At 35.4% G+C, this 72,089-nt stretch overlaps 5 protein-coding genes across 7 annotated transcripts in view; 2 read left to right on the forward strand and 3 right to left on the reverse strand.

Annotated features, from left to right (window-relative positions):
* Nucleotides 1-1,506, reverse strand: part of LOC113239734 (caspase-3-like) — a 1,682-nt gene extending 176 nt beyond the window's left edge. The window contains exons 1-2 of the mRNA XM_026476830.1: nucleotides 1,191-1,506; nucleotides 717-895 (exon numbers count right to left, since the gene is read on the reverse strand). Coding sequence (XP_026332615.1) covers nucleotides 717-895; nucleotides 1,191-1,506 — 495 coding nt within the window. The remainder of the gene's footprint in view (nucleotides 1-716; nucleotides 896-1,190) is intronic.
* A 17,885-nt stretch (nucleotides 1,507-19,391) lies between these two features.
* LOC113239846 (coiled-coil-helix-coiled-coil-helix domain-containing protein 7) lies at nucleotides 19,392-22,467 on the forward strand. The gene is made up of 3 exons (XM_026476993.1): nucleotides 19,392-19,505; nucleotides 19,590-19,688; nucleotides 22,310-22,467. Exons 1-3 carry the CDS (start codon nucleotides 19,455-19,457, stop codon nucleotides 22,421-22,423), a joined length of 264 nt encoding a protein of 87 aa, XP_026332778.1. The 5' UTR covers nucleotides 19,392-19,454; the 3' UTR covers nucleotides 22,424-22,467.
* Nucleotides 22,468-27,070: 4,603 nt separating this feature from the next.
* Nucleotides 27,071-28,357, reverse strand: LOC113239735. The gene has a single exon (XM_026476831.1). The coding sequence runs from the start codon at nucleotides 28,355-28,357 to the stop codon at nucleotides 27,071-27,073; it is 1,287 nt and encodes a 428-aa protein (XP_026332616.1).
* Nucleotides 28,358-37,739: 9,382 nt separating this feature from the next.
* Nucleotides 37,740-58,071, reverse strand: LOC113239811 (ethanolaminephosphotransferase 1-like). 2 transcript variants are annotated; one of them, XM_026476953.1, is made up of 9 exons: nucleotides 58,009-58,071; nucleotides 46,521-46,740; nucleotides 45,382-45,535; nucleotides 43,681-43,789; nucleotides 41,671-41,828; nucleotides 40,383-40,560; nucleotides 38,878-39,054; nucleotides 38,288-38,399; nucleotides 37,740-38,250 (listed from the first exon to the last, which is right to left on the reverse strand). In XM_026476953.1, exons 1-8 carry the CDS (start codon nucleotides 58,036-58,038, stop codon nucleotides 38,337-38,339), a joined length of 1,089 nt encoding a protein of 362 aa, XP_026332738.1. In that variant the 5' UTR covers nucleotides 58,039-58,071; the 3' UTR covers nucleotides 37,740-38,250; nucleotides 38,288-38,336. The 2 variants fall into 2 exon arrangements, with proteins under 2 accessions (XP_026332738.1, XP_026332737.1); XM_026476952.1 differs by having other exon boundaries at nucleotides 37,740-38,399.
* Nucleotides 58,072-64,393: 6,322 nt separating this feature from the next.
* The window catches only part of LOC113239844 (partitioning defective protein 6), a 23,649-nt gene continuing 15,953 nt past the window's right edge, over nucleotides 64,394-72,089 (forward strand). The window contains exons 1-2 of one of the 2 annotated variants that reach the window (XM_026476990.1): nucleotides 64,394-64,549; nucleotides 68,808-69,033. In XM_026476990.1, the coding sequence (XP_026332775.1) occupies nucleotides 64,490-64,549; nucleotides 68,808-69,033 (286 nt within the window). In that variant the 5' untranslated portion in view covers nucleotides 64,394-64,489. The remainder of the gene's footprint in view (nucleotides 64,550-68,807; nucleotides 69,034-72,089) is intronic. The other variant, XM_026476991.1, reaches the window with a different exon arrangement.

The raw sequence follows: 72,089 nt of genomic DNA on the forward strand, positions 1-72,089 counted from the left end.
CTGGTGCATCACACTTTCTCAAAATTTTATTATTCATGAAATAAAATCCAATGCTTTGGGATCTCATGGGGTTGGTACGTACATGGTGATGTTAACTCTCTCTGACATTCTTAATATAATTACTAACATTGTTAATTCGTCAATTGTTAATACTACAGTCACAGGAACTGCTCTGGTACTTCTAGATTTTTCTAGAGGTTTTGATTCAATCAATATTTCTCTACTTATTATAATTAAAACACTAGGTTTGCGAATTCTCTGTATTGATTCAGGAGTTAGCTTATCAATCGCATGTAACAAGTAAGCTTACAGAAACCCAATAGTACTTTCCTGATGTCCGATCTGAATGCTACTGACAGGAGTGTGCCACAAGGCTCTATATTGGTTCCGCTATTATTTATGCTTTCCACTTCAGGTTACTTATTACTGCATTAAAGCTACGAGTACCACTTGTTTTACCATCATGATGACTACTGAAGGCGTGAACCTCATTAATGAGGATCTACACCGCTAAGCCACCTGATCCAGTAATATGCTTTAACCTCAAATCCAATCAAATCGTAACATCGCACCAATCACTCCGTGACTTGGTTAGTGTGACCTGGTCGAAACATGGGGATGATAGGTAGGTGGTGCAAATACCTATTACATTGTTTAATTTCGTTTATTCTCGTTTGGAAATTTTAGTGGTTTCATAGTCACGTTTGCGAACTAACCTGGATAATCACGACGACAGGTTTGGTGACCAATGTAGATTTCTGCCTGTGCTTAAAGTATTGAAGAATCTCCTGTTCGCTGTACTCTTCGTCTTTCGCCATGAGAAGGCCGTTTTCGCCGCCATGGGTCATCACTACTATCACCACGCAACCGTAGTCGGTAAAATCCATTGAGCTAACTGTAAAGATCAGAATGATGTATATGATAGCCGATTAGCAGCTCATTTAAAACACGTTTGCGTATACCCTTGGTACACTTTTGGTGCTCGCTACTACAATGTTAAGTATATTATGTAGGAGTAGACGTCACAGATTATAGAATACCTGGGTTCAAAAATATTTAACAGGGCAAAGTTTATCCCTTTGACAACTAGAACATTGACGTCAACAATCAACCATTTCAGACTCATTCAAGAGTCACTTAACAGCTTTAATGTGACTTAAGATCCAATAAAAAAATAAAATACGACTTACATTTATCCAACTCTTTAAATATGTCCTTCCTAGTAAGATCTACATATTCTTTTCCTTTAAAACCGAATTTTTCAAGTGTTTTTTTGATACGCCTCCCGTCCTCCTTAGTGCCGACCCTAGGTACGTTATACCCGGTGACATGATATTGATTGAATATGATCATGGCATTCTTTTCGAAAGCTTCCAGTTTGTATGTTGGTTCATCAGCAGCTAGAGCTTTCGTGTTTCTATCACCACTGTCGTCTTCAAGTAATGGATCATTATTTCCCAGACCTAATTTGGCTTCGTTGTCAAAATTTGCCGTGAAATAATACATTGTTAGTAAACCAAATACACTATAGGTACTAGACATAAACAAGGCAATTTTCTGACTTATGAGCTATGTTAGTAACATTACATACAACAAATTCTTAAACATGAGGAATGTGGGAAACCTGACATATTTTTCCTCACTTCTCATACCTAGCATGCGATACATGTGACCTTGTGCACTGGCTGAGTATTGGGGTGTCATTTGTATCAGCCGCTACCGTACAAGCATCAGAGATGCGACTCGCTTGCGCATGATAGCATGAAAGTCATCCGTGCGCGCCGACGCGAACTTAACCGACGTACTACAGTAACGTGGCAGCCCCATCAACATACGAGTACTTCATACATTATTATATAGGACACTCTGCAGCCAAAGGTACTGCGCAGAATACTAGATCAGAAACAATATAGAAAAGTTTATTTTCGAAATTGTGTTAACTTGGAATCGAACACGGAATTTTTTCAAAAATCGATACTGAAAGACCAAATGTCTGACCTAAATGTTGATGGTGATTAAAAAGTCTGCATGTATACTAGGTGAAACTGATATCGCTATCACTTGATTTTTATCAGTTTCCACGACTAACAGATACCTTCTTTTTGCAGTAGCTTTATACATACCTTTTATACGTGAAAGGCCGGCTATATCCTTACTACTACCATATTTAGGAGCATTTTTCAGCATCGCATCAGCTGTTGCATCATGTCCATTTGCATCTACAGTTATATCAATCGTAGTAATTCCGTCAGTCATATGATCGTCACTGTCTCTTGCACCTAAATATGTAAACCAAATTAATCTCTCTTTCTTTTTATTTATCTATATATTTTTATTAATCTTTTTAAGACACCAAGTGACGGAACGGACAAGTCGTGCGCTTGTTGGAAAGCGACACGCCTGTCCATAGCAGTTGCAATGCCACCAGAGCCTTAAATCGCAAACATCTGCGGGGCACTGCCACTGCGCCCCGAAACATAAGTTGACAAGTCCCATGTGCCTGTAATTTCACCACACACTGCTTGGCTTCAGAAATAAGCAGTTGTGATACATGAGTTTATAAAAAGACGGAAATGCACTATACTACAGGTATAAACATTTCTTGTGTTAATGCTGTAGTCTCTGCCTGCCCCGATGGAAGAAGTAGCGAGAAATATATGTATGTATCCAAAACATGGCTTGTTTGCAATATTGTATCTGAATCCGTTTAAATGACTCAGGGTCGTATTCTAGAACTCTGCTCAATGCTCAAGTCAGGACTTGAGTATGATTCAAAGCACTAGAAATCATACTCAAGTCCTTACCATTAGGGTCGTATTTCCAGTGCTTGAAATCATACTCAAGTCTCAAATCTTGACTTGAGCATTGAGTAGAGTTCTGGAATACGACACTTAGTGAATAATAATCACTTAAACATATGAGCATACCTACACAGCACAAACACTTTGAACTTGGTAGGATTTCTCAGTCAAATAAAATCACTTTAATCGTGGTGATTGGAGTAAATTTCACTATAATTTAACTTTCTTACTTATTCACGTAAGAAAGTTAAATGCATCTGTATATCAATCTGTATATAAATCTGTGTAGCAATTCCTACGTAGTTCATTAATTTATGACTCATATGGTCTGAATAAATAAATAAGATTAAATACAATAATTGTAATAAAATAAGGAAAAGAAATAATATTTTCATTAATAATTGAAAAAATACTTCCGATTTTGCTATAAAAAGACTCGAACAACACACACAACTACCCTCACTGCTGCATGAGCAGTCTCTAAAGATTGCTGTAAGGTTCAACTCACACTGGTGCAGAGTCGAAGCGTCGCGACGCGTCATGTTTTTCGCCTATAGCATATTCATCTCTATTTTCCCATTATTAAGGTACAAATATTTGTTGTTTGCAAATACAGTGAGGAAAGGATAAAATGACGTGAGGAGAAGTTCTGTTCTGTGCTTGTTTATATTTGTTTTTAAATATCGTAACACACTGTTAAAACTCGGACCTTTAAAACGGTGTAAATTACATTGTTCGTACTTAACAAGACCCACGTAAATGCTGTAAGTAGTAACTGCGTTATTATTCTAAGATGGTAACAATTTTAATATTAGGGAATGCAAAAATGCTGTAACCAGAGGCAAAGAAAATTTTATTACGTGTTCTTGATGTAACGCACATTTTTCAAAAAGAGCACCGGTTTCAGCGGGTTAAATCGTTTTAAAATTCCTTAATAAAAAAAAAACGTCAAAAAATTATGCTGTCCAGAGTCCAGAAACGAAGCAGAAAAAAAATTGGACAAAAAAATATGCAAAAAAAAAAAGCATTTTCGCAGGTATTGCGGGTTACAGCATTATCGCTTTCTAGCGACGATAAGTTTTCCTTACCTTTAACACAAAATGGTACCCCGAACATCCGTCCTAATAGTCCGTTCCTCAAAATCCTTTTTCTTCTGTTGCTGGACATTTTATGGCTTGATTTCTATATTGTAACATGTAAAAGTGCGTTGTATTAATAAATGCGTGCGTTTTTCACAAGAAAGAAATAAATGTTACGGTAGTAAAACACCATAATATTCGTTAAACATCAATGTTAATATTAGAAGATAGTGCTTTAAAACACCTTAATTTTTTTTTTGTTTGTTTGGTATGTTATTCTCTAACTTATCTATTATAATCTGCGTTAGAACGTATTCGGAGATTATTTTATCACTTGTTCGACAAAGATTATTAATAAAGTGTCATATAGTGTGTTTTTAGACGTCGTTGTTTTATATAATATCAATGAAACTCCAATTTTAATTGCATTACAATCTGGGCTCCAAATCTGCTAATTTTAAATAAGGTACCTGGGCCGAATATGGCCACCTTAAGGTTTGAAGTCGTATTTTTCGGTCAGTTTGTATGCGAGGTCGATCATTACTATTTAAGTTTTACAGAGTATTTATATAAGTTTCATATTTTAGTATAAAAGAATGACAAATGCATGTAACTTAAAAGCAATTTGAAAATTTCTAAATTTGTACTTAAATATGGTCATACAAATGGCCATATTTACTGTAAGGAACATATTACTCTTTTCTATTATAATTTAACAAGATTATATGGTTCTATGAATAATAATGGACTGGAATTCCATGCCTGCAGACTTACAACTTGGACCTTTTTAAGGCGAGAGCGAATTTACGGGTATAGTATATATGTTAATGTTAAGAAGTTTTAGTTAAGGAGTTTTCCCAGACGCCCTTAAAATAGCCATCATAAAACCCATCCATAAAAAAGGCCAAAAAACGGACCCAACGAATTATCGCCCAATTGCGCTTTTACCAACTTCGTCAAAAATCTTCGAATCGGCTATGTGTAGAAGACTCTGTAACTTCTTTGAAAAATACAAAATTTACGATGACAACCAAAATGGCTTTAGAAAAAATCATTCGACAACTTTAGCAGTATACAAATGTGTGCAAAAAATTCTGGATACTATAAATAATAAAAAATATGCAATAGGACTATTCTTAGATTTAAGTAAAGCTTACGATAGAGTAAAATATGAAATACTACTGGGAAAATTGTATGATGTAGGGGTAAGAGGCATACCGCATAAATGGCTCACTAGCTACCTGACAAACCGAGAACAATTAATAGAAATTGAACATGTAGACTATAAAACAGGTAATATTACACAAATAAAATCTGATAAGATAAATATCATTAACTCTATCCCTCAGGGTAGCGTCCTGGGCTGTGTTTTGTTTTTGGTCTATATAAATAATCTGTCTAAAATATGTACTGAACATTGCACATTATTTGCAGATGATATCTCAATTATATTGTCCTGCATAAATGAAGATGAATTACAGGATAATTTGGATAGGACCCTAGACAAAATTACGAAATGGCTTAACATTCATAATTTAGAATTAAACATAAGAAAATCGAAACTTATTCAATTTAGACCGTACCAAAAATCGCCTTTGAATATACAATACAATTACAAAAACACAGAATTAGAAACAGACACTACTGCGACCCTACTAGGCATAGAACTAGACTCTACTATGAACTGGAAATCCCACATACAAAACCTGGCCAGTAAATTGTCCTCTTTTACTTATGCGCTATACAACCTCAAAAAGGTCTTAGACTTTAATACAGCTTTATCTGCGTACTATGCATTTATCTACACAAAGCTTTCATACGTTATAGTGCTATGGGGCAATGGTGTCGAGTTAAATAACTTATTCTTACTACAAAAGAAAAGTGTAAGAATACTTGTTAATATAGATCCACAAACCTCGTGTAAGCCATTCTTTATTAAACATAAAATCTTGACATTAACCTCAATTTACATTCTAGAATGTTGTAAATTTGCAAGAAAGTACGGTCAGTTTTTTTCACCCATAAAGACAGTGAAACGTAATAATAGAGGTCTACACATGTTAAGACGTCCTTTCAGTACCCTTAGTATATACCATTCAGGCCCTCATAGTATGGTAATACAAATATAAAATGCGATTCCAATCGAAATAAAAATGCGAGATACATACAAGGCGTTGGAAAAACATTTAAAATGCTATCTCCAAAGCAAGGCCTTTTATTCCATAACAGATTTTTTTGTAGAAAATAAGGCTCTTTAATTTTCTGTTTGTATTGTTCTTGCTTATGTTTATATAGTAATGTTTTTCTTTAAATGCTACTTAAATTTTATAAATTAAACCTATGTATATAATAAGATACCTGTACCCTCAAAAATTTGCGATGCCCCCCCGGGGTGTTACATGTTGTACATATAACTAGTTTAACACCACTTGTAAAAACCTTGCAAATAAATGAATATGAATATGAATATGAATGTGATCGTAAAACTATTAATCCAAAGACAGTCTTATCTCACCGTTAATCATTTTATTGTAGTCTATTTAGAAAAGTATAGGTACAAGCGTGATAGGCCGATTATAGTAAACATTGTTTGCGCCAACCGATACTATAGGATTATAATATGATCTATATTCAACACCACCAATTAACACGACTTACTTACAAATAGCAACTACGCTATATAACTTACGATAAATAAACTTTCACGATTTGCACACATTATTTGTTTTTGTTCGTTTTTGTTTGTCCCACGACAATCCCCGTCGCCTACAGTCTGTTGTAAGATCTTTGAAGAACAGAACAGAGACCTTTGTGAGTTTGAATCCTTGGAGAATGAGATATCCCACGTTTAGAAAGTCCTTAGGTAGAACGGATACAGAGTGATAGCAACCACTACGGCGAAAAACTAAAGGGAACCGTCCTGACGTTTTAAGGCAACTAACGTTCATGCCTACTACTGTACTAACCACGTACTCTATAAAAACTGTGTTTACGCCGTTCTATATATCAGTATCTAAGGTCGCGGGGCATGTAAGATCATCTAAGGATGTAATCCCTTTTAGTCTCCGGGCGTTTACAAGATTTATTGCAGTTGTTGGAGCTCCTATATTGGGCAGACAAAACGCACCATAGCGGAAATGGAATCAAAGACCACATCGCGGCTGTTAGGAACCGTCATCTCAATAAGTCTACAATAGCCGAGCAAAATCAAGACCAAGCCACGCCTTTTCAGTCCCTTCGAGACCATGGACGTTGCAATACGTCCAAACGTCGAGGTAATAAAAATCAAATAATTATTCATCTTAGATTATAAAGTACCTACAACGTACCAATGATTATTACTTTTTGTATTATTCTCTTAATTCTCAATTGAATTTAAATTAATCGACAAAATTCAAGTGTCAAATATATAGGTATATGTATATGTAGTTAGAAAGGGAAACCTTAATTATTTTGGTTCGCAGGCAGTCGGTGATATATTAATTAGCCGACAAAGACATCGCTTTATAAAAGCGTGTCCCCAAGCAAAACGCAGCCGTTCTATGCATATTTTTAACAGATAGGTAAGTACTCTTTATTTAAAGAAACTATCAAATAATACTATGTAACAAATTTTCAAAAAGGTTGTGTTTCTGGTTTGTCAGTTAATGTGGCAGCGAGTATTTAGAAAAGTGTAGCAATTCCCATGAGAATTTGCTTTAATAGCTTCCATTACATAATCTCGCAAAACTGCACATTTCTAGGTTCTTTAATTTGTAGAATTTTGGTTGAAATATACCATTGATTTGACTTATAATGTTCTCGTTTTGCCTTTATATATATAAAGAGAAAACCGCCTAAATAAAGAGAAACCCGAAAATTTGTACGCAAATTCCAACTTTTCGTTTTCCTGACTGGAAAATAAAGTCCCTTCTTTATTAATAAAGTTTCATGTTTTTATGTTAGAACCAATTGTAAAATGTCTTTCCATACATCTTTATCTAACAAATAGTATTGAATTTCGCAACTTTTCAATTAAATTACTTTTCATATAATTTTTAAACTTAGGAAATTACAATCTTAATATACTCCGGAACTTTATTTAAAAACGACAAAAAACTAGGATTATGAATTTTGGACGAAAAAAGCGGGATTTGTTTTATAAATTACGAGGTTACAATGTGCTACAATTTTTAACCGACTTAAAAAAAAGAGGAGGTTCTCAATTCGACTGTATGTTTTTTGTATTTTATTTTGTATGTATGTTACGCGATAACTCCGGTATTTGTGAACCGATTTTCATGATTCTCTTTTTGTTGGAAAGGGGGTACTTCCATAGTGGTCCCATTTCATTTTGAAGAAATTCATCCTCCTCTAAGGGTGGCTGTTCACGCATGAAGATTCATTTTTATAAATAACGCCTAAGTTTTACTTGAGGAGCAATTATTTTAATGGTTAATTTTGTTATTTCTCCAATTGAAGGCGTTTTTCTCTCAATGTACTTTGAGTAGTGAGAACCGGTTTTTATTATCTCCAGTGTCAAGTCCTGTATAGTGGCGAATTTAAGGATATTTCAATAAAACTTAGCAAAGAGACATAATTCCACGTACTTTGGAGGTCGGTTTTATTAGTACTCTGTACTGAGATTATTAACCAAAAAGGTACTAAAAATATTAATAATGAGTTGTACAGAGCCCGTTTGGAATTCCATGTCACAAAAAAACAATTTTATAAAAACATTTCCTAGCTATAACTACGAAAAATATTCATTAATATCATATGAATGGGATTGGAATAATATGAATACGAAATAATAATACATTTCCAAAAAATCAACAGGAAATTGATAACAAAAAAAATTGCAACAATTCGATCACGCAACCAATACAAAATAAATAAACTCACCTTTTCATAACAACATTCAGAGGCACTGAACTGTAGTAAATATCATGTCACCTTAACAAAATGTATAAAAACGAAAATAATAAAATACACGTGATCACACGTCAAAAATAAATAGCAGACTGACTAAAAACTCTAAATTTGTCTAAACTTACCAAATCAGTTAAATAAATTTAGAAATATTTTCATTCCTTATACTATTTCCTTCAAATTGCACCTTATCCGAGTGGAAAGGATATGATCTATGTATTATCTTTCAACCTAGTTTGACTTATTTATCACAAAGACACTTTTGAAGTAGGTAAGTTATATCAGCTTAAATTATTACGATGGCACCAACGACTTCAATCTATAGACAAGAATGTTCACAGCAACTACATGTTCCAAACAAAACACTATCTATCTAAATAGTGATAGTATTTTGTTTTAGTGTTGAATTTTGTCAAAGAGTATCAGTACCGTAGTACTGTGGACAGACGTGACAGTTTATACATATTGGGAATGAGCTAGGCAGGCAGATAATATTGAGTGTTATCAATGATATTTATCCATAGGGTCGTATTCCAGAACTCTACTCAATACTCAAGTCAGGACTTCAGTATGATTTAAAGCACTAGAAATCATACTCAAGTCCTTGCCATTACGGTCGTATTTCCAGTGCTTGAAATCATATTCAAGTCCTGACTTGAGCATTCAGTAGATTTCTGGAATACGAACCTTAGCAACGGAACCAACAAGTCGTACACCTGATGGTAACCGTCACGCCTGTCCATAAATAACAGTTGAAGTGCCGCTCAAAGTGCAAAGCCACTGCGCCCATCACCCTGAGACATTAGTTGAAAAGCCTCACGTGCCTGTAGTTTCACCAGCGCCCTTCTGGGCCACGAATCCCTAAAGACTGCAGCCCGCTATCTACGTATTGCGGGTATTCCACGCATTCGCACGGACTTCGGGACTTCGGACTCGGCGCTGGTCGCACAATCGGCTCCCTCACTAGCAGTGTCGAGGCGTGAAAATAATCGTTAGTAAAGCCGGTCAAACATAAAAAAACTACCTTACCAAAAACTTCTTTTTCCGTTAAACAGGCGCCTTGTAACACTTTAACACTTATTAGCACACAAGATACTATATAACCCGATGGTTTTCAAGTTTTCAGCCGCCATTATTAAGTCTTATTCTACTATGGTTTTACAGCGGACTTTTGCAAATGTGTGTGTATTTTGATATGAGCGCCTAAGTTTCATGAATGAAGTAGAAGCCAGGATCCGACCGGCTTGCGTGGTAGATCGCGCCCTGTAATTGGCACAGATGCTGAGATCCATTATACTTACACTGTAAACAGCGCGTATACAGGCGGGATATACGCGTTGTTTAGTACAATCTTATGGTAATACGTGGAAAATTTTAGGCAAGTCGGTGGGAATCGAGTTAGAAGGACGCCTCGTCACTGCTCGCTAGTGCCTGAAGACTCAGGGAAGTGCCTACGCGTGCCAATTAGGAAGAGTCTGAACGTTTTAGTGTAGACATTACGAAACCACAATTTAAATAAATGTGTGTCGAATATAAAGGTTTTGTCGTTTTATTTATTTAGAGGCCTACTTAAAGCGCTACACTGACACTACCCTTCAAATCCGGCACACAGTAATGCTCGCATTACAGCTTGGCGGCAGCAAAATAAGGGTGAGGTAAGACAGTTTCGGGCGTAAGAATAGAACTACGGCATTTCTTGCCTATCGTACAATAGAGGACGTCAGAGTTGCACAAAAAAAAGTACAATAATAAATACGTATAGTTCTTGTCCGGATTCGTTTTATTTATAACTTTTTTGTTATTATTTTTAAGTAATAATAAAAGCCTGATAAGCAAAATAAATATGAACTCAATATTCAAAATATGAAAACAGCGTTATTTACTTGGCACTAAAAACTTTTGTGCTAATAAGAATGCAAGGACAACCTAACGAAATATTCGAATATAATGAAGGTGGGAAAAATATTCATAAGGCATTTTTATCGTAAATCAGTCAAAAACGACCTAAATTGGAAAGTTTCCTTATATTATTCGTAAGTGCAATTGTTTTTCGTAGAAATTGTTATTTGAACAATTCCTTATTTTAATAATTTTATCCGTATGTTCTCTGCTTGTTTTTCAATAACTCATTTTAACGCAGCTTAATGTGAGCCATCGACTTGGGCAATCCAGCACCTACCGAAATTTAATTCATGACATCATGACAGATATTTTTGACGTCTATTTTCTCTTAGAGGATGGAAAAAAATAAACTCTAACATTTAACTCTAAGTATTTTCTCCATCCTGCTATTTTCGTTGTCCGTCCGTCATCCGTCCTAAACAATTACTGTCAAATAAGTATCAGACTTTCGTTCAAAAAGTTACCAAGCAAGAAAATAAGGTAAAGGGATGCTGAATGGCACTTTTTGTTTGATCTAAAGATAATGATTTATTGTTAACAGTTTAGTAATATTGTTGTAAAATATTATTTTTATTTCTAGATTTTTATTAACGCGCACAAGTTTATGCCAACTTCTAAATTTGTTATTATCTTTCATTATCTTATCATATTTGTTATATTGAAGGAATTCCATGTAATTCCGTGAAAAGTTTATCAGACCTGGGCGCGGTATTAGCAAACATATTTTTTTTAAATTATCAACAACTGGTATACTTAGGGTCGTATTCCAGAACTATACTCAATGCTCAAGTCGGGACTTGAGTATGATTTAAAGCACTAGAAATTATACTCAAATCCTGACTTGAGCAATGAGTAGAGTTCTGGAATACAACCTAAAGACTGGTCGGCGCCGATGTTAGCGCATGTAGCGTTCTGTTGCGATCAATTATCAGAACAAAGAAATAACGAGAGCGGACACTCTCCGCCCCTCCCTAGCTTTATATACCGCGCCAAGCCCCGCACATTGACGGTCACATTGACTGAACGACAACAAGGCTGTCGGCGAGCATTTTTCGCGCTAAGACGGCTTTGATATTTGAATATAAGTAGTTTTCATTTATTAATTACAAAATTTGTACGTTAATGTATAATATCATCCTAGTACGTTACTATATATTATGGTCGTGAATTGTGCTGTGTACATTGACTTACAATTATATGGACGTCGGGTCCGCGCTAAAAAGTGTCCGCACTTGTAAGGCGCTAAAATCGTATACAGAGCGCGACACTCCGCTTTAGTCTTCATTTGTTCTACGGACAGCGCGATACTGCGATGACATAACAATTTAAATTTCGAATAGGTTGACTTGGGACATTTTTTTCGTGGTTTATGTATTAGACCCGTCGTCCATTTATTTGTAAGTCAATGGCTGTGTACGACTGTTTATAATCATCTAAACGGGATAAAGAGGATTTTCTTTCGTTTTCTTAAATATGAAACGAAGTAAGTAAAAAAAAACTTATGTCTGAGACCCATTCAGTTATTATGTTCTTTATTATGTATTATGTTTCCTAAAGCATTTGAATTATAAATGTAGATTAACCTATCATCATTCACCTTACGTTGATATCTGTCACACATACAATTTGTTAAGTCTCCAGGAGCGTCGTGAGTTGTTGGATATGGGTCTTTTGTTTGATGTACTCAATGATCGTTTGGATTGTCCAGATTTATTACAGCAAATAAGTTTTCGAGTGCCTGCCCGTTTTACCAGACATACGTCTCTTTTTCATGTACCATTTCACTGCACAAACTACGGCAAAAACTCTGTGCTCACAAGATTAGTTACTGGTTACAATAAATATTTCTATGACGTTGATCCCTTTGTAGATAAAAAGCATTCTTTCCAGTCAAACATTAAAGAATTAATTTTTAAACGCGATGCGTAGATTCACTCAATTTATTTTATTTTGCTCATTTATTTATTTATTTATTCATTTCTTTTATAATTATAGTTTGATATTTTATAATGTTAGAAGTATTTATGATTTAGTGTTAAGTTGTATTCATATGTAGGTATAGTGTATAATACTTATTAATATTAAGTTTTATTGTGTATAGTAAGTATTGTTTGTATGTAAGTGTACGTATTTAGTTTACTTAAATTGTTTCACAATTATATGTATGTATATAATCTGTATAATTAATTATCACGCTTATAGGTACCCCGTGCTCTGTTTTTATTTTAATGTATAAATCGAGGATAACTGTTACTGGCTTTGTAATATGTAATTTAATTTCAATATATATAAATAATCATTATTGCTGTTGTTATCCCAAATAAATAAATAAATAAATTTAGTGCAGAGTAATATTAAACACAGATTTAGTATATCTATATAATAAGACGCCATAACTTCGTCACCTAATAGACGAGGGTTCTCGAATTTTCAATTTGTATTGCCGATAAATATTACGTAATGAATATACCTGATTATTAACTAGGACACGCAATTTCAAATACTTTGGTTACCTTATTTAAAGGTATGTTATAACCTATCCAAAATATAACATTTGAAGCGCTTTTAATATTATTTTCGAAATAAATCTTCAATGTTATTCTAGTTAGTGAATTAATGTAAAATATAATATTATATCGATATAAATAATAGGAGCAATGATACTTTCACGACGTTGCTATGATTAAAACTGTAGGCGTTCTGGGGCGTAAACAGCCCATTATAAAACGTCATGTACGAAAAATAATTTGAATCGCATCACAGAAATTTTACACTTACAAGATCACTGTGATAGATACCGGCATTGTCCTGTAAACATAAATAAATCTTACAAAATACAAAGTTTTTATTACGGATAATTTTTTTACAAGTGTAATGTAATACATTTATTACAGATTTTAATCATTCACGTTAATTGAGCAATCAAATAATAACTAAACTAATTATTTTAACTGCATTCCATTCTTCTTCTTATTATAGTATTAGACGTAGAAATAAAAGCGTGACACGGCTAACAAATTGACGTGAACAGAGTCATCGCAATTAAGAGAAACAATTTAATTAAACATCTAATTTCATTTTACTAATTCATACCAAAATACATACATACCTACACACCATAGCACAGTCCTTATACGTCTTATGTGGGCCTTATTTATCAAAAAAACACGCTTTTGACCAGTCTGTCTGAAAAAACATCGCGGGTTTTTTAACAGCAATGTTTTTAGAAGTTTTAGTTTTTACTTTAAGTACTACGTTTGAGTTTCTTAATTATTTGCTACGTTTTTTAAGCTGATGGCTCTGTAGCCAATGGTCATTACACAAATATCCAGTCTATCTACTCTAATAGCAGAAAAACGTAAGCAGCGCACTTAGGGCCATATTTCAGAACTCTACTCAATGCTCAAGTCAGAACTTGAGTATGATTTCAAGCACTGGAAATACGACCCTAATGGCAAGGACTTGAGTATGATTTAGAAAGAAAGAAACATTTATTCGGCTATTACAAATAAAATATACAAATAATAATAGTAATATTAACCTAAATTTAAATTAAAGAATAAACCACTAAAAAAACCAAAAAATATATATATTATATAATTTACTAATTACATAATTAATAGCCGAAAAGGCTAGCCAGCTCAGCTTAATGCTGGGCAGAGCCACAGAGCTGATTTTCAGCTGGAGCCTGAGAAGAGGTAGGTGGCTATGCCTTTTTAACAAAAACTAAAAAGAATAACAAGGATTTGATCCGTAACCTAAACATTTAAAATAACAATACCCAATTTATAATATAATTATTACAATATGCAGCGTGCTCTTAGACAGTATAAATAACAAAATTAATAATAATAATAATAAGAATAATGTCCGAGTCATAACAGTACTAAAATAAATTAACAACTAGTTTTAGTGATAGATGCCGTTCATTTGTCCTATTAGCGAGTAAAGCCAGACAAAGAAGCTACATCGCGAATAGGAGGAGGCAAATAATTCCAGATTTTCGCCGCGGCATACTTAAAGCTCCCTTGAAATGCTGCAGTTCTGTGGCACTGGACAATTAGCCGACCAAGACGCAATTGCGAAGATCATATTAAAATTTTATATAGGTAATACGGTTTTTTATGTTTTATTATACCAAAGAGTAAAGTGGCAAAATGTATATACCGACGTGAAGACATATTTAATAATTTATTTTTATTTAAAAATGGCGATACATGACTTCTAGGAGGTATTGGGTAACAAAATCTTAGGCATGCATTTTGAACTCGCTGTATTAATGCTTTAGTTTTACACAGAAGACGAGAACCGTAAACTGTATCTGCATAGTAAATTTAGACAAAATCAAGGATTCCACCAATTTCAACCGCAAATCCGTGCTGAGATAATCTCGCATCTTATATAAAATTTTTAGGCGATAAAAACTGTTTTCTAGTGCTTTAAATCATACTCAAGTTCTGAATTGAGCATTGAGTAGAGTTCTGGAATACGACCGTAATAGAGGTAGTAAACGACTTAAAAAAAGGAGGAGGTTCTCAATTTTTTTTTTTACTTTCGGAACAGGCTAAGAGCGCTCCCTATTGTTACATTAATTTAAATGCATCTTTTTTTAAATGTCACATTAAACGGCCCATTTACTACCAGCATGGCAGTCCGCTCCGCGGGAGGAGACTGCTCACGCACTATCCTGCGTATGGCTCACGTATGACCTCTAATTGGAACTTAACTCGGAATTGGAATTGTATACCCTGAATTACTTAACTTTAATCTGATATAATGACCCACCGATGATGAGCAATACATATTCGCTTATATATTTATAAAATATGTGTTAAACCTTTTTACGGAAAGAATGTAATTTGGCCGCGAGGCTCTTTTCAGAAACAAAAATTATAACCTATCAATCAAATACGGTAAATTAGTAATATTCGGCCAATTTTCTAGTCTAATGCTGGTAACATTAACGTAGAATCGGACTGAACGGTAATTTTCTGTAATAAACAAAACAACATCCATTCGTTCGTTTGATGCCTTTCTCCTTAGAGGATGGAAAAAAATAAAAGAAAGGAGCTGCCCTAAGTACAGAATCAACGTGCATATTACCAAAATTTGAAAGTTACAAATGGTGGATTTCTTTAGTGTTGTACCATAATCTATCGATAAGTCATTATCGACATGCAAATGTATGGCTTGAATTTTTGTTTCTTTAGTTTACTGTAACCAAAGTATGCCTAAACAAACACAAATCTGATAATTTAATCTCGAGTGGTATATTATTATAAATGTCAACACACATTTTTAAACTTAAAAAAAAAATTATTTTCAACATTACAACTGGTAACTTATTTAGTAAAAGTCACCAAACTGCTGTGCAGTTTGTTGGCGACATGCGCATTCTTGCTTAATTATACCTACTTTACTTGTATTTAACATTACGTAGTATTAATTGTACTTACTAAATAAAATATAAAAATTACTTTAAGAGGTACGCCTTTAACCTACATTTTAGTACATATTTACATAACGTCTTTTAACTAACCGTCAAGTACAAGTCTATTCAGGTTTCTGCGGATTCTAGTATTCCCGTTAATTCCCGGGCTTTCTTAAGCAAATGAATCTATCAAGCAATTTTAACACAGAAATAATGGAAGTAGTTGTAAAAATCAATTATCGGAAATCAACAATTATCATGTACTAGCTTTTCCCCACGACTTCGTCCGCGTACAATTTTTATACAAATGAAAAATATTCAAGTATGAACCAAATCACACCACGTGTTAAAAAGTTACCATACAAACTTTATTACCCCATTTCGCCGCATTTTTTAAAAACTGTCATGCCATTTTTTTACCATTTTTATTGTAAAATATTTATGCAAAGTTTCGTCTTTGTAATTTCAAGGAATATTATTTTTCATGCAAACGTTTTTAACCGTTTTCGCCCTCTTAGGGGAAGAATTTGAAAAATCCGTTCTTAGTACTCCTTCACTAAATAAAATTAACATACCCTCAAGTTATCATGTTCCAGTACTTACAGTTTTTGCTATGCGTCCATCTACCAGTGAATTGCTCTGGACCGTACTCCTTTAAATATGTATATAGATTTACAAAAACCAAATTATTTTAAAAAATAAAAACCCGACTGCAAAAAAATAACTGAAAAGAGATAAACCTATGACAGCCCCACCAATCAAGACGAATCAAACGACACCTCATATCTCAAAATCCATCATGCCATTTAGGCTGTACAGCGTGAAAAAGAAATTAACAAACATACACTCAAAAAACATAGCTCACCTTCTCATGCAGTCGGGTAAAAATTACTAAAATTATTCATGACGGAATAAAATAATTTTATTTAAATAATTTCGAAGTGACAAATTTTCAATTTTTGTTTTCCAAAATATTTGAATTGAATCTCAAGTCCATATATATTTGCATCACGCTTTTAATTAACAAATATTTATGATTTGTGTCGTGATTTGTATTTCCTGAATTAAATAATTTACCAGACTCTTCGAAATATTCCATGTAAAATTTGAAAATATATAAATAATAATTCTCCGGTTTTTCTTTTGAAAATAAAATGAATTTTAAACACGTTTCAACTTTTTTTAGTACTACCACAACATCATTGGATGGATAAGTCAGGCCACCCCTAGTTTTTTGCATTATTAAACTAGGTGCAAAACCCCTATCACTGCAAAACAACATGTCTAAACAATTGTCACATTTTAGAGACCTACACAGTTTTTTTACAACAAAGCCAGCAATATATGTGACTACACATTGAATATAATTGCTTAAATTATTATTATCTAAGCAATCTATGAAATCTTCGTATAAGTCGCTATCATCTTCTGGCACTTCCACAAAAGATTTTTTTTCTGTTAAATCATTTATAGACGTTACGGGGTGTATTTTAGACGAACAAGTTAATATATTTATTTGTTCAAGTGGAATGCAGTTGCCTACACCTTCATCTCTTATTTCCGCCCGAATTACTAATCTTTTAAATGCAGCCTTAAATTGGACAGCGTTTGGATTATCATTATGATCTAGTTACATTTAAAGTTCTGTTAAAATTTGACTCTTCAAAATGAAGCGAACAAATGAAGATGGTCTTTGATCCAACGTTTATATTCGGCAGTCCTATGATTTCCAACCATTCTTTCTTCCTTTTTTCATTTGTAGGAAAACTTGAAATAATAATAATAAAACAATAAAAACCTCATAGTGAATTGTTTTAATAACAGAATATCGATAATATGTATGCTTACAAGATCAACACTATCTCAAAATAATCGTTAACAACAATCATCAAAATATACAAACAAACAGGCAATCTAAAGTAACAAAAGCAAAATTTGGCAAGATTTATAAATAAACTACTTAAATAAGTCTAATTACATAAAATATTCGGGCTATTGTGTGATTTATAGACAAAAAAATAACACATGCCTGTGCAATGTAACATTCGATTGATTTGCAGTTTTTCTAAAGCCGCATCCTTTAATGCTGCAGCGTCGCATTTTTATTAATACCTAATTATTCTCACTGTCAATATTTTTGTCCAATTTAATTATAATACATGTGAATAATTCAATAATACATTTGGAAAAACATTTGTTTTGACATTTGATGTACTTCCCTTTGACAACGGTATCATGTACCTCATGTATTTGAAATGGCCACGGTTGGCATTTAAAATGACGTTACGAATTTTCGATTCCCGTGTTTGACACAGACCAATGTAATGCTATCTCTTTTGGCTTAAGACGGCACGTAATAGTTAAACAAAGACAATAATATGTTTATGTTTTCGACGTCGAAATGCATCATATACATATAACGTCTGATTTATATATGTCAACGTAACATGTCCTTTAGTTTCCATAGTCTAAGCCTTTCTCCCTCGTTACGATTAGGAATGGGGAAGACCTATTGATTGAATTTTTTTCACTCACAGAATGATGAGTTGAATATAATTATTTTTGTTTGTTATGTTCAAAACTAAATTAATTAATTAAAAATAAATACTTTTTGGTTCATATTGTCGGGATTATTTGCAATTTTATTTACTGTTTGTGAATCAAATTCGATTTTCAAATAAGCGCATGGAAGTACCGCCAAGTCTAGAGACATCTAGCGGATTTTAGGAAATTATTTTTACCCAAATCTTGCGGAAAATCTCTGACCATCTAGGAACTTTTAATTATATACAACGGCAACACTGGTCTTTTTTTCATTATCCCTCCACTCATGGACGTATTACAACCACCACGTGACAAGCACAGACCGAACCAGTGGTGCCAGATTAGGCGATTTTTCGCCATTTATGCTACTTCGAGGCGTCGTGCGGCGACCAAAAAAGTGATAGACGATTCGACGATATTAAGCCTTTGTTTGAAATAGGAAAAGGCGATTTTAGGCTACTTAATAAAATGTCTGAGGAATTACAAACCCGATTGGGGATTTTGTGGGGAATGGAGTCGTAAAACAACTCATTTGGGGGTTTGAGTATTTCTACGTGTGGGTAATTGGGGAAATAAGAAAGTTCATATTCCCCAATTTCCGGCAACGAGCAGAATTATTGTTTTCCTTCATTTTTAGGGATTTTATGGCTTGAGCGAATATCGGCTACTTAACACACATAAATTGGCGAATTAACTTCCAAGTCTGGCAACACTAGACCGAACCATCACAACATTAAGCAACATAAATTAGACAGATAAAACTTGGTTATAACGTAAACCTTAGCAATGCCTAAACTCGTTAATAAAGATGCAGAACGGCTAAATCCCTGTTTAAAGGTCCAATATTCATCTTTGATTTCAATGATTGCCCAGTGAAAATGACCTGTAAATTAAATTATGTAATTTTAATCTCGATTTCAGGAACAACAAATGTCTTATCAATGCCTCGACAAGAACGCCTTCGATCAGGAAAAATGTCAAAAATATTTTGATAACTACAATACGTGTAAAAAGTTCTGGGTATGTGTATTTATATACATTGTTGTAAAGCAAGGGTTCCCAAACTACCGACCCGAGCAATAATAAATATTCGCATCACGCGTCTTCATTTGGTCAAGTATTGCTTATTTGGCAGTAATTGTTTCGGACGGAGATCGAGAGTAGACCCCCTAGTGTATGATGAGCTGGCTAGGTAAGGCCCTTGCGACTTCATCAGGAGTTATCGAGAAACTTTGCATACCTTTCTTGTAAAGTATCTTCATATTGAGATCAAACAATTTGCCAGCTATCAACTGAACAGTAATTGGGTTTAATTCATAGGTCCATCTAATTTTTTCAGTTTGGTCCTGCATCAGATTTCTTTAGAATTTTGTTTACTGTTCACCCCTATCAAAGCCATATCTGGGCATTGCTAGACACTGCAACTCGCATCTCCATCACTAGTAATGCCATCTATGGGATGTTAGTACAATTATTGGAGTTGCTTCACTGTTATAATGAAATAAATGTGATACTTTTAAGCAAAACAATGTGTGTTTTAAAATATGGACTTACACCACTTTTATAATGATCGACACATGCCGCTATTATAATTTGAAAAAGCGAATGAATATATTTTATTAAAACTTGTAATTAAGACATTTGAAGACACTAACGATTTTTTTTAACTATGATTTTGCCGTTGTTTTTTGTTATTTGAATTTAGATTGAACGGCTTAGTGATGGCAACCACTAGTTGTGGAATACACAATAGGAGGTGAACTAACCAACAGCCCCAGCACCTACCTGTACAATAGGGAGGGTGCTGTGTGATGTATGTGCACTCAGGGTCGCTCACTCAAGGCACTGATGATTCCTGTGTCAACGGGCTGATCTAGGGTCAGGACCTGATTGATAAGTTCCTGTACAGGCTTACTTGCACAGGAGGTTGAGAGAGAAAGACACTATAAACAAAACTTAGTAGTAAGACTTTACAAGTTATTATGTTACAGTAAGATATGAGACTGTTCAATTAAAACAATTAAAACTTCAAATGATTATGTAACTTATAAATTGGTTGTATGTTTTTATGCTCCTTTTGTATTGTTTTGAAGTTGTTGGTTTTCCAACCATAAATAAATAAATTGTAATTTTTATATAGCTCTATTTATCATATGTACTGCTTTGTGATAGTTTTATTGGAGCGAGTTGATACACTTCTTTCTTATAACATCTGCTATAAAATGTAGCACATTTCATTAGCAACTTAAACTAAAACTTACTATTTTATCCACATTGTTAAGTGATATAGACAGGGGTGGGTCCATTAGAGTCCAGAAAAACAGGAAATTTCACAGCAGGCCAGAATTAAAGAAAAATACATTTCCTTTTGAAATATGTTTTATTATTTATTTTATTTATTCATTGTCAGGCAACTATTGTCAATATAATATACAGGGTGTAATCGTTAAGTGTGCCCAGGCGATTATTCTGACTGACTGATATCGAAAGTACGTTACCTAATGAGTAAATCAACATCAACAACTTTTTAAAAATGAAACTAGAAATATTCAAAATTTTAACATTAAAAATTTTTATGGACAACTGTCACTTGACTATGCCATTACATTTTCATTCAATTAAAAGATAGTTTTCATACTTTATTTATGTCAGTTTTGTCATCTGTTAACGTTTTGTTACCTCTTCCAGTAGAAAAACTAAAGCCTCTCTACGAATGTCATATTAAATGTATGGGAGCGTTTAATGGTAATATTTTGGAGACTTCTAGTTTTATTTAAAAAAGTTATTGATATCGATTTTCTCATTAGGTAACGTCGAAAGTACGTTATATATCAGTTGAAAGCTTTTTGAGATCTCATATTAATAGATTAATCGCCTGGGCATACATAATGATTACACCCTGTATATTTTAAGGTCTAACATAACACGAATTGTGGTTGTCGGCAATGTGTAGCGCATTCGTGTCAGGCAACCGGCCGCACAATCGCCGATATGCAAAACCCTTCGGCCAAATCTCTTCCTTCATCAAGGTCGACAGGTTTTCTGTCGGCATTCACACCACAAACGAATTAAATTGTATTATTTTGTAGTAGTGTTACCTTATTTTGTGTATAGGTTATTTTGTGTGTCGATATCGACGACGACTCTTAGTTTAGTTGGCGGGCTGGATTAAAGCCCTTCGCGAGCTGGAGTTCGCCCGCCGACATTACCTTGCACAACTCTGATGTGCAAAGTACGGCCGGCGTTTTAAGTTTACAAAGACAATGTTATTTAATTCTAAATTATTATGTTAATGCAGATAAACATCTTTTTATTTTATTTTCCCATACATCTACTACATTAGCCCTTGAGCATACCTCTGCTAGGTAGGGTTTCCCTCATGAGGGCTCTCGCATCTAATTCATAAATTTATGAATTAATTACATATTTCGACAACCTCTGGTCGAGTGGCTTGCATCTCTGAGGTCCCGGGTTTGATTCCCGTACGAGTCAATGTAGAAGCTTCTATTGTCTCGGATCTGGGTGTTGTGGTACCGACGTTATTTCCGATTTCTATAACACAAGTGCTTTAGTTACTTTGGTATCAGAGCAACATTGTGATGTAGTCTAATATTTATTATATTAATATTAATTAATTACAGGGCAAAATATACAGCGACAGAAGAGCACGAGGTATACAACCATATTTACCTAATATAGAGGACAGAGCTAAAATAAAAGAAGACTACATGAATTCAGTGAAGAACCAAACATAGTGTAATAGCAATATAGTGAGAAGAATTGTATAATTTTTAAAACTGTAAATATAGATATTACAAATATTGTAATAAGTGATTATATTTCTATTATTGTATTGTTGTTATTTTGGATATCTGTTTTAGGGTCGTATTCCAGAACTGTACTCAATGCTCAAGTCAGGATTTGAGCAGACTTGAGTATGATTTCAAGCACTGGAAATACGACTCTAATGGCAAGGACTTGAGTATGATTTCTAGTGCTTTGAATCATACTCAAGTCCTGACCTGAGCATTGAGTAGAGTTCTAGAATACGACTCCTAGGATCGTATTCCAGAACTCTACTCAATACTCATGAGTCAGGACTTGAGTATTGCAATGAGCACTGAAAATCATACTCCAGTACTTGAAATCATACTCAAGTCTGCTCAAGTCAGGATTGCACTGGAAACACAAGCACTGGAAATACGACTCTAATGGCAGGGACTTGAGTGTGATATCAAGTGCTTTAAACCATACTCAAATCCTGACTTTAGCATTGAGTAGAGTTCTAGAATACGACCCTTAGACTCGCCTCTCCCAATCAGTAATACCGTATAACTCGGTTTAGTATTTAAGTAGGGAGTGTTTTGTAGCGTTCTACCTGTTTTTATATATCGCTCATTTAGTGCAACATTGACTTAATTGCAATTTTGGCATAATTGAATTAAGACTTAATTAATTACATATTAACATCCTTTATCCAAATTTGCCAAAATTACAATTACATCAATGTAGCACCAAATAAGCGATATACCTTTTTTGTTAAATCTTTTTCTCTTACAATTTGATAACGAATAAATTCTTTGCGGACCGAAGTATCATATTTGTTGCCGTGAACCTGGTCACGGCTCATTAGGGTTTATAACCTTTTCAGGGAGTTCCGGGTGAGACTAATCTCCCCGGTAAGACCAGGGTACGGCGGTAAGTCATACGCCTTCACGAGCGTGTTGAAGGCGTCTCTGGCGGGCCCGGACTTGTGTATGGGCTCCCGAGGTTTATGTATAGCTGTAGGGATGTACACGTTCGTCTGCCCCGATAACCCGATAAGTAGCATGCGGCCGGGGCGTTCATCCCGCGCGCAGCTAGCGCGTCTTAATAGCGGTCTAGACGAGATAGATATTACATAGTAATGCTAAGTAAGTGTCGTATTCTAGATCTCTACTCAATGCTCAAATCAGGATCTGAGTATGATTTCAAGCACTGGAAATACGACCCTAATGGCAGGGACTTGAGTATGATATCAAGTGCTTTAAACCATACTCAAATCGTGACTTGAGCATTGAGTAGAGTTCTAGAATACGACCCTAAGGACTAGGACCCTAAGAACTCTACTCAATGCTCAAGTCAGAATTGCACTGGAAATACGACCCGAATGGCAGGGACTTGAGTATGATTTTCAGTGCTCACTGCAATACTCAAGTCCTGACTTGAGCATTGAGTACAGTTCTGGAATACGACCCTTAGAGTTGTATTCCAGAACTCTACTCAATGTTCAATTGAGGATTGCACTGGAAACAAGCATTGGAAATACGACCCTAATGGCGGGGACTTGAGTATGATTTCGAGTGCTTTAAACTATACTTAAATCCTGACTTGAGCATTGAGTAGAGTTCTAGAATACGACCCTTATTCGACTCGCCTCTCTCAATCAGTAATACCGTATAACTCGGTTTAGTATTTAAGTAGTGTTTTGTAGCGTTCTACCTGTTTTTATATATACCTTTTTTGTTAATCTTTTTCTCTTTCAATTTGATAACGAATAAATTCTTTGCGGACCGAAGTATCCTATTTGTTGCCGTGAACCTGGTCAGGGCTCATTAGGGTTTATAACCTTTTCAGGGAGTTCCGAGTGAGACTAATCTCCCCGATAAGACCAGGGTACGGCGGTAAGTGATACGCCTTCACAAGCGTGTTAAAAGCGTCTCTGGCGGGCCCGGACTTGAGTATGGACTCCCGAGGTTTATGTATAGCCGTAGGGATGTGCACGTTCGTCTGCGTTTTATTGGGCAATTAAGCTTAGAATATAATCGGTAGGGCTATCACGATAGGGCGCGACAAGCGCGAGAGCGACATAAAGCGCGATATACTGCTATTCTCGCAAAGAGATCTCAGTTTCCGTTTTTTAGTTATAAAATGAAAGTATAATCATAACCTGAAATATAAATATGTCTAGTATTTCCATTTTTTATGCCTACCTACTCAAAAGTTTCACATTAATGAAGGTTGCGAATTTTACAAATTTACCCGACGTCGACGATACGAAATATCGACTGTGAACTGGCAACCGTAATATCTCAATTTTCTAAAGATTTCACTTTTGAATATCATTTTATACTATTTCATACTCCGCGGCGTTGCAAGAAATTCCATTGTTTTAATAACATGTGTAATAAAAATATTTAAAAACTACGTATTTTTACTTAATTAATCAGATGCTACACATAAATGACGCAAACAAGTTTTATCATCACCTGTTAAGTCGTCAAAATTGAGATAGTACCGATTGCCAGTTCACAGTCGATAGCCGTTTTTTATGGGACAGTATGGGGACATCGGAAACCATAGATGATACAGTAAAGGGCCAAGGCAGTAATGATAAGTTTACAAAGCCTTTTTTTCAATCGAAGCTCTGTTTTTAAGAAGACACAATCAATATATAATTTATATACAGTGTGGCGTGCTACAAATGAGTGTAAATAAAAGAGTTATTTATTCATATTTTTTATTTTTCTTGTGATTTTAGAAGCGGTGAAGTCTTGCCATTGTACAGTGAATACACGCATATTTTCTTTGATTATAGTTATCAAACACGACTCTCATTGGTTTAGAAGTACTTCACAAGTCCACTACTACTTATAGAGGCTTATTCTATGTTTCGCGTAGTAGGTGTTGTATAGAAACGATAGTATTTATAAGAAATTGCTACTTGTAATTTCATATCAAGTGAAATTTCAATAAAAAATATATTTTGTACAAAATTGTGTTGCGTCATTTGGGAATCATAAAAATACAGTATGCTTTTTTTTACATTTGGTCGATACGATGCCCGGATGAAACAAGCAACTTTTCAAAAATCTTTGAATGCAGTATTAACCCTATCCTATCTACAATATTTAAAGACGCCTTGTTTCGAGTCTTGTCATATGTAAAGAATATTTCTTGTGTTAGATTTTTGTATTAAAATTAAAACAAAACTTTTCTTCTGAATACACTACCGTAGAAAAGTAACAATAAAACAATTTCGTGCTTCAAAAGGAGGGGAGACGATTTACACTATGCGTATTACTCCTATTCGGACCTCTAATTTCAGGGGTATCAGGTAGAATACTGATTTCTCCATAGTACAACTATTTGAAATAAAAAAAAATGCCATCTACGACGGCATTTCAACATCATGTATGTAATATTCCACTTTTTTTTTACACAATTTATTTTTGTTTTTGGTTGTTTACTCTAAAATGAAAACTCTTCCTAATCTTAAAAATATGTATGAATCCACTGATACATTTTGGACTTCAACATCGTTGTGTTCAAGCGATTATCTAGCTATCTAAGTCTAACTAACAATAAGTGAAGGCAAATGGGAAGAACCAGATCAGTTGTACAGTTACTTTCAGTTCTCGCAGTCGGTTCAAAACTTATTAAGTCCCAATTGTACCCTTATAGTTTGGCTAGCGGGAAGTTTTTAGATTTTTTTTTTGGTATGGACAATTTTTTTTTTTTTCATTTGAAAGTATTAAGATATTAAACACTGAGATTGATTTTTAAATTGATTTCATGACCTTTAAAGTTTTTCAATCGACATAAATAATAAACACAGAAGGTAACATAAAACAGGAAAAACATAATAAAACATTTTTTTCCTGTACTATTTACGACGAATTTAAGTACAGGAATTAAATAAACTGCATTCGATCGTAAATCTTGGACGTGATTGTTTTCTTGTGCGACATCACAAGAAAACAAGAGCCTATCCATACGCCGTATTTTTTACGCGCGGATGACGCGAGTTAACGCGGTTCAAACGAGATTCATTCACAGCCCGTAAACTTTTGCATACGTTCTTATTGAGCTACAGCACCGTAAAAAACTGTAAGGTCATGAACTAAATTTAAAAAAAAATTGGTCTATGGATATTTGTATTGAAATTCATTATTTCCGCTATCTTTTGCTTGTTACACTACTGTACATATATGTTTCCCGATAGCCCCACTTAGATTTTTTGAACACAGTAAATATTTAGAATAAATAAATATTAGATTTAAAGATAACAAGTGAGAATTTTAAGATGTTCAATAAAGTTTTGCAAAAATAAATTTCCATTATTTATTAGGCACTTCGTACGGTATTATTTCTTTTTTTGTGTGTGTTACAGTTCGCGAGGTCTAAGCTGAGCTTTGCATTTGTGTGAGTGATCACCAAAAGTAGAGTCAGACAAAAAACTTTTAAAAATAAATTTTAGTATTAGGTAGGTTTTTAACATAAGTGGGAAATTAAAACTAAATAGCATAAATTGTTAAAATAAAGGCCAGCTATGTATATGTATGACCGATGAGCATGTGTACATATGTAAGTGTGACCGAGAAGTCAGAGATCAATAAATAAAATTCAAATATAAAAAAAAATTATAACAATTCTTCTGCACCGGACATTGCATTTTCATCATTTTCTTTATCACTCTCGTCTTCATTTTCACTCTCCTCTGATGTATCGTTTGTGTTAATAATGAATCGTTCCGTTATATCGTCAAGAACGGCATCGTGACCATGAAACTTTTTTTCTTCTTTTATTGCGTGGTCACATACATTTTTCCATTCTTGTACAGTGATAGTGTCAACTTTTTCTTTCGCTAACCTCATAATTGTATCCATATTCATTGACACGTTTTTTTTAGCCACGTATCCTTTTATCATTGCCCATATATTTTCAATTGGGTTGAAATCCGGGTGGTAGGGTGGTAGACGAATGACGCTGTGACCATGTTCTCTAAGTAAAGTGTCAATTTTATATTCAATAAATCTTTGTTTGTTTTGCAGTATCAATTGATAGAGTTGTGGTTTAAGCATCGATGTAGAGTGATCGATATTGCGATACTTGAGCCAGTCAATCATATCTTGTTTACGACTATTTGAGTTGGGAGCGGGATTTTCTAACGAATTGTGGTAAGATGCATTGTCTACCACCACAACGCTATTGGGCTTTAAATTTGGAATTAATTGCGTTTGTAACCATTTCGTGTAGTTTGCTGCATTCATATTATCATGGTAATCACCACTTTTTTGATTTGCTTTGAACATCAGCAGTGCATTTGGTATGAAACCGTCCTCTCCGCCGGCATGAACTATTATTAAACGATTTCCTTTAGAAATTGGTTTCTTCAAACCAGAAGTGCTGCCATCTGAATAAGATTTTGAAGAAGTGTGAGTCGTGTCTATGTATGTTTCGTCGGTATAAACGACTGGCCGGCCCTGAATACGATATTCGGAAATTTTAATCAAAAAATGTATACGTAGATAACGTATCTCATGTTTTTCCATTAGAATTTTTCTATTATCTTCTGTTCTTTTCCATTTAAATCCTAAAAGAGACACTTCTTTACGCAATGACCAAATTGAACCTGGATAGTTTATTTCTCTCTTCAACTTTTCATGTATTCGTTTCATAGTTGGCACCTCTTTATCAGTAATGTGAAAGTTGTGAATAGTTCTTCGGATTACCGCTTTATCAAAATCGTCAATGATAATGATATTTTCCCTGCATCTGGTCTTTTTCGGAGATTTAAATTTGCTTCCGTCTTCCAAAAGACGTTTACCTTCCAATAAAACTCTTTTGACAGTGGACAGCGGAATTCCCGTCGATGTCGCTACCAATTGGGCTGATGTAGTGACACTTGACATGTCTTTGTCGTTCATGTCTTTAAAATAACTATTTAAATTACACAAAATTTCCTTTACTTGGCTATTTAAAGGTTTTCGTATAATTCGTTTATTTGTGTTGGCAGCCATTTCACTAATAAATCGAATACAAAAAGAAAATATTAAGAATTAAACACGTCACGCTGCTACCAGTACAAGAGGTGAAGTGTGAAAGGTGCGCGGCGGAGTTGCGTCGCGCGAGGGATGCACCGCGCCTCAGGCCAATTGACAAAAAGCAGTTTAAACCGATTTAAACCTAGAAAAGGACGCGTCGCTCTCTAGGCCGACGTCCCACCTACACTATCTATGTGCACTCACACAAATGCAAAGCTCAGCTTAGGCCTCGCGGACTGTACCATGTTTTGCAAACAATACTGTCTGATAAACAACGACAAAGTTTTTTACCCTCACAAAATAGATTACACATTGTAAGACCATAATTTCCTTATCTAAAAATTAAATATATTCTAATTCACTGATTTCATGTTGGTGGCAGCAACACCAAGTAGACAAACCACATAAAATCAGTCAATTACAAAATGTACAGCTGTCTGAATAGCCACAACATTTAATTATTCCAGAAGTACAAATTTGTGATAATCGGCAGGGTTCGAAATGATAATTATCATGATAATTATCATTGATAATAATTATCATTGATAATAATTATCGCGCCAACAACCTTGATATTTATCTAGTACATAGATATATTTGCTATTTATAAAATTAATTGGAGTAACAAAATACTACTGCTAGCAACGTCGTCGTGCCGTGTGTTTGTATCAGAGACGTATCCAAACGTGTCAAATGTCAAACTAAAAAATAAAATCACAAAACCATATCGTTTTCCCTAAGATTTTTCTTCGTGTTAATTTACTTTTATCACTGTTTGTAATTTTTAGTTAAAAAGACAAAGCTATAAATATATATATATTATATTTGATAATTAGCATGATAATTATCAAAGAAAATAATTTCGAACCTGATAATAATCGGTATACAAACACACAACTGTTAACAATTAAAAAATGCAAATAAATACATCATACCAAAAAAAGTCCAATTATGAAATGCTTTACATGAAAATAAAATTAGACAAAATTACATGGGGGAAAAAAGCAAATAATACTATTCGGAAAAATTAATACCGATTGTGTGTTAAAGAAATATTATCCTAAATAAATAGACAAAAAAACGTGTGTAATTCTGCAGTCTTTATCGTAAACAATGTAATCGACATTTTTAGCGAAATCGAGTTATTAACTAATTATTTGGAATTGGAGAGACGAGATCTGCAACACCCCACAAGCGGTTTATTTATATCATATTTACTCTCAGTTTTATTGTTAAGCAAAATCAGCGTAACGAACATTTATCAATGAAAAAACTTTATACTCCGTCCAACCTTTTATTTAACTTTTGACATACGCATGCCTCCAAAGTTTCGTAATTATTGACATACAACAGACATGCAATACTTCCTGGACTCTTTTATTTTTTAATTTTAGTGAAGCGAAGTGCTCTAGCTCCGATATTTATCGAGCCAACAGATTATGTAATGAACATTATTCAAGTTTATAAATTTTGGCACCTGTCTGATAAATTATAATGAAATTAAATAAATTACAATAAATTCTTATTGTTTATTATAAAGAATTGTCGGATTCTTCTCCATATGAATGTGAATCATCACTTGTTAAACGCGACATCACGATTCCTATCAGACATTATCTTCTTTTTGGAACCCGCTCACATTCACGATTAAAACTTCTTCATAAATAAAATCGGTTGTTATAAAAAATCGAATCTGCAACGCATGTGGCATCACTAATTGATTAGAATTCGAGCTGTGATTCGCTCTGGGCCTTTTGGAGGGAAAAGTGTCGTTTTTATTTTGACTTTCAATTATTTTGTGAAATCTAGTTTAAAGTCTAGTTTAAAGGGATAGTGCTATTGTGCCTTAATCGAAGATTAAAAAGCGAAATTATATGAATCTCGAACTAAAATACCCGTATCGGCCCGTTCTAAGGAATCCCGAGTCAATCCAAGCACGCCGCCTCAAATTGCCTATCCTCTTTGTGGCGGCCATATTTACAGAAACATAATTAAACGAAGACATGGCTCAAAGGACTTGTATCCAAGCTAAAATTATTAATAAAAAAAAAATAATTCGAGCTGTCAAAAGTGAAACAAATGGTTGGACGGAGTATAAGCGCCAATATCTCCAAGAGTTACCAAAAAGCAAATGCGTTGTTTATGACAAAGGGAGCAGAATAGACAACGGAGGTAGTGAATAGAACTTAATATAACATATCGACTGTGAACTGGCTACCGGTACTATCTCAATTTTGGCAACTTTACAGATGAAGAAAATAATTGTTTGCGTCATTAATATAGCAACTGGTTTATTAAATAAAAATACGTAGTTTTTAAATATTTTTATTACACATACACTATAAATGACGCAAACAATTTTTTCTTCGCCTGTAAAGTTGTCAAAATTGATATAGTACCGGTTTCCAGTTCACATTCGATATTCCGTTTATTAAAATATGAGTACACGTATTTTTTTCTAATACACACAATAATACAAAGGCCTTTTTTTAGGGAGTCACCACACTTATTAACGCAGAATCGCATTTATATCCATGAACGTATAGTCTGGATTTTTTGGAGACAGAGTAAAATGATATTTGTAGGGTTGCAAATAAAATTTACATAGTTATGTAGTTGTAGTCGATAGTTTTATCGATAAATTGTGAAAGAAAATAAAATTTTATAATATTACGTTCTAACGATTACTAATTAGTAACGCAATTGCGTTATTGCATTCTTTATTCTAATTTTGACAGTCGGCCTACTAGTATCTAGATCAATTTTTATTAGGCGGATTTGTATGTCTATATTGAATTAAAATGAGAAACTTTAAAATAAATCTGCCATTTGTATTTTTCATAAACATAGTTCTAAATATAGTGTATACTGTCATGTTATACACGCATGCTGACGACAGCTGATCCTGGCTTAGAAACAACTGACGCAACGACGGTGCGCGAACGGCCGCGTCAACGGCGAATCGGCTAATGCGACAAGTGTGTTTAAAGACGATTGCATCAAGACGATTCCGCCTTAATGAGTTTCGTGACTCCCTAATTCTGGCCAAATCGAGCATTATTTTATAACTTGTATATACAACACGCATAATGAACAGCACAAAATATTTATGTAATTTATTGAAAGTCACAAGTTTGTTATAATTAACAAGACAAAGATCGATCACTATAAAAAAATTTTACCAAAAACAAATAATTGCAAAAAACACAAAAAGTTCGTAAGCCACGCTAGTTCGTTCCGTGGCTTAGTTGACATAGTGTCTGGCACGGTTTGCTGGATAACGGTTCGAATCCAGCCGGAGACGGAATTTTTTTCTAAGTTGTCGATTTTTGTCTTAATAATTAGCACAAAATAACCACAGGTGTAACTTTATTATATCATCCCTTTCCTAAACTGTCTTAACATTAGGCGTAACACATATGGTGGAAATTAGAAATACAGTAACGAACATTTTGTCGTAAAGGAATGGAGAAAGACATTACGACAAAATGTATCTTAGGACAGTTCAAATTTCCGCTGTCGATATAAGGATAATAATGTCGTCGTTGTATCGAATTTTAAAAAGTATGGAATTATACCAAATTCCATACTCACGATTTTGGCCAGAAAGAAGTGTTTCGATTGGGTTTTAACCAATATCTGATAATTGTGCGATTCAGAGGCGATTCAATAATGATTTTATCACGTAATAAAGACAAGTTTTTTTTTTAAATAATGCTCAATAAATTTAGCCTAAACACTAAATACTCACTCAGTACACTTAAAACAAATAAATAAACTTTACAATACATGCACGAAGACAAGCTAAATAATAGAACTCTTCTTTAAAAAAATTTCATTCTCATCAGTTCGTTTCTAAACGTATAAATACTTAGGCGATGAAAATTTTACTATTCATTTGTTAATACACGATGACTTTCTAGGATAGCGGCCTATCTAGCAAATAACTTACACCTTAGTAACTTTTTACTGACCGCCTATATAGAGAACTAGCATTTGTATGGCGGCCATCTTGTCTATTTGAATTTCGAACACTTTTTAATATTTTTTAAACATGCACCCACTAGGGAAACCCTGTACCGCTGGTGCCATGTACACACAAATAGACAATCACAAGTTACACCCAAACTCGCGAGAGAAATAAATGTAGGTCATATAAATATTTCTCGCGGCCCGGGAATTTAACCCGGAACCTCTGCGTGGTGGTCCAACAAACTACCGCCCCAACTTCATTCTCGGGTACCACCTCTGCGCCTGTATTGGTGACACTGGTCGAACGAAAATACACCACGCGGGCTTAAAGCATAGATTTGCCTGTGCAAAATGCAAAAATGGCGCGCGGCGTTGTCAAACCATCTACAATACTTTGTACACGCTGGAAGTAACTTGAGATATTGTTTTTTTACTAATATAAACAATGAATTTTTATTTATTAATATAAACAATGAATTAAATATTTGGTGGTTTTAACAACTCCATGTCATCGAGACATCGATATGTAGACATTTATCTATTTATTTGGAACAACCTATTCCAACCATTGATAATAAATAAAAAAAATATTTTTTTTATTTCGGCCTCTATCCTTGAAAATCAGCGTACCGTTCTATAAATATTTTAATAATAAACTATACACAGTGTTTTTTTTAACGTACTATTGTTAGAAGTTTTTTCCCTTGTGGTTCCAACTTGCTGATAACCAATACTTTTAGGGAAATCATATTCTTTAATTAATATAAATGACCAGAACATTATTTCACAAACTTTCACGTTTTAATTTTAATCTCGCGATAGTGGTACTGGAAGTGTCATTACTTAAACTTGAAACTTAAACATAAAAACAACACTAAAATAAATCTTAACTTTTTTAAATAGATACCAAAATCGATTGGTAACAAAAGAACTTAAATATACAAAACAAAGACAACGCGTACTATAATATCTTGACAACAAAGACGTGTCGTTCAAAAACTGGAGTTTCTGAACAAATTTTAACGGAAAAAAGAAAATATTCAGCCAATTGTGTTCTCTATCTTACTAACAACGTAAATATAAAAACGGGCCAAGTTCTCTTTGGATAATTGTCGTTTGGCAAAAGTATTAAAATACAATGCCAAGAAAAAACCATTTCAATAAACTAAAACCATCGAGTATATAACCAGAAAAAGAGACGAAATAAGGGCCATTCATCCCTGGCAACTCATCAGGCAAATAGGCCTTATATCACTTTTAAATATCAACTCTCGTTTGCGCTGAAATCACAAATTAGAAAGCTGAAATAGTACAGTGCCAACAACTGACCTGTGCGTACATCTCCGTACACTCCAAAAATATTCTGTATTTATTGTAATAAAGATAATATCTCTAACACTGGGGGGCTGTTCCATTCGATGGTGTGGGAAAACAGCAAAACATCTAATTACAAAACAAACTGAATCACATTTCATTGGTAATTAAATATGTAATTTTTCAATTTTCGTCCATTATAGCAACGCTCAAGTTAAACTGGTCGATTTGAAGTGAAACAATTGACGACATCCGTCAATTGTTTCGAATTCGGGCTGGCCAATCGAAGCGCAGTTGTCACCGAAATGATTTGGCATAATAGTTTTCAAACAAATTAAATGACTATTTCTGGTTATACACTCGATAACATAAACTAAAACTTGCTAAAATACTGGAGGTATTAAGACGAACTTGGCCACTATGTGCAGATCCAAACCCCAATTCTACAAATTTTCTTGCAACCACTCATCGTTGTAATTCCATTAAGACTCGATGAGATCGTATTGCAATTATGACAATATTTATTTTATTTTTCTCGAGTATCAGTCAGTGTCAGTGGAATGGCAGTGATGGCATTCATTCATTCAATCACTAACGATCAGTGTTGCCTTACTAAGGCCGCGGCCGCACTACTAAGGCGACTGCGATGCGACGTCGATTTCGTGAAAACAAACTCATATGTCGGTAGCCGCTCTGCAGAAACGAGAAGCGAAATTTATTTGTTCATATCGTAAAAAAATTTCAAATGTTCGACAAGTAATGAGGGTGTCCGCATTAAATAAAATTATTCAGCGACTCGCGACGACAATTGAATTTCGTACGACAAGCAGCGGTACCACACGATATATCGAGCGAAGAGTTGCGAAGGAGACACCGCACGACGTAACCTAAATAGTTTGATTTTGTTAAGCGACATAGCGGCATTAAGCGATATAGCGGCATTTCGCTGGCTTCTCGCTTTTGCAATGCGGCCACTTATCTTTTCGCGTCGTCGCCGCGTCGCTGTCGCCGTACCAGTGCGACTAGTGATGAAAGAGACTCAGTCCTTTAAGGCGTTTTAAAAACCTCGACTAATTTTCAACGCCTCACGACTAGTCTCGTCTTTTAACCCTCAAGTCTTGGGTCATAAGACTAAAACTGAAGACTAATTCGAGATCTCTTTTAACCCTAGGAAGCTTAAAAGACTTATAGGACTAAAACGACTAAAAAGACTAAAACGACTGGCGCCTCATAGCCTCGGGAGTCGCGAGTCATGAGCCGTATGGCGTGATTTTATTTCTACCCACAAGCTATTTATTTTACTATTTTTATTATAAGTAAATAAACGTGATTATTTACTACATACTACTTATGTCAGTTTTATTTATAAACTTCGGGTTTAATAAGACATAAAATAGGTATAAGTCCTTTGCAAACAACTCGAGTCGTTTAAGTCTTTCAAGTCGTTTAAGTGTTTTGAGTCTTTTAGTATAACGACTGAGTCTTATTAATAAAACTCGAACCCCCAGTCTTAATTTTAGAGTCGAGAGAGTCGAGTCCTGTAAAATGGAGCCGAGTCGTTATAAAACGCCTTAAAAGACTGAGTCTCTTTCATCACTAAGTGCGACCCCGGCTTAAAACTATCATGGAAATTACTATTGCATTTAATTTTCGAATTAAATGTAAATTTTAAGTCATATAATTAGTAGACTACCCTATCGACTCGCCATTGAAGAGCAAAGTACCAAAAAATTGCAATGGCAGTTGAATAGTAGCTCGATGGCTAGCAGAATACTAAACGTACAAAATCCTGCCATTGACACTCAACTGATATGCTTTTAAAATAGCAGACTTTGGGTCCCTGAATGATTTCTCAAAACCGTACACCAGCCCCCGTAGCATGGCTACGCATGATAGCCGCGACGCGCGCGATAAAATTGAAATAAGCGCGCGCTATTGGCCGTCTCAATCGGGGGGTCGATTCAGAACCTTACGATAACTCAGTTGTCCACCGATTCGATTTGATATTGTACAATTTCTTTTCGTTTTTATTCTCAACACCGGAATCGAACTGTCGTATTCGAAACCGAACCGAAGTGACGTCACACCAGTACGATTACTCGAACTTCCCGATCAGCTTGCTGATGATAGCCCTTGGGCTACAAAAGTTTTACAGAACACTGTTATCGAATGAAAGTTACCGAACGTCCTATTGTTTACAAAGCAAGAATGTAATATGGAACTCTCTTATTATTTTAAATAAAGTCTGGATTTTGTTCAATTTTATTAAATTATTTTAATGCAAAACTAATGCATTCCTATATTTTAGGTCTAAAGTCTTAAAAATATATATAAAAGAATTTCAATTTTTCTTATGTATTTCACCGACTAACCCCGTAAACGCTGTTGGATGACGATATCGTATCCGAATCCGTATCGTACGTTTAACTCGGAATATTTGAATGGCTCGGAAAGCGCCTTTAAATTCGAGAACGATGTCCAGTCGAACGATTCGATTAAAATATCGAAGAATTCTGAATCGGGGTCCAGATCTAATTTAGATAGCCAATAGCGCGCGCTTATCTCAATTTTATCGCGCGCGTTGCGACTATCATGCGTAGCCATGCTACGGGGGCAGTATTGCATAAAAATCGTGATTAAAAAACAATATTTTGATCATGAAAAAAAATTCGATAAAAAATATTTGAGCACACAATCTTTTAAACTGTGACGTAACATAACACACAACCACAACATTTATGTACTTTTCAATTATGCATACTTGTAATTAATAGATTCAGGCGTTACTTTGCGGAAGTCCATGATAATAAAAATGGAAGTATTATATAATTTGCTACCCCGCGAACACAGTGAAGGTTAAATCGTGCAAAATAGCTGCGTTTGTGTTGAGTATTTTTTTCATGCAGTTACTTTCCCCAACCTCCCTCCGCATAAAATTAATAAAATAAACACAAGCGCAACTACAGTCAACAACCCCTGAGGATGCATCATATGTAAAGCACCTATTGAATATAACGGTTTTCTTGTAAAATTTAGAGGTGAGTTTGTGTTTTATCCACTGCCAATTTTTAGGAATCGTGTTTTCACACTGTATACTAATAGTATTCAGTGTATATCCTCAATTATAATTATATATTTTTTATAAAGTTATTGATTCAACACTCACTGTTATGCGGTATTAACCAAAGGTATTTGAGATTGTATTGACTCTTAACGTAAATACGTAGAAATTAAAGTCGATTGAAAAGGTGAGTTGAGAACAGCTCGTACAAAAATACGCAAATGCGATACAGCCGCGTAGTTTTCGCTATATTTGTCTTTAGTTGTTAATTTACCGCTGTAAATGAAAAGAACGTAAATCAACCAATCACCATTCGGCGACAGATTGCGAGGAGCGAACATGGAATGCATTTGCGAACAAGAAATGTTCGTGATTGGACGCTCCATAAAATCCGTGCGTGCAATTGGCCGTGCTGTTTCCTTGAGAGATGTTAAACTTTCTAAAAAAGACAGTCTTCTAACCGTCAACCTAGTAATTTAACTATTTAGGTTAAAAATGTAACTTCTTTAACAACTATTTCTATTTCATGCAACGCTTATGGACTATTGATCTACTTAATAGGAATATGCAGGGCCGGACTAAGGATTGTTGTTATATATATATATATATGTGTGTGACGGGAAGAACAAGTCATATGTGGTGATAAGCAATTGCCACTCAGAGCTTCAAATAGCAAAGGCACTGCCACTGCGCCCGTCTATCTCAGTTTTGACAACTTTACAGGATGAAGAAAAAATTGTTTGCATCATTTATATAGCATCTGGTTTATTATATAAAAATACGTAGCTTTTACATATTTTTATTACACATGTATGTATATACAATACGTATTTTTATTTAATGAACCAGACGCTGTATAAATTATGCAAACAATTTTTTCTTCATCCTGTAAAGTTGTCAAAACTTTATTAATTGAGATAGTGCCGGTTGTCAGTTCACAGTCGATAACTTGACAAATCACATATGCCTGTAATTTCACCAGCACATGCCCATCAAAACCGGAACGCAATAATATTTACATTACTAATAGGCGGTAGAAATAAGTGAGGTGGCTGTACTTCCCTGGAACAACTCTTTCACAGCAGTAGCAGCTTATTAACGTACAACACAACTTCAACATCGCAGCCCTTTTTTGTCTTGAATGTAATACGCACCAAGCGTACTTGCGTATACGTCTTTGTTTATGTTCGCGTTTTCCGTTTTACTAAATGTGATTTGAGTTTTCCTGTGCAATAAACAATTAAATAAAATATAAATGTTCCATAATCTAAGTAAAGTTTCGTAAGTAAGGGAGAATATGTACTATTATTCGTAAGGTAAAAATAATTAAACCAACTACTAATCCATCCCAATAACTACACTAAAAAAATAACATAGTCCGGCCCTGTAGATATGTCTAGCAAGTACAATAATGTTGTCATAATTATAACACGTGTTAAACGTTATAATGTTTGTCATAATTATAAATTATGTCTCATAATGTTATGTCACCTAGAACGCGTTGTCTTGTAAGAGTCAATCGCTGCGTTGTTTTATGTAGAAACAGCTTATTCGGAAATGATCACACATCTGGCGGACCTGGAAAAACAAATTCATTCTATAACAATAACCAGCATTTACAAATCTAGCTGGACTATTTCAAATCATGTAAAATTAGTTAAAGTCTACACTGCTTTCGTAGTGTGGCGAGAAATTATATGTTTTTTGTACCAAATATGTTGTACAAAAAAAAATTTGTTCCTAAAACAAGGTATTTGGTATTCAAGTTTTAATGTTCAGGCTGGTTTTCGAATAACTGTTAGACCGTCTGATTATTTGAATACTAACTGTGCAGTTGCCTTTAAAAGTATCCATGAAACGTGGTAGGACTTATCTGGATGAACACTTTGACAAGACGCTCTACTGTTATTAGATCTCAGCTCTTCCTAAATGGTCTTACCGGGAATTGAACCCGAGACCTCCTTATCTAGCGCCGAGTGTCAACCACTGAACCACTGACAGTCTAATAATATTTTATTTATGAATTTTAGCGTAAAGTAATTGATATTTTTCTCACCACGCAAGTTCCGTAGTGTAGGTGCGCGGCGACAGTCAGCGCAGTGAGGGCGTAGAAGATGGCGGGTTCAAAGCGCGGCGCAGCCAGCGCTCCCAGGGCCCCGGCCAGCAGGGGCCACAGCAGCCAGTTCACCGCATCGCAGCGCTGACTGCTCATCTGAGCCACTATCAATCGGCACTGAGAAAATACGAGAACCAATCACCATCAACTCATCATGTCCCAATCAGTGATGAAAGAGACTCAGTCCCTTAAGGCCTTTTAAAAAACCTTGACTGATTTTTAACGCCTCACGAGTAGTCTAGTCTTTTAACCCTCAAGACTAAAACTGAAGACTAATTCGGGTCGAAGTCTTTTAACCATAAGAAGCTTAAAAGACTTGTTAGGGCTAAAACCAAACTAAACTAAACTAAAGTCAAAGTATTTTATCAAATTTTAGTGTCTGATACTGTCGTTTGACCATAATTATGAACGAAACATGCTATTGATAAACGTATTAAGTGGAGTTCCACAGTCTCTGCCTACCCCTGAATGGGTGACAGGCGAGATTTTTATGTATATATTTGTTCTATGTATTACAGAGAAATTGTTTAAAAAAAAGTACCAGGACTTCATAATAAGAAAAGTGGTTACAGAACAATGTTACACAAAATAAAAAAAGAGCACGTTAGAACTGGATTTCCATAGACTTTTAAATATTGGTTGCATTTCATTATTTCAATTTCCTCGCTGAAAAAGTATTGTATGCAATCATTAAATAATTAGGTCTTAAAATCTCGTACCTATTGCTTAAATCACTCTTTGAATCCTAATTTTAATTATAAGTAAATAAACGTGATTACTTGCTACATACTACGTCATTTTTATTTATAATATTCGGGTTTAATAAAACTAAAATAGGTAGAGTCCATTGCAAACAATTCGGATCGTTTAAGTCTTTTAGTATAACGACTGAGCCTTATTAATAAAAACTCGAACCTCCAGTCTTAATTTTAGAGTCGAGTCCTGTAAAATGGAGTCGAGTCGTTATAAAACGCCTTAAAAGACTGAGTCTCTTTCATCGCTAGTCCCAATGCTGGGCGCCGTTAGTTGTACAACGCACAACGGGAAGTGAGCGTGCCTACAGCTCTGGTACCTATCTGGAAAATAGGGATAGTACTGTACGTGCACCCGGGGCAGCTCATCCGAGGCACTAGCCTCTTGAGAACCGGATGAAGTCGTGACAACGGTCTGTGACAACCCTGTCCACTGGCTGATCTAGGGTCAGAAACGGTGCTTAGTAGGTTCCTGTGCACGCACAGGTTATAGTGCCCTCCTCGTATACCCAAAGGGTCGGTAGGGAAGGTCTATAATTCTATTATTCAGAGGAATTTAAAAGTTGTTGCCTAGTAAATAGAATTCAGATTCGCTATTAATGTACGTGAAAGCAACTGGGCCGTCACTGCAGCTTTGGTTGGCGAAGGGCATTGCATAGAGTAGTGCTATATGTAATTAAAGGCTACACTTACAGCAACATTACTAAACACAGTGCCGATGAGTAGAAACAACATTCTGGGGTCATATTCAACCAGAGTGTCAGATTTATGCACCCACACGTTGAGCACGACGAACACGGTGAGAAGCGGCCATAGCGGCCTTATGGCTTCTGTCGCTGAACGCATTTTGCCTGTACGCAGTTTGTAAGATCTGAGAAACAAAACAAAGTTAATTAAACAATACAAATCATTTCATTCATTCAATTAAATTACAAGTACTTTCAACACATTACGTTCAGACCTTAACAATATTACATAACTATAGGTTACCAGACATCTATATACCTAAGGTGTCGTTCACACGGCGTTGTACTGCACGTTGTTGATGTTTTGTTGTATAGAATGCTCACAAGGCTTGTCAAGGACACCGAATGACCGGATTCGGATTTTTTTTTAAATAGTAAGTGACGGGAGGAAGAAGTCGTCGTAAGTGCCTGGTGGTAAAACTCTGTAAACTTATTTTTTTTTTAGAATTATTATTACAAAGATCGAACAATTAGAAAAAATTCCTTCGATGCGACCGGATTCGAACCAACGTCTTCTAGCAAACCGTGTCAGACGCTATACCAACTAAGCCACGCAACGAACCAGAGGACTTCACGAATTTTTCCATGTGCTTGCATGTCGGATCTTTGTATTTGGTTTTCGACGACTTTTTAGCCGTAGCGCCATCTATTACAAATCAATGAAAGTATTTTGTCGCCCAGTTAGGTAACTTTACAGCTAGCAGCCCCGGCTAGAGGTGTCGCTATTAACTTTTAATTAAATTTGTATTGAATTGATATTCAATTATTTTTTGTGAAATTACTTCACTAGCTTGTTATAATTATTAATCGAACACATAGAAATCGATCCAATCGAACCGACGTCTTTCAAATCCGAAGATGTCGGTTCGAATCCGGTATTAATAATTACAACAAACTAGTGAAGTAGTTTCACAAAAAATAATTTAATATCAATTCACTACAAATTCAATTATTCTTTTTGTTTTGCTTATTTTTTAATATTTCACTTTTTGATTTTGTAAGTGACTTATAATGGTCTCTTAACGTTTACACTTTTCTTTTTGTAATTTCTTTTTAGTAATCAGCAATAATTTATTGTGCATGTCGTGTTGGTCTATAAGAGATTGTGCACTTAGTTTTAAGGTTTCGCATGTATGTTTCTGACTTTTAATCGATGTAACAATTGTCGACTGGCTAAAGTAACAATTGTCGACTAACTAAATAAAATAAAAACAAATATGCCAAAAAGCACTTACTTGTGGGTGTTGTAAATGGCTACAGGTAGATTAGTAAGAAAGCCCGTAGCGTATATGAGCCACTCGAATCCGTTGGCGAGCGTGTAGCTGCCGAACATATAGCGCTTATAGTACCCAGTCCCTTTAATTCCTGTCCATAGGAAGAAAAACGTGGACGCCTGGAAAAATGAATAACATAAATTTGTCACATTGTTGTTGGTCTCTTCAAGCACGGCCATGAGCGGAATATGGTAGACGTCCATAATATGACATAAGGATTGGACGTCAGAAATTGGTCAGAACGTCCATTGCTACATTTGAAGCGAGAAAAAGCTCCACCGAACAAATGGCGCTCATGGAACCACAGAAAGAAGATGTGGACGTCGACGTCTGTAAAGATGAAAATGCGCTGCCGAACATAATATATCCGTTATAGAACCTTGTGCTTTTCACTTACGACAGGACGCGACTAGCGCGAGAGCGATGTAAAACGCCGAAATACTGCTATTCTCGCATAGAGACAATATTCTATTACTCTATACTACTATCCTCGCGCAAGTCACGCCTTGTCGTGCTGGCCCTACAGAAGAAGAATCAAGTCGATTTGAAAGGAATCAATCACACTTCTTGATTGAACCAATCACAACATGATTAAATTCATTAATTAAAATAGTGCCTACAATGATTGTTATTGACTTTTTCTTTATTTATATCATGACCTTGGATGCAAGTCCTTTAATCGGAGTATTAGAGACAATAAAAATAGAAAATAATTAAAAAACAGTAATAGTAATCGCATAGTACATACAAGGGTAAAGCAACAAACAACAAACAAAAAAAATGTACATTCTTCTACTTCTTTCATTTGCTTATTAACCCTTTCATAGACAATACTTACATATGTGGTGACCACAGAACAATAAATACAGTAGAAGTGGTTAGGTAGCGTCAGACGCGTGACAACTATAGGTATCGAAGACCTGTTTGTTTTTGACGCCATTTTCGCTTTGTATGGTATGGTTGTGTCATTCTTTCGTGCAAATTCTTTAAAATTCTAGAAAAATGTCTTATTGCGCTGTTTTGGAGTGCAAAAAGGATAGCCGCGCTAAAAATATTACCCGTGGTGGTATTTCATAGCATTGGAAAGACATATTTTATTTATTTATTTATTTAAATTCACCAACGCTTAATACATTCGGTTACAACAATATTTTACACACATTCGACAGGGTGTTACAGTTAAAATGCTTAACCAATTACAGGTGCACATGCCATGATGAGAGTATGAAAGTTAAGACAATTATTATTAATTTACTGTTCTTTTTTTTAATGTACTTATATTACATATGTTTACTGTATTAACAAATTGAATTATAAAATAAATATAATATACATTACAAATAATATTCATTTATATGCCAAAAACTGCAATATTTTAATAAATTTTCAATTTTCTGCTTATCGAAATATTTTTTTTTGTTACAAGAAACGAAAATAAAGCTTTATACCCCTGCAATATGGTCGCTTCTTTTTTGGAAAACTAAACTACATAAATCCAATTCGTCGTCGTTCAGCAATTAACCGCTAGATGGCAGCACATTGATTGAAATTTCAATATAATATCACAACGTCGTAACTTGCAATAACAGGTATTGATAGTATTGAACTTTTAACGATATGCCAACAGGATAAAGTTTAAATTATATTAACAATCCAGAATTTGTTATTTCTTTTTAAATTTGAAACTACGACCAATCAATATCAAGATTTTGTAGTGTTTTAAATTAGTAATGTTTGGGTTTTGGCGCCATCGCTTCTGATAGTAACCGACCCGCACCCGCTTTCAGTGTGTTTCACGCTCAAGTAGCGGGTGTGAGGTCGCCCTAGTGGGCACGGACCTCGACTTAGGACACTACTGGAGATTTCCGCCAGAAGGGTGTGCTGTAGGAATAAATCTATGCGAGTAAACGCTGAACTGGGGTGGGCCTCAACGCGGCTACTAAATATTTCAAAGTCTTTTTTGACACTTACCCACATGCTAAAATCATATCCCCAAGGCAAGAAGAGTACACCAGTGTTGTATTTCTCCCAATGGCTCAAGTAGAAGTTGAAAAGGATGTTCCACAACACGTAATACATTCTGCAACAAACGATATAAACTAAACAACTACGAAATGTGGCTTTATTTATTTATTTATTTAGTTAGTACAAGAAACGACTTCTTCTAAATTCTCCAACATGTTCATGGACCTCTTAATCTTTAAATGCAACTAGAATAAATTATAAAAAGAGATTGGAATATTATTTTATAATTTTGAAAGGGGTCACAACACCACACGTCGATTGATAATAAAAATAATAATAATAACTATTGACAGTTTTTCTTTTTTTAAGATACCCAGGGACGAGATGCGCCTGTTCAGTGCCACTCTGAGACTCGTATTCCAGAACTTTACTCAATGTTCAAGTCAGGATTTAAGTATGATTTCAAGCACTGGAAATACGACCCTAATAATAATATAATAATAATAATAATAATAACACACACACTCAACATAGCCCCGCACTAGGGAAACCCTGTGTCGCGGGTGCCATGGACACACATATAGACAACCACAAATTACACCCAAACTCACGAGAGAAACAAATGTAGGTCATACAAATATTTCTCCCGGCCCGGGAATCGAACCTGGGACCTCTGCGTGGCAGTCCGGCATGGTAACCGTTAGGCCACAGAGGCAGTTAAGTTCTAGTGTTTTAAATCATACTCAAGTCCTGACTTTACATTGAGTAGAGTTCTGGAATACGAAATGTCCCATGTGCCTGTCATTTCACCAGCATCCTTAGGCCGCGTATCCGTTATGTCGTAACGACAGATAATCGTGCAGTTTACACACACATGGTCAACCACTAATTACATCCAAATTCACGAGATAAAGAAGTATAGGTAATGCCAATATTTCTCCAAGTCCGGGAATCGAACCCGGGACCTCTGCGTGTCAGATCAATATGCGAGAATAGCAGTATCTCGCGCTTTATGTCGGTCTTTTCGGCCACGGAGTCAGTTAGGCTGGTTTCATAGCTGTGCGTGCGGTCCGTACGGACTGTCCGCCTGAGGGCCATCCGCATGCGTAGAATCCGCAATGCTTTGAATCGAGTATTTAATGCAATGAGTGTACAGTACAACGAAGCGTTCAGGGTTCTGTTGAGGCTGCCGTGACATTGTAGTGTGTCCGGGATGTCCGCGGATGCGAGAGTTGACGGCTTCGACGCGACATTGCGTAGGGTACGCGCCAGCTGCCGCAAACTGTTGACAGTTGTTGCACACAGATGGGACAGTGGACTGCTAAGGCACTGGTCCTCTCTTCATTTAAGTTTACGTACTAACATAGTTATTTAAGTTTTTGCTGTAATACCAAAATTTTTATGAATCTTATTGTAGTCCGAAATAAATGCATTTTATTTTATTTTTATTTTATTTATTTTAATTTAGTGCGGATATCCACCGAAAACAGTCGCCTACAATGAACGCATGTGTCTGGTGCAGAGTTCCGCGTCACTGTAAAACGATATTCTAACGCCACCATTCGTTACTCCGTTTCGATTTTCCACGCGGACTGTCCGCAGATAAATCCGCACTGCTCTGAAACCAGCCTAAAATAATTTGTACAAATTTGTCATCTACTTCAAATATAGATCGGGACTACCTGTAAGATTCAAGAATTCACTCACCGTAACGGCGATATGGAGAAATCCAGTCTTCCGACTATGGAATATAGACATGCTGGGATGAAGAACACGGAGTACGAATCCAGCCCGTGGTCGAACAGCTCGCCAAGGGGGCCCGAAGTCTGCGTACGGCGGGCTTGCTTGCCGTCGATACCGTCTAAAAGGGAATTAGATTAGCTCTCTTGTCTCTAATGGTTCATCTCCTCACTAAGGGCCTATGCAACTTATACAGGTTGACTTTTTTTATCAATAGCAAAATGTTTTCTACGCATTATCAAATGCAAATCATAATCATTTATTCATAATTTTCATTACATGTCAATTTATTACCTTCAATGTCAATGACAATGTTAACTAAACAAATGTATTGAATTTCGTTATAAACTGATAATTAAGAAAAATAGTAACCTACAGCGAATAAAAATAACATTATTTAAAATTAAAAAATGCCGATAAATTAACTGGATTAGCCACATTTTTAGCCTAAAGCGGAAGACGTGCTCGTATGTATACACGACACGTACGTCGTTTGTATACACGATGGCCTTCTCCAGCCGGTGAAGATCGCCGCGACGAAAGCCGCCTGCTTTCGTTCCGCAGTGCGTACCGCTCATTATCGCATCTCTGTGCGAACTGATACAAGTGATTACGTGCATACATGGCTAACTGGAGTATCAGCAGATAGGGAAGCGTCAGTAGCTCTAAAGACGCAAAGTACGACCCTGTGCACTCTTCATCGCTGCTTAAAACCTCGCACGCGCGCGCGTGTGTAAAAGTAGACGATAAGCGTATGCATTACTACTAGACATGAGCGCCGATAATAAGCCAACAGGCGACGGCGCGCCGACAAAAAAGTGTCGCGGCGGCGTTTCGGCGGCGCGAAAACGAATTTGTATATCGGTGTTTGTTTTTACAAAAACCGTTACACAAATATTTTTTCAAAGGAAAAACAAAATAACGTATTTTTTATAGTAATCAAATTTTTATCGGTTAGTTCAGGCGCTATTCGCTACTGGATCGCGTTTGCATCGCTGCTGAAGGTCGCCGTATGTAACCGCTCTTACTTTCTGTGATTATTATCTCCAATATTTTGACTATTTTATTTATTACTAATTAAAGGACTTGAAACCAAATTAACTCACCCAACGTATAAGCAAGGAAAAGAAAGACAGCCAACACACTCCACAGAGACTGCGGTACAACTTCACTATGTCCATTCGTCGGCGCGTTCACGGTAGTTCCATTGATCGAAGTCGCCGCTAAGTAGTTGTAATCGTAGTAGGACAGGAGTAAGAAGTCCAGGACTGTTAGGAGAAACCCAGCGAAGGTCAGGACGTTGGGTGCTACCCATCTTGGTACTATCTGTGGAGAAGAAAACACATAGCTTTACAAAAAATTCACATTCAATGGAACACTAAGTAAATAACATTTGAAATCGCCAATTGATTAAATATTCATTCATAAGGCAGATTTCCTTGAGATGAATGACTAAGTAACGCTATGTGAATAGATGTTTGTACATATTTATCATTTACAGTGTATGTTTTAAAATTGGATTAAAAGCTATAAATAAATAACGTATTGCATAAAGTTTTTGCATCGCGGTAATGATACATTAGTAGAGCTCCTTGTGAAAGAGTTTGTCCTGGGATGTACTGACACCATACCTATTTCTGCCGCCAAGCAATAATGTGAGCATCGGAACGCAGTGTTCCGGTCTCGAAAGGTAAGGGTGCTGGTGAAATTAAAGGCATATGTATGCCTCAAGAGTGTCGGGCGCAGTGACAGGACACCTCAGATCTTTGTGATTTAAAGCTTTGAGTGGCGCTGTAACTGTTATGGACAGGCGTGTAGCTTACCATCAGGCGGACAACTTATTCGTCCCGTCACTTGATGTTATAAAAAAATCTCTCAAAAGGAAGCAGTAGAAGCACCCTCCTCCTCCCACCCAGATGTTAGGAGAGTACCCCCATAAGATCTTGATATGGAAGAATGAATAAGATATGGGGGCCATTACGGCCTATATTTTACAAAGAGATGAATGATCAAGTATTAGTTCTCTTTGAGCCCGCTAGGGGCGCTGTACAATGTGCCTTAGGCAATTCGCAAATTGTTCACGAGTTGCGGTCGGTAGCGACTAACACTGTAAACTCAAGGTAGCTATTTCTAACGTTCGCCGAGACCGATAACGTCTTTCCCATTGTATCAATTTATGCGTGACAATTGTTTATATAGAAACTTATTTACTAATGCAACGATATTGTATATATGTTCGCTGCGATATTGTATGGAATAGTATTTTTCCCAAACATGCCCGGAAATGTTTGCATTAATTTCAAAAAACGAACACGGAAATGTTATCATTTAAGGACCGTGCGACATCTTCTCGTCCTAGATCTGCAAAGTATGAAAATCCATTACTGTGCGCTGTTCTACACTTTTGAATCTATATCTACTATGAATTATGTTATCAGGCAATAGAAAAACTTGTACAGCCATCTGCCAAGTCTGTTCCGTGTACTTTTTTTAAAAAAAAGGCGGCCAAGTAAATTAAACTGCTGAGGTATTCTTTTCTGTTTCTTTCGTCTTTTTTGTACTTTCGTCGCTAAAATGAGTTCTAATGAGAAGACCGATTACAAAAATACAGTAGTAAGTCAAACCATTAGGCTACCAAGGCTACCAATTAACATGTCTATAATTACTTTTAATATTTTTTTCCTTTTTTATTGTACACAGCCTCTTTAGTCTTTTATTATCTCCGCACATTGTTTAAGAAAAGCACTATACATGCCTCGGCAGCGTTCCGTTACTTCCCAGTCTCTGCAATAATGTATATACTATATTTATTCATAGAATATACAGGGTTATTTGTATAATACTATCAACCTTGCAGCCATTCCATGACTTTTCACAAACACCAGAAATTTATCAGAAATAAGCTTTCATTATTTTGTTGTACTGTCTGATATTTTTCAGATCTGTTTGGTAGTACGTTGTTTACCAACGCCTCCCACGTGCTTTCTTTTGCTACTGCACAGAGTTATCATCGTTTAGAGCGGTATTTAAATATTTTTGTATGAAAGCAAAATCCAATAAGTAATTAAAAGCCATGAAACAAAAGTTGTTGTTTATGATGTTAGTAATACAATCCTGTGAGGTTGTCAGTATTTTACAAATTACCTTGTACTACATCCACTTTGTTGCCATTCTTTGCCTCGAAAGTAACCAGTTTGTTATTGAAGGAGACAAGTTATTCCAACACCAAATCATCGTAACATAATATATGTTTTTACACCATAATAGACTGCCTTGCTAAGCCGAAAGGCGTTATCTCTGAGATACGCCCATTTAGTTTTTTTTATATCAATAAATAGCTATAACAATTTCGCACCTAATGGTATAATAGAAACAGCGCTATCTAACTTAAAACATTTAAAAAACCACCAACGAAGTATTTTTAATAAATCAATTTTTCCTTAGATTACTAATAGATTCGGCGGCTTTCTTTATAATCTTTTGATTACCGGTATCTCACTACAATAGTAAAATTTATGGATAATTTAGGCATGTCATTAAATCTATTAGTCAAAAATACATATAAATAAGTTTTAACATCTTCAAAAAGATTTCTTTTAGAAGGTGCGAAAGTAGAATTTACAAAAAGTGGATTTTCTCAAAACTTATTCCGATTGAGATAGCGCACTATAGGTATTGTAGTAATAACCCTGAATATTTGAAAAGTTTGCCACGTGGTTTACGAGACACAAGCCTTTGGGAACCTCTGATTTAGACTTGGACGTGAAATGATACGCGATCATGTGATACACGTCCGTGTAACACCACCGCGGAGATAAAGTACGATAAGGTGACACAAATGTACGCCCACCGTTAGTCGAGAATGCAAGTAAGAATATTATTAGTAATTTAAACTAACTTGTGAATATCGTCCTCGCAACACTAACTGAACGAAACTAACAATTTTAAAGAAAAAAAAAATTCTTACATAAAGTTTTCAATCGGACTGTGTCTAAAACTTATTTCGTCGAAATTTTAAGTTACTTGTAATTTTAGAGGAACGATATAATTTTGTTATGGCAATAATATACTTTTTAACCGACTTCAAAAAGGAGGAGGTTCCCAATTCGGCTGTGTTTTTTTTTTGTGCGTATGTTACGCGTTTGTGAACCGTTTTTGATGATTCTATTTTGTCGGAAAGAGGGTACCTCAATATTGGTCCCATTTAAATTTAAAGAAAATATTCCACCTCTAATGGTGGCGAACTAGGGGATGAATCCGGCTACGCGCACTTTCCGGTAACGGATTTCAAATTAAACTTGGCAAATGTAATTCAACTAACTTTTGAGATCGGTTTTTTAATAAAAAAAGTTATAATTATTTTATGATACCAAGTGACCGAATGAACTAGTCGTGCGCCTGGTGGTAAGCGACACGCCAAAACACTGTGCCACTTAAGAGCTTTAAATCACAAGGTGCCTGGCCACTGCCCATCATTCTGAGACACAAGTCCCATTTGCCTGCAATATCAGCAAAACCCTTTCCCTTCAAAGCCTATATAAATACTCATGTTACGGCTTGGCAGCAAAGATAGGTAAGGAATCCGGAATTCTTCGGAAGAGGCGTGATCTGTTTTTTTTTCGCTCGTATCTTGTTTGTACGTTACAAAATTGACATAAAGTTAATACTCAATATATTTATTGCATATGGTACATGTCTTAAAATTAATCCCTTATTAGGGGTAACAATAAGAGCAGAGGTAGGCCGAGGTTTCAATCATTAATTACAATTGTTATTTATCTAATAATAATATAAAATAAAAATATGTCCTATAATAAGAAATACGTCTTATAATAAGCAGAATTATGTCATTTGAAAGTTTGAATTTAATTAGATTACAACAGCGTAACTTTACAGTAGGTATATATTATTAAGCTATGGCTACAGAAATCGACTTCCCTTACGTTCCGCGGCAATCTGAGTTTTACCTAAGTTTTGTCATAATGGACGGTTTTATTATTATAGGAAATGAAACTATTTTTCCGGATTTAAATCGCGTATATTTGTTTTTTTTTTTCAAACAAACCGACGTTTCGGGCCCTTTACAGGTCCCATAGTCACGGTTGACTGAGGTGGTACAGTCTCCCCCCCGAAGGGGTTCCCGCCTTGTCGTGGCGGGGGGGCTCTAGTAGCCGTGGTCGATTTCATCCCACGGTGAAGCTAAGAGTTCGTTGCCCAGCATAAAGGGGCCCGGGATGGAAGGCTCGTCTGGTGTTCGGCGAGCCTTACATTCGGAGTCGGGGGACCAATGTGTCTCCCTTCTCGGGGAGGGGCTGCGCAGAGCGCGGCCAGCCGCTGGTGGGGGCGCGGACGAGTGCAACAGCGTACCCGTACCCCCACCTACAGCGGAGAGGAGGAACACTCCGGGGGTTTGGTGCGGTCGGGCTGCTCCCCTTCAGGGTTCAGCCCAGTCCCACATAACCCAGGCTCTGCCCCCGCGGGGCCGGGGTATCTGTAAGCAGATTCCCCCGGATTAACAAAAAAAAAAAGGTGGTACAGTCTTCAACCAGTTATGTCTAATATTGATGCAAACTACCCTATTTTTTTTACTATAGTTACAATAGTTATTAATTAAATACCTTATTTTTAATTTTACAAAGGAAACATTCCAATTTACGCTACATTACGTGTTACAAATTATTTTATTGAATGAATTTTTATTAAGTTCAATTTATTATTAATCAATAATAGAAATTAGAATAAACTAAAACATATTAATTAGTAGTGCAGTCTTATGTCTGTTTGGGATTTTTCATTAGAGGAAATACTGGATCTCAAACTGGTGGTACGGAGCAACTATCTTCCCTGTTGAAATTAGGATGTTTTTTTAATTTCAATGGCCTCTCGCAGCATCCTGGGTAGATAACGGACTTCTTTTGCAAGGACCTGAAGTTTGTCAAACTTCATTGAATGTGTAGGTTTATTCATGACACGCACGCAGACTGCAGACTTGCTTACGCGACGGTGTTTGACATCAGCTATATGTTCTTTGACGCGGGTACAAATACTTCGCTTCGTTTGTCCAATATAAGAGAGACCGCACTCCTCCGGTGCTTGAAATAAAATCCAGAAAAATAGTTTCATTTCCTATGTGTAACAATCGCGAAAACCTAAGAACTCGATAGGTTTTATTATTGTTTATTTACTTACTTACTTACTAACTGTTGTTAATAATGTTGGCATCATATTTATGCTTATGTTGATGATTAACAGTGGTTCGATGTTGCGTCAGAGCTAAATAATGTTGTAAATGATTCTATTATTTGTCATCATCACGCCGTATAGCAAATACTTATGATTATGCACCCGATATAATGTATGCTTGTCCAAGGGAGTGACCACGCGGAATCAGATTTTTTTTTATAATAACATGTGACAGGCCAAACAAGCTGTGCGCCTGATGGTTTAGCTACACGCCTGTCCATAACAGTTACATTGCCGCTCAGAGCTTTAAATCGCGAAGATCTGAGGGGCACGGCCATTGTATCGCTCTGAGACAATACAATACAATACAATATACTTTATTTTCTCTCAATAAGGTTGTAGTTACAGTGTATGAGTACATTAAAAATACAATTATTAATTACAAAGAATAAAAATAACAAATATCAAGTGCCTTAGTGAGAGCTGGAGTCTGTACTAGGTTGGATACCTGTGTTACAGATCACCAGGCTCACTCCCTCTTAGTGTAAGAAAACGTGATATAAACTTAATACAAAAATACAAATAAAATTACAAAATAAAGCATAGGCTATCTAGTGCAAAAATGTGTGTGTGTGTGTGCGTGTGTGCGTATGTGGGTGTGTGCGTGTGTGCGAATGCGGGTGTGTGCGTGAGTGCGTGCGTGCGTGCGTGACACATAAGATAACAAGTCCCATGTACCTATAATTTACTAGCACCCATACCCTCCAAAACCAGAACGCGGTAATGCTGACATTAATAATAAATATTTTAGGCCTTGGGAGAGGTGAGAGTCTAAAATATATAAAAATAATAATTTATTTACTTCAGACAGATCCATTTTAATGTTAGTAGAGCTTAATCTAGATTGATACTTAATAACTAACAATGAAATTGGCCTCTGTGTGAGTTTGCATATATCATCGGGCTATTTAGGATAATAGCTATCGCTTTCAGGATGCCGTTACAGCTCTTTCGGCAGACTAAGTCAAAGCCGTCCACGCGAGCATCTGCGAACATGCCCGAAGCACTGCAAAAGCGCGGGAGCTGCATCTGTGCGATTTTTGGGTGTATTTGAACCACAAACTTGCCGTACAGTGATGTACAAAATGCTTTAAACAATGCTATCCTCACTATATACGTACATCTAGCAAGTGGCAATTAGGTAGTGGCGAAATTACAGGCACCGGGACTTGTTAACTTAGTCTCAAGTAGGTGACAGTGCCATTCAGATTTTTATGATTTAAAGCTCTGAATGATACCGAAACTGTTATGGACAGGCATGTAGCTTACCATCAGGCGCACAACTGGTTCGTCCCGTCATTTGATATTACAAAAAAAAAATCTAGCAAACAACCAACATCCTCGCCCGAACTGACAATGCGACCAAATGCCCAAGATATTTAAATTGAAATACTTTTTTAAGACGAACACCGTTGAGTAACAGGAGTAGTACAAAATTAGATAATAATAATAATAATAACGCACACACTCATCATAGCCCCGCACTAGGGAAACCCTGTGTCGCGGGTGCCATGGACACATACATAGACAAACACAAATTACACCCAAACTCACGAGAGAAATAAATGTAGGCCATACAAATATTTCTCCTGGCCCGGGAATCGAACCTAGGACCTCTGCGTGGCAGTCCGGCATGGTAACCGTTCGGCCACGGAAGCAGTTAACTTAACGGAAGTGGTCACTTGTTCCCGCCTTAGAGACCATGTACACTGTCTTTTTAACTTTTGTAAGCTAGATCATGTGACTCCGCGTAGGACTCACATATAATAACTAGCTTTCTCATTGCGCCAACTGAAGGTGCCAGCGGTACCATATCATCCGCGCAGCTAAAATTATTGACACATACGTCCTCAATAAAGCAACCTTCTCCGTGGCGGACTGTCACGCAGAGGTCCCAGGTTCGATTCCCGAGTCGAGAGAAATATTTGTATGGCCTACATTTATTTCTCTCATGAGTTTGGGTGTATTGGGTCTATGTGTGACCGGCGACACAGGGTTTCCCTAGTGCGGGGCTATGTTGAGTGTGTGCGTTATTATTAAAAAAAACCGACCTGCTTGCCGCCAAATTCCTCAATCAGCGCATTCACATATAAATTGAATAGAAAGGGTGAGCTCAACCCACTCTTGCTCACCTCGCATTCTATCCTCCATGGATCCGAGAACTCACCCACACGGCTTTCCTGATTCATGTACCAGAATGTAAAGAGAGACATTACTGCTTGGCGGCACAAATAGGTATGGCGGCAGTACTTAGTACAGTCCCTGGACGAATTCTTTTACAAGGAGCTCCAGTGCTACTAAAAAACTTGTCGACATTGGCAGAATTCTTTACAAAAGATAACGTTTGTAATAAAAACTGCCAGTTAAGGTTAGTTATTCTTTATCGAAGTAGATTAGATAGAGCATTTGATACTTCGTAACATTACCTTTGTTGATAAAGCAAATCACGCCATTTTGTTATCAAATTTAATTGCACGCTATTAAAGTATTAAACAGTTATTTGTATATGACCGATAATGTGCAAGTTACTGGGTCATTGTCACAGTAAATCAGAGGTAATAACTGTCTTTTAAACTAAATTTTTTCGACGTTTGACGTGTTGCTTTTTTTATGGTACAAAACCGGAACGCAGTAATGTGACCATTACTGTGTTCCGGTTTTGAACTGAAAAGGTTACTGGTGATACTGCAGGCACATGGGACTTCCATGCTTTATGTTTTAAAGCGCTTTTTTTTGACAGAATCAGAGCCTCACACAGATGGATTCGCACATCTACGCTAAGATATTGAGGAACACGATATAAAACCCTCAATCTATAAAAGCAATTACTCACAATATCCGTGACATGTTTCTCAAACCTTAAATCACTATCCATTATAACCCCCAAGTTACGCGCTTCTGTTACCTTCTGAACTACATTGCCCCCTAGTCTAATTTTTAGATCGTGATTATTGATTTGTTGTTTTTGACTTTTCGTGCCCAGCACCATGAATTTCGACTTGTCTGGGTTTAAAACTAAACAATTACGGACAGCCCAGTTTCGAATTCGCTCCAAATCTGCATTGAGTTTATTAACAGCCGTAGCAGTGTCATATGGCTTGAAAGTAATATACAGCTGGAGATCATCGGCATATAAATGGTATCTACAATTTTCTATCGAGTTACAGACATCTGCACTGTACAAGATAAAGAGGATCGGCCCTAAGATCGACCCTTGTGGAATTCCCCTGTTAACAGGAGAAGAATTCGATACACCTCTCGAACCATCGTCGAAGCTAACTTCAACTCTCTGTGAACGACCATCCAGGTAACTAGCAAACCATTTCAAAGCAGTACTGTCGAAGCCGTAATATGCCAGTTTCGAGACGAGGAGGTTTGTGTTAATTGTGTCGAAAGCACGGGAAACTTCAAGGAGAACGAGGATTGTACCCTTGCCTACATCTTGTCCTGCCAAAATGTCGTCGACAACGTCCAACAGCGCTGTTGCCGTACTACGGCCAGCTCTAAAGCCAGACTGTTTCTCAGGAAGTATATTATTCGCTTCGAGGAACTCTATCATTTGTTTAGCTACAACTTTTTCAATGATTTTCGATATGTAAGGTAAGATGCTAACGGGACGGAGATCTTTAAGTTCAGCTGGATCATTAACTTTTGGTATCGGTTTAACTATGGCTTTTTTCCATATGTCGGGAAAAATACCGGTGCGTATAGATTGGTTGACAATGGTAGTAATAAGTCCAATAGTATACGGCAGAGTAAGAAAAATCATCTCATGATTTACACCATCAATACCTTGGGCATTGGTTGAAGTTTTACTAATAATTTTAAATATAGAAGATTCGTCAACTGGTTTTAAAGTGAACACTGCAGGGCTGAAGCGGTTGGATTCATAAAACGTCAATTATTAAGGTGTTTTAATGTCCACGCTGAAATAAGCTTATTCCGGCGGCACCATTTTTGAATCTCGAGAACCACAGCTCCTAGCTTAGATCTGATTGCACCCAGAAAAAGTCGTGAATTAGTCGTTTCTAGTCGCGAACTTTTACAATTAGTCGCCCCTTTGTTTAGAAGATATTGGATATTCAATTATTTTCATTGATAGGTGTATTTACGTAGAAAAATTGTGTAAATAACGAAAACTGTATGTCTATACTCCGTTCAAACATTTATTTAACTTTTGACAGCTCGAATTCTAATCAATTAGTGATGTCCTAATGCGTTTCCGATTACATTTTTTTATCACAATCGATTTTATTTATGAAGAAGCTTAAATCGTGAATGTGAGCGGGTTAAAAAAAGATATTATCAAGAGATTTGTTTCAAAAACTCGACCATGGTCGCGCTGGAATACGGCACGCATTCCCGAGACTGAACAATGACTGAAATTAGTCTCGGAAATGACAAAAGATCATCGAGATTTGAGGAACTTTCGAGACCGAAACTCCCGTGATGAAAGTAATGTACAAAAATGTTAAAATATTCAACATGTTCAATTTTCCTTTACAAGTATTCAAATAGGAGCGACTCTGAGAGAATATACGCAACGACTCATACGGAAAACGGGTTCATTATTACAAAACGTCATTTGTGGCATATAATAATTTAGTTTAAATAATAGTTTATCATTTAGCTCATGGTCTAAAATAAGTGTCCGAAACAATAATACTGATAACAATAATAATAAAAAAACCGACCTTAAAAGTCATTCATCCCCTAGTTTGCCACCCTTAGAAGTGGAATATTTTCCAAATTAAATGGGATCACTACTGAGGTACCCTCTTTCCAACAAAAAAATCAGTTCCCAAATTATCGCAGTTATCGTGTAACATACATACAAAAAAACAAAGTCGAATTGAGAACCTCATCCCTTTTTTGAAGTCGGTTAAAAAAGATGACGTAACTAGAATTTAAGGACAAGAATACGTATTACCATAGCTCAATAAGACAAGTATGGTATTGTTGGCGAAGTATTATTTGCAATCTCTATGCGAGAACGGCAGTATATCGCGCTATTTGTCGCTCTCGCGCTTATCGCGCCATTTCGTGCTAGCCCCACTGATGAGTAAAGAAATAATTCAAAATTAGAATTCAGAAAAAGCAATTAGCGCGCTCATGACTCGTACGATGGACCAAGATCATTAGGTCCATGTACGCTTTAAGTAAAACAATTGTTAATGGTTTTATTACCCTATTGTAATAGAAAGGATAAGCCGTTCCAAGAGATAAAAATAATCTGTGCAAATAATATTTCTTCAACTACTTATAAAGCGTGAAACACACAGAAAGCGGGTGCGGGTCGGCGGACGGAATTATGGTACACCTAAACCGATTTTGTCGGCCGATGTCGGACAGAACTACCCGGACGAGTAACTCAGACGTGTATGTGCTTACACTGCAACAGTGTACTACTTATGCCGACACAGGACGTTGCCGGTATTCTGTAGTTGACTGTGTTGCTTAACAGAGTGAAGACGCGTTTTTAAAATGTAGGAATTCGAAGAAATGTATCTTTTACAAAATTCATACCGCAATTTAATTCGTCGATGTCAACGTCGGCGACATCGGCGTGGTGGGTTAATAAATATTTATGTACAGAAGACAGCTGGGTGAATACCACCTTTATTTTATTGTAATTTTTTGAATGTTTATCGCACAATGTTGGTCAGTTTTAAACAGAACTAATTAATTTTTCAATAACCATAGTCGTTTAGGTAGATAACAACATTGACAGAAACGACTGTATGATTAAATTAAACTATAAATACGCTCAATTTATACTGCAGACTGCCGAGAAATCCCAACAAAAACGGACTCGACCGACGGTTGATCGGCCGTTTTCGGGCGTCATCGGACGATGACGGGGGTGTTTGTGTATGCGCTCTCTTTCTTTTGCAAGTGTTTGATTCGATCGTCCGAGTTCGGCCGTCGTCGCCCGAGCAAACTTCGGCCGATGACGAATTAGGTGTACGCGAGCCATTATACCCGCCGCGACCCCGAACCGACTCGCGCCCGACCCGCACTGTGTGTTTCACGCCTAACTCCATATAAGCAACAGCGCGGTTTGTACAAGTGCACACTTTCGCGTAATAAAGAAAGGCGCATGGGAGGTTGTCCTCCCATACGTACGACGTACAATGTTATTTTTGTTCCCTGTGCATGTACCAATAATTTTACTATGTATAAACGTTTTAAATTTAACCATAAAAGCGTGTATTTAGTGTTAAATATTTTACATTACAACATAATGCCGATAACGTGGGAAACGTTATCAAAAGATAATACTCATAACGTAGCGAATGTTATCGGAATTGTCGTTATCTTTCGATTCCTGGTTAAAAATCACAGACTTACCTCCACCACCTTGTTCCAAAATGGGTGCATAACATAGACACTGAGAGGGCTTGTGTCTATGGCCATGTACTGCAACAAAAAGATTTTATGTAACATTTTATTGGACACAAGAATTTGTCGCAGTGGCAGGGGGAGAAAAGGCCGACTATATTTTATTCATGTGTGTTATATTAATAATAAAATAGAAAACCAAAATTATAATAACAATATTTAAAAAATAGGCGCCTTGACGTCGAGTTGCTGTCCAGCCCGTTACACCAAGTACCAAGTACTTTGTATCAGAAAAAGTTTCCATAATTTTTTAGTAAAACTTAGCAACTATGTTAGTACTTATATAAATTTCATTGCATTAAAACATCACGTATATAACCAGAAATAGAGACGAAATAAGGGCCATCTATCCCTGGCAACTCATCAGGCAAATGGACCTTATATCACTTTTAAATATCAACTCTCGTTTGCACTGAAATCACAAATTAGAAAGCTGAAATAGTACAGCACCAACAACTGACCTGTGTGTATGTCTCTGTATATTCCAATAATCTCAGTACAGAGTACTAAAAAAACCGACCTCAAAAGTTCGTAGAATTATACATGCAATTACCAAGTTTTATTGAAATCGGTTACTGGAAAGTGCGCAAACCCGAATTCATCCCCTAGTTCGCCACTATACGGGACTCGATACAGGAGATAGTAAAAATCGGTTCTGACTACTCAAAGTATATTGAGAGAGAAAAACGCCTTGAGTCGGAGAATAGCAAAATCAACCATTACAATCATTGCTCCTTATAATAAAATGTAGGCGCTATTTATAAAAATGAATATTCATGCGTGAACAGCCACCCTTAGAGGTGGATGATGTTTTTCAATATTAAACAGGACCACTATGGGTACCTCCATGGTGCTCATGTTTAATTTTGAAAAAAAAGAATTTTAAAAATTCCAACAAAAAAGAATCATGAAAATCGGTTCACAAATACCGGAGTTATCGCGTAACGTACATACAAAAAAAACATAGCCTAATTGAGAAATTCCTCCTTTTTTGAAGTCGGTTAAAAAAATTCAGCATTTAGACAATATTTCTAACTATGGGGGGGGCTCTTCTATTTGGTGGTGTGGAAAAAACAGCAAAACATCTCTTGCAAAATATAAATAAACATCATACAAAACAAACGGAATCACATTTCATCAGTAATTAAATATGTAATTTTTCAATTTTCGTCCATTATAGCAACGCTCAAGTTAAACTGGTCGATTTGAAGTGAAACAATTAACGACATCCGTCAATTGTTTCGAATTCGGGCTGACCAATCAGAGCGCAGTTGTCACCGTAATCATTTGGCAGCAAACTTTGCAAACAAATTAAATGACATTTCGTCTCTATTTCTGGCTATATACTCGATGCATTAAAATCGCATTACATAATATAAAATAACTTAATTTAAATCACACCTATGACCCTTTATGTCAGGTGCCATAGCAAGGGACTATCAAGCGTTATCAATATGCTGTATGTAACGATAGTACAAGTTTTTTTTGGTCTCCACATAAACTAATTCAGTAGAACCTATGTTTTTGTCTTGTGATTTTGTGGTAATATAGAAAATACGTGTTTTCAATTATTTTTTGTGGTCATGGGCATTGATTTTTTTTTATCTTTCCTAACTGGCAGCGAGCTAAAAAGACCATCACAAGGAAGCCCATGTCCAGCATTGAGATGTATAATGGGTAGATAATGAAGTAGATACATATTAATTTTGCACATTGTCAATTAATGTGAATACTTGTACGTGATTTCTATGTAATTTTTCAGGATGAAACATTTCAATTCAGTTAAATTAAGCCTCTTTCAGATGATCCTAATAGCAGTAAAGAGAAGACGCTCTTAATATTGTGAAAAAGTTCATCCATGGACGCACTGCCATATTTCTGCTGCCAAGCAGTAATGTGAGCATTACAGCATTTCGGTTTTGAAGGGTGCTGGTGAAATTACAGGCATGTGGGACTTGTCAACTTATGGGTGACAAGCGCAGTGGCAGGGCCCCTTCGATCTTTGTGATTTAAAGCACTGAGTGGCAGTGCAACTGTTATGGACAGGCATGTCATGTCAAACGTCACTGTAATCAAAATCGAAATAAACATTTCATAAACATTTAAATAAGGATTTCAGAGAGGAGGTATTAACCACTCTACGTAGTTCCTTGAAATTTTTGAAAATATACTGTGCCTATTCCGATATCCCAGTGATAAGCCATAAGTTATATTATCTAAGCTTTAAGTAATACATATAGGGAAGACAATACTTCTGATATCCCGGAATAAAACAAAATAGTTATATCATTACTTACAATTAATAATAATAATAATAATCTTTATTTTTTTTTACAATTACAAAAACTTTTTTCTTATAAATACACTAAAATAGTAAAAAAATATAAAACAAAATACAATACATTATAACGAGAGGTATTAACCACTCTATGTAGTTCCTTGCCTATTTAGATATCCTGTGTTAAGCCATGAGTTAAACAGTCATAACAACTTCAATGTGATTCCAGGAAATACTATACATATACATTGAAATGCTGAGAACAGGAAAAATAAAAATAATACCTTTTCTTTGTAATATGCACATAAAAATATTAGATTAAAATAAGCGTAAAACATATTATGTACCTAACTATAAAAGTATTTTTTAATTTAAATGAGTCCATGACTTAAACTTTGTTTTGTATAAGGTAAGAACTTAACCACAGACTTAAAAAACAGCTATATAGAACAATGATATACATAATTTATGAAATGAATCACGTTAAATCTTTTTTTTAATAGGCTTAACAAGTTTGGAGTCATAGAAACGTTCGTTGCGTAAAAAAATCAATACTGGTTTAGGTTACCTCGAAAGTCAACGACGCACGCCAATCAATGAAATAACAAAAAATATCGCTACTTAATTAATAAATGAAGATATACACACTACATCAGGATTTAAATTTTAACCATAAACAATCCAATTAAAACATCGTACATACCTTGTAATTATCGAAACCTTCCAAATGTTCCCGAGCAAGATATTTGTAATTAAACATTTTGACTGATTCTGTTCACAACACTTGTTAGGAAATAATTTCACTTAACGCTAAATACACTTAATTGTATAATCGCGCGTCTCGCACATTTTAGATTAAATTAACGATTTTTTTAAGCATGCGGAAAATGCCTCCCACAGACCAACATGACATATACTAAAGTTTTAAAAAAATGCCTCACATGAAGCGAACAGCGAACGCACGGATGACAGTTTATATAGGGCTACCAGCTTCCGTCAGAAGTTGACATAATAATAAAAATTCTGGTAACTCTTATACAGCCTCATTACATGTGCAAAAATATTTAGTCTTCTCGCGCACTACAGCGAGTCATTACTCTTTTATAAATTTCAAAAAAAAAAGCCTTTTTTCTTGGAATCCCTTGAAATTGTACAATTTATGAACGGAATTACTCGGGCATTCCATAAAGGATATGCATGAAAGTTAAACTATAATTTTACTGGCCCAAGTTTTTAATTCAATCTGTGACTAAATTTTATTGAGGTCAAAAGCGCCATATCGAGCAAAATACTCAAATGTGTGAAAAAAGAAAATTAAAAAGTCTAAGGATTTGGTCCGGAATCGACGTTCCGCCTAGTTATTTAAGTCAAGCAATAGGCTTCGTCGTCAGACTCACCCCGCACCTAAATTTACAAGCGTAATAAGGCGTATAACGTAAATATAATAATTAAAAAATTGCAAGCTTCTGAAACTACTACAAGCACTAAACAAATTTTATTATGAAAGCACGGGACCACTGTCTTTGCAGGAGCACACACCGTACGGTATGGTTAGTTCACTACTTAAATTTATCTAATGTTATTATATTCAGCGTGACCACTGTACTACACGTGTACTACAATAGACGCAGAGCAAAAAATAATAATATTATTGTTGGCAACAGGCTGGTGCAGTGGCTCGCTGACAGCGACTAATAATTTAAACCTTTGTCAGTCGTTGTCAGTGGACCGCCTGAGCTCTACATTCTTTACCAAATTGTGAATTATATTTAAATATATTATTTAGCACTTTCCTAATGTTATAATTGTCCGCTGGTTTGTTAACAATTATATTTATTCAAAATATACAGCGTCCCAAACTCAACGTCAAACGGTACAGTGTGAGTACCACGTTATACGTATATATGATATTCGTTATGACATTCTTATGAAATAACTTACCCAGGGTTGTGTACATTTCTCTTTAAAAAAATATGAACGGAGTTTTTTATACCATGACTCAATCAAACATATATCCTTTAATAAACTAACAACATTTATTGTGAGGTTTATGATGCGATTAATAGCAATTAATAAAAAAAACATTGCAAAATTGGAAAATTTGTGATCACAGTATTATATTCAAAGATGTTGTCATCTATTTAGCTTATTTAAATAACATGGCGTTTGTTTCTTAATTTTTGCTGGTATAACCTAGCCTCTTACCCACTTGACGTTGAATTTTGGGATACCCTGTATATTCAATAAAATTTTATAGGCATAACAAAATTTTGGTAGGTGCCAAAACTAGAAAATACTTTGCTTACGTCGAAAATATCAATATAATGTAGACGCACGTTGCTTAACCACGACTATATACAATACCGATTTGAAAAAGTGAAAAAAATGTAATTTCGAATTCTCATATTATGTTCTACGTTTGGAAACATCTTTTGAAGTTTTATTTAAAGTGAATTATAAAATAAATCGAAATGAAAAAGGAAATTTAAAGTTATTTCACAACCGCGAAAAACGTTCCTATTTGTTCCATCGTTTTCGTTCACTAACTTCTACTTCAGTTCAGTAACTTCAACTTTTGACAGGATTCAACGTCAAATGTGGAAAAATAAAGGAAAGATATTGGAAAAAATGTCTGGAAAAATATTTATTCTTCTACAAAATATCCTTTTTTTCTAAATGGAACTTTTTCCGTATCAGAATCCTTTGACAGATTTTCTTTCTTTCAACATTATATTACAAAAACGTTTTATGATAAATAATGAAGAAATCCAATATCAATAAAATCTTGTATAATTATGTTGATAGATCTGCTCCCGGTTGTTGAATATGCAAGTAGTCTCTAAGGCAATCTATATGCCCGTTGTAGTCGTCCCCTTCGGTGCATTGATATTGAATATTTTCGACATCGATGTTAAATATCAATGCACCGAAGGGGAAAAATTATTTAGTGTAAATATTTTAGTATAACCAAGTTAACGAAAACGCAACATTTACATGTGCTCACGCACATGTATTTGTTTCGTTTGCGCTCGGATCCGTCCTTTACTCACATCGGGCTTGCTGAAAACCAGCGCTACAGGCTGAAAATCTATCAGCTTGTAGATAATAGCTGAGACATGCATTTATTATTAATTTTTTTAATCATTATAATTATATTTTCACTTTTGTTGTAAGTACTGAATTTTTATAATTTATAATATTGTATTTTAATTTTAAGATCACGTGTGTCTCAGTGCTTACGCAATAAAGTATTATTATCCTTATTCTAAATAAAACCGAGTTTTGATTAAACATATCGAAAACAGCTCGCCAAATTTTGCAAGTAAAAGAACACAGGTCTCTTGATTGTAAGTTTGTTAAGTATGTATTTAAAAACTTTTGTGGTTTAAAATTAGAGATAGAAAAAATTGCTTATTTTTTAATCGTTTAAACGTTATGCATTTTTTAAAAAAACGTGCTTTTTTTTAAACGCTTGACATAGAACGCTTTTTAGTTTGAAGCTTAAAAAGTCGTTTAGAAAAACGTTTAAGCTCATAGACTTTTATGTTTAAAAAAGCTTTCAACGTTATGTTGAATTAATTTATTTAGGAAACAGGATAACGCTACTTGAAACTTTAATAAAAATAAAATTGTTAAATATAGAACTGACCAGTGACCAACGCTTACGCTTAAAATGAAAAGCGTGCTTATGCTCTTATTTTAAAAAGCAAACTTTTTGACGTGTTTTTCGTATAAACCACCTTTATTTATAATATGCACCGGCACCGCTCCGCTCAAGCGATTCAAAAAGCGCTTTATTGGTGTTGCTAGCAGCGATATCCAAGTATTTTCTTAGGAACTGCATGGAAAGGAACATAAAAACAATAAATCTAATCTGTTTTCTTTTACTGATTTTATTAATTCCGTTTGACCAATGATATGCCACGCTGTCATTGGAATTCGTCAGCTATTGGTCAATAATTACTAATTCATCAAATATGTCGCGACAAAAAGCATGCTTTTAAAAAATTACGACGCGAGAGTGGAATGGATCAGCCTCAATAATTTAATAAAAACTTTTGAAATTTTACAATGTTTTGTTGCGATTAAAGTGCCTAAATGTTTTGATGGTTGTTTTATTAGAATAAGTGTTAGTGAATAAGTGCTTTCGAGATGTCGAAGAACAAAATTGCGGCTAGGATTGATAGCCAAAATGTTGAAGTCAAAACTAAGGTGAGTGGGAAGAAATTTCTAATTTCTTTGCGAATTATTACAGTCGTGTGATGTTTGAGACCTAGTTTTTGTTCCTAGGGCATGTAGCAAGGTTTTTTAACCATGAAAAGTCTTAATATACTTCCTGTAGGGCCAGGAAGTAAGTGTCAAGTCGTTGGAGTATTGTTACCATAATTACGTATGGGAGCAGTCGTGGTAAAGATAATTTTTGAATTTGCAGGTGTATTCCAGATTTTGTTACGTCTTTATTCTGTATTTAGCATCATGTGTGTACAATAGAACATAAATTCCTCTGTAACAATATTACTGAGGGCCTATTAATGTCGGATGGCATGAATTGACTGTAACCGCCGTATCACCTCGCACAATCCTTCAATTGTTTTGTAATATAATGTCTTCTATCTATTCGTTATCAACAGTTGAACTGTCCGATAGCTGGCATTGTGTGATCTTTAGGTTTAGGTGTGTGGTCCTGGTGTAGACGAGGCCTTACTGAAAGTTTCAGTATTAGAGAAAATCGTGGACTGCTGTGCTAATAAGCTTATATTTAATGCAACAAAATGTTAAAAATATATCTCAAATTTCATGTCTTTTTACATGACTGTGTCTTGGAAGATTATTTTATTTGAAAATTTAAAAATTTTGGTCATTATAAAATTATCACAGTCTATCCAAAAAAAATTTAACTCCCATTACGGTTCTTGCAGCACTATTTCATAAACTTGTTTTGAAAAAATTTAAAATAACAACTGAGGTAGAGGTATTATTATTATTATTATTAGGGTGGCTTCATTTGGGGCCTATGCAGCTCCTCATCACTGCAACCATTAACTGGTCTATTGTGATAACCACTAATTACAGTTCGGAGCCAAGACCAACAACATTATGGAACTGAAGGACATTCCTGGCTCCGACAGTTTATGTGTCCTATGGGTGTGGCCTGTGCCTACCCAGTATGGAACTTCTTACGATTAGAGGGCAGCACTGGGCGAGGAGATGCACAGGAGTTTTATCTGCCTCGTGGCAGAATCTACATTCTCTGTTTTCTCTCTGCCGAATATTTGACATGTGCTTGTTCAAGCCACAATGCCCTGTTTAGGCTCTAGTCAGCATTCTGATGCCATTCCCGTCCAGTGACAGAGAGTAAGGAAAATGTAGTATGCATAGTTATATGCTGTTTTAATTTGACAAATAATCGATAGAAACAATGTTTAAATGACAACCCTATCAAGGGTTCGATAAATATTAGTACAAATAGTAAATTAAACGACAAAACTGTAAAAAGTTTAATAATAATATAATAACAATAATGCACACACTCAACATAGCCATAGTTAGTCAGATTATAAGCATATATGGTGATTTAAAGTTGTTACGTTGACAAACAATGAATAGCAACAAATACTAACCTTAACAAATCTTAAATTTTTTGGATATGCCAGTTACACTTATCCACTAAAATAATTACAGAAATATATAATAGTCTACTTTTCTGTTAGTTTTCATACTTAACATTTTCTTGTTGGACCATTTTATGTTTGTGAGCAAAAATGAAAATTAACTGTTGTTAAATTAGTTTTAAATATATCAGAAAACGGTTGTTAGCTTGTTTTGTATACAAAATATAATGTGGTTTGAAACTTTGCAATAATCAGAATAACCCACTTGTTATTCTTGTAATTTTGGTTTTGTTATAATTGCACTAGAGTTCAAAATCATCAAAATAATATTGTAATAAGTGCCAAGGCATGCCCATTCCTTTTTTTACATCGTATAAATTTGTTGGTGATGTAGTACATTAAATATTTGTGTTAAATTTGGGACTGTAATTAAAAAAACATAATAATTTGAAAGTTCTAAAAATCAATGGTGCGACTGAATAAACATGTATTATCTACATGTTAATATTACACATGTTCATTCAGTGAAGCCATAGAAATATCATGATGATGTGGACTTAAATCATCGAGTATATAACCAGAAATAGAGACGAAATAAGGACCATCCATCCCTCGCAACTAACTCATCAGGTAAATGGGCCTTGTATTACTTTTAAATATCAACTCTTGTTTGTGCTGAATTCACAAATTAGAAAACTGAAATAGTACAGCGCCAACAACTGACTTATGTGTACGTCTCCGTATATTCCAAAAAATTATGTATTTATTGTAATAAAGATAATATCCGTAATATCAATGGTGGCTGTTCCATCTGGTAGTGTGGGAAACACAGCAAAACATATTATTACAAAACAAAGGGTTCAGTAATAACAAAGGCATCAAGTAATAAAATATTAAATATGTAATTTTTCAACTTTTGTCCATTATATCTAGCTCAAGTTAAACTGGTCGACTTGAAGTGAAACAATTGACACCCGTCAATTGTTTCTTGATTTGGCAGAATAGTTTTCAAACAAATTAAATTACATTTCAATGACTTAAATGTACTAAAAGCATTACAATACAAATCCCTTGTTTACAAAATATACATGCTATAATTTTTCTCTATGCTTAAAATGAGGATTTAACGCATTTCCTGTAGTAGTGGTTAGAGTACTGCCAGTTTGAGATTAGCCAGAATTCATTATTTAAGTCAATGAATATGATTCATTTTGCTACACATCAAGGACTGAAATGCGGTGGTAATTTGAACAACTATGTATTTCCACCATATTCTCATGCTCTCTTTACTGACTGTCATAACTATAGCTAGTTAGGTTAGTTAGTAAAGCAGATTATTCAAGGCAATATTTTTATTTATTTATTGCTAATAATTTACATACTAACTTATCTAACACAGAAACATTGTATGACATGCATACTTATTATTTATCACTTATGTATTATTACTCAAATTTGTTGACTTTGTTCAACGTTCAGCTTGTCCTTAGACATAGGTCTCTTCCAGACTTTAGGTCTCTTTGCCTCCATGCGCCTCCAGCAACATATTTAAAATTGTCTTCCCATCTGGTCCCAATGGTACCATTCCACAATATCCCTTATCCCAAGGCAATATATTTTAGGTTTAACACAGAGTTTCCCAAACTTTTTTGTTCTTTTCACATAGACCCCCTGTCTGTGTTGTAATATTTTGTACAAATTCATCATCATCAAATGTGTGTTCCACAGCTGACACAGTGCTAGTGAAACACTTAATTTAAAAAAAAATCTGTTTAGTTTGAGAGTCGTATTCTAGAACTCTACTCAATGCTCAAGTCAGGATTTGAGTATGGTTTAAAGCACTCGAAATCATACTCAAGTCCCTGCCATTAGGGTCGTATTTCCAGTGCGTGTGTTGCCAGTGCAATCCTGACTTGAGCATTGAGTAGAGTTCTAGAATACGACTCTTATACATTTACCTAACAAGTTGTTTGTTGTGAAAAGTTTTAAGTACTCCAAATGTAATTTATTGTCTATTATAAAAGTATTGCTTTATTTATCCAATTTTACCATTAGTATTTATTTATTTCATTTATTTTCAAGTTATAAGATATCAAAAACCTTTACCTAACAAGTAAAATGACTTTTAAAAAAAAATTTATTTGGAACAACAGTTATTAATAACGATTTACATTGAATATTTTTAGGTAAAGGTAGTTAGCGCCAATTACAGTCGTCCACGTTTTCATTTTCAAATATCTAACCTACTCAGAGTAAGGTAAAATTTAACACCTCAAAAAGAAAAAAGAACAAAAACAAACACAAAAGTACCTACAGTAATAAGCGTAGCAAAAGGTGTGAAGTGTGCAATCGTGACCTACAAAAAAGCGTGCATTAAAAAAAATAGACACGAAACAAGAAAAATAAAAATAAAAGTCTGTAAGTGGTACACTGCACTGCATTCAAATTTAATTTTCAGTTATTTTCGAATAAGACTGTTTTCAATTTACTTTTAAAAGTGTGCTTTCTACAAACGGATCAAGTCCATAAAATTTTTGATTAAAAGCACGCATCAAAAAATTCTTAAAAATAAAACCAGAAATATAAAAATTTTTATTGTTAAAGCTCCCATACATTTAATATCACATTCATAGAGAGGTTAATATATGATAGTATTAAATTATATTATTATATTAAACGATAAATGAGGAGGTCAGGAGTTGATGAGTTTCTCATTTGGTCTGAATGTTCGGGATAGTAAATCCAAGTTTGTTTCGTCGCTCCGTGCTCATAGTACAGGAATGCATGGGAATGGTGTATTTGTAGAAAAAATATATATATACTTCTTTTCTTAAATAATGCTGTTGTATCTTTTTCAGTTTGACGCAGAATTCCGTCGTTTCTCCCTAAACCGTACAGAGAAACTGAAATATGAAGACTTCAAGGCATTAATAGAGAAACTGCACAGACTGCATGATGTGGCCTTCCTTATATCATATACAGACCCCCGGGATGGAGATTTGTTGCCAATCAACAATGATGACAATTTGGCCAGAGCGCTGCTCACTGCCAGACCACTGCTTAGGGTCATCATACAGAGAAAGGGTGAGTGGATTTTAGCGTGTTCATTGTTGTTTTTTTATACTAATCGTACGACAACGCGTACAACAAACGGTCGTTAATTTTAAAGCCATTCAGATGTGATATAATAACAATAATGAACTTCTACTGTTTATGCATGGTGAAAAATTGTCACGATATGGTAAGGGCCACCAAAATCGTGTATAATAAGTTTTTGAAACTTCTAGTATCTTAATCATATTTGATCCAGTCTTCTTAAAAGAAACAAGATCGTTAAATGACCTATGAAAAACCAAGCAATTGATCTTTTTCTCAGACTGTAAATTTTTTCTAAAATCTGAAGTTAACTCCTGTAGTTGATAGTGGTCTCTTGAGAGCGTTTTCCCTTTAGCTTGTAGCTACCTACAGAAGATCGAGTGGTTTAGTATTTCATTTAAAATATCCATAAATTATTACCAACTTAAATTACCAAATAAAAAAACAGGTTCCAGGGGGTCTACTCTCGAATTTCGTGCGATATCCGTCCGAAACAATTACTGCCAAATAAGCAATACTTGACCAAATGAAAAGACGCGTGATGCGAATGAAGCTTCATACTGGATACTTGTCTTTTTATTTTGTCGAATATTACTTATTTGACAGTAATTGTTTCGGAGGGATGTCGGACGGAGATCGAGAGTAGCCCCCCAGGTAGCGCCCCAAAATGAACCCCGTTGCTGTAGTACTCATGATATAGGGAATTTCCCTACTTTGAGCCCAGTAATTGGTCTGGTTCATTATTATTATTATTATTATTAAAATAGTAAACTCAAAAAATAATTTATTCGAAAAAAATATCTACACCACAGAATTCATTATCCAATAAAAAGAATTGCTTCGGGGTATAAAACATGTTTGTTTTTTGAAGCATTTTTAAGATTTGCGGGTAGATGTTAGTATTATCCAAGATCTGTATCCATCCATACTAGCTCGATTGCGTTTACTTCTAGGTATGATCCTCCCGTATTTTGTGCCATCCACCACGATCTTCGTCTAGTTTTATCCATGTACGGCCTGCGAGTTTTACGATGTCGTCTACCCACCTCGTTGCATCAAGTTACACGTTTCTATAACGTCTTGTTGGCCACCATACGGTTAGCGCTTTACTCTATCTGGATCACTAATTATATCCTATCTATACGTATTAATACACGTTATACAACACTGTCGCTATTATACAAAAGAACAATGGCATAAAAATGTGTAACGTTTTGAAATAATACCTGCTTCTCATTGTGCCCGAATAGGAAGTCAATTAGGCATACAATATGGCACTGACATGTGACGGTCGCTACGTCAGTAAGGGTACTACTGCAACAATTTTTCTAAATATGTAACTATTTTTCTTTTGGCTGTCGTCGGAGTTCTATCGGTTACCCTTTGCATTTGATGCAGGGGGCCGAGTATTACTTCTTTGACAGTATTTGTACCGGACGGATGACGGACGCAGAACCTTGACCGGAAGCAGTCAATCGACTTGGAAGTAGTTGTACAATTAGTAATAATTTTTAGAGTCCTTATTTTGATTTAATTTTTGTTCACTTGGTATATTGTTAGAAGTGAATGCTATATTACAAAAAGGAAAATAGTTTTACAGCACTAAAACAACAATAAAGTACGTAGTTCAGAATTCTAATTATTATAGATAATTCTAGTAATTACTAGATATTATGGATATTTGTGTTCGGTATCTGAAGATTGCCGAGAAACATAAAGAATATCGTTGTATAGTATTTCCATGGAACGTGGATAAGCGGTGCTGGTGGGGACTTTTGCCACCAGTGTTCTTTTTGTTGCGACAAAAAAGCAGTTCCAGCTCGAGGATTTCTTTAATCTCGATTCGACTATAGACACAAGATGCATGTATGCATGCCCTTGTTAAATTTATAGTATAGCATATTTTAAAATACTGTATTGGAAATTGAAAATTTTTTTTGGAGCTAAATAGTGTATATTTGTTTTTTCAAACAAACCAAAGTTACGGGCTCTTTATAGCTCACGACGGAGTGACAAGTCAACAAATAAATATACGTGATCGAGATCGAAAAAAGTTTCATTTACAATTATTGTATTTTACAACTGCGAAAACCTAAGAACTCGATACTGTTTTAAGGTTATTATGTCTAATATTTCGACTGAAGAGAATATAATAGTCGTCTAAATTCGACAGCACTAAGTTCAAATTAAATTAATGATAACGGAAGAGACAGATGCGTTGTATCATTAAACTTTAACAACAATGCATCTGCAACGTGCCAAGGCCGTGTCGCCCACGGACTTCGAGACGTGATAAATTAGAGACATGTCGAGTAATTATTAGGCATTGTTACGTACGAGTGTACCCATGTACTTGCTTGCAATTTCGTTGTGTTGGTGTTTTCGATTCAAGGTCTACAAAGTAATGCAGAAGTCTGTTCTCTTCTACTACGAAAAAGTTGTTTCATGCTTTCCCTACAACTTTTTTAGGATACCAAGTGACAAAACAAACAAGTCGTGTTGGTAAGCGACACTCCTGTCTCCATAGCACTTGCAGTGCCACTCAGACCTTTAAATCGCAAGGATTGAGGGGCACTGCCATTGCGCGCCTCACCTTTGAAAAATGATCGAATAATCAAACAAGTCTGTTCATCATTTGCCCGGAATTAAAATCTAGTCACGGAAGACCGCGCATGCGCTTCGTCCGTACGCACCCACCGTATCATAGTAACGCCGCAGTAACGCTTACTTTTTTCGTCACACGTTTTTTGTTTATAACATCCTACATGTCGCCTCTGATTAACTGCCAAAAATGATATTAGTCAAATTGCTCACGGCAACGTATTTTCTATGCAGTATTACTAACGTGATCATTATTGTTTTACCTCAGAGCGAGGCGCCGGTAAATTTATTATTGTTTTAAAAATAAAGCACATTTTTATGATAGTTACGAAATGTTTATTTAATGATTAAACAAATTTAAAAAATAATTAAAAATATTTAATGATCAAAAATTTAAAAACAGAACTATTCTTGTGTAGTCTGATGGGTTGGCTTTATCTATT

The sequence above is a fragment of the Hyposmocoma kahamanoa genome, unplaced genomic scaffold (genome assembly GCF_003589595.1).
Source record: "Hyposmocoma kahamanoa isolate Upper Pololo Valley unplaced genomic scaffold, ASM358959v1 116, whole genome shotgun sequence".
Taxonomy (NCBI): Eukaryota; Metazoa; Arthropoda; class Insecta; order Lepidoptera; family Cosmopterigidae; genus Hyposmocoma; species Hyposmocoma kahamanoa.

What these genes read in the sequence shown, in the direction of transcription:
- LOC113239846 (XM_026476993.1), top strand. Translation starts at nt 19,455, where the DNA reads ATGCCTAAACTCGTTAATAAAGATGCAGAACGGCTAAATCCCTGTTTA. An exon ending in GGCTAAATCCCTGTTTAAAG is followed by an intron (nt 19,506 to 19,589) that starts GTCCAATATTCA and finishes TCTCGATTTCAG; the next exon opens with GAACAACAAATGTCTTATCA. An exon ending in ATACGTGTAAAAAGTTCTGG is followed by an intron (nt 19,689 to 22,309) that starts GTATGTGTATTT and finishes AATTAATTACAG; the next exon opens with GGCAAAATATACAGCGACAG.
- LOC113239735 (XM_026476831.1), bottom strand. Translation starts at nt 28,357, where the DNA reads ATGAACGACAAAGACATGTCAAGTGTCACTACATCAGCCCAATTGGTA.
- LOC113239811 (XM_026476953.1), bottom strand. Translation starts at nt 58,038, where the DNA reads ATGCACCCATTTTGGAACAAGGTGGTGGAG. An exon ending in TTTGGAACAAGGTGGTGGAG is followed by an intron (nt 46,741 to 58,008) that starts GTAAGTCTGTGA and finishes TCTTCTCCACAG; the next exon opens with ATAGTACCAAGATGGGTAGC. An exon ending in CTGTGTTTAGTAATGTTGCT is followed by an intron (nt 39,055 to 40,382) that starts GTAAGTGTAGCC and finishes GTATTTTCTCAG; the next exon opens with TGCCGATTGATAGTGGCTCA.